Source organism: Oryctolagus cuniculus, chromosome 8 (genome assembly GCF_964237555.1).
Source record: "Oryctolagus cuniculus chromosome 8, mOryCun1.1, whole genome shotgun sequence".
NCBI lineage: Eukaryota > Metazoa > Chordata > Mammalia > Lagomorpha > Leporidae > Oryctolagus > Oryctolagus cuniculus.
This window is the reverse complement of record NC_091439.1, coordinates 8730768-8802856: the sequence shown is the minus strand read 5'-3', so window position 1 is coordinate 8802856 and position 72089 is coordinate 8730768. Positions and strand designations below refer to the sequence as shown.

At 41.0% G+C, this 72089-nt stretch overlaps 1 long non-coding RNA gene across 2 annotated transcripts; it reads left to right on the top strand.

Annotated features, from left to right (window-relative positions):
- The first annotated feature begins 16871 nt into the window (after positions 1–16871).
- On the top strand, positions 16872–63062 carry LOC127483239 (uncharacterized). Of its 2 annotated transcripts, XR_007909328.2 has the most exons (5): positions 16872–16996; positions 17543–17642; positions 27413–27474; positions 28948–29078; positions 62626–63062. It is a non-coding gene; the product is annotated as an uncharacterized lncRNA (long non-coding RNA). The 2 variants fall into 2 exon arrangements; XR_007909327.2 differs by lacking the exons at positions 28948–29078; positions 62626–63062 and adding an exon at positions 27627–27955.
- Positions 63063–72089: the final 9027 nt, after the last annotated feature.

Sequence of the window (72089 nt, the reverse complement as noted above, 5' to 3'; positions counted from 1 at the left end):
CCCCACCCTACCATAACAGAAAAAAATATGCTCCCAGCCCTTCCATGGCTGCAATGCCAATGGGGAGCTAAGACCTCCAGCAGGCTGATGGAACTGACGAGGTCAGATAGCTGAGTATGAAGCTGGTGCTTCCATTGTCACCTGAGTTAAGGAGCCCACTTCACGGTTGTCAGCAGTGTCAGTAGTTCTGGTGTGAGTAGAATTGGCAGAGAGCAGTAAGGAGCAATGCCAAGCACTGTTATGCATCCCAGTCAGTGCACTACCAGTGGAAGCCCTGTGGGGAGCTGGAACTCCTGACCTGCACGGCACTAGAGCCCTGCCCCTTAAGAGCCAAGAGAGGCTGAGCTAAGAGCATAGACCCCTAGGCATTTATGACAACCTGGGTTCACCCCAAGACTATACACAGATATTTACAGCAGCTTTATGTTGGCTGCTATGTGTTGCAGCTAATAACTGGAAACAGTCCAGCTGTCCCTCTAGGGGTGAAAGGTTCAACAGTGATGCTTTCATATCCTGGAAAACTACTCAGTAATAAGAACAAGAGAACAATTGACACACGCACCAAACTAGATAAATCTTCAGAGATTCATGGTAAATGAAAAAAAAAAAAAAAGAAAACATTTTTAACAGCTGTATCCTGTAATTTTATTTACACCTCACCCTTGAAATGACAGAACTATAGAAATGAAGACAAATTAGTGGTTGCAAAGTGTTAAGGAGAGGGTGGAATGAAAAGCAAAGTATGTGGTTGCTAATATGCAGCACGAGGGTCCTTGTGACAAAGTGTTAAGCTTTTTGTATCATCCCCAAAACACTGTTTGTGCTCTTGCAGGATTTTCTTTTCGCATTTATGTAGTTTTCCCATCCATGGGCACTGGCACATGGTCTCTCTTTGTATTATGTCTTCCTGTTGCATGTGAATTTATAATTATCTTAAAATTAAAATTTGAATTTAAAAGCTGTGGGGCTAATTGGATGTTCGTTTTGTTTTTTCACAAAGGACTGAGATAAGAACAGATTAGAAATAAGAACTTGGAAGACAACCAAATAGGAGACCAAAATTAAATTATCACACATTAGTCTCTTCCCTCTGAGGAAAATCAGCTCATCATAAGCACAAGTATTTGAATATTTATTTCATTAATTACAGAATTTCATAAGCCTAGTTGACTGATCTTAGTGATAAGCATGCAGAATGACCACATCCTGAGGTACTATTGTCCTTTTCCAAAAAGATCTCATTCTCTCCATTTTGCCATTCAGTTCTCAAAGAGCAGCTAAATGGAAATACTGATTATAACAGCAGAAATCCTATTTAGCTCTGGGCCTCTCATTCTTAGCAGTAGTAGTAGAAACTGAAAATAGACCATTTGAATGATTTTACCATGGCATCTTTTTTTTTAAACAATAGGAATTGTTTGTAAAGCATTTATGTTCAAATACCCCAAATTGAAAGACATCATAGTTTTCACTTTTAGCATTGTAGTGTATTGGAATTAATATTCAAATATACTTAATGTTTTGTTAATTATATGTACATTAAAGGATGAGATGAAAAATGATGGTGGAAGCATTTGTGATATTACTGATACATAGTGTATTTCAGAAATGCATATATGAGTATAATTTATACTTGAAAATGGAATAAGTTGGTCTACTGTTTGCCCCTATTTAGCAATATTCTTTATAGCATTATGTGTGGTGAACATAGAAGTGTGCAAAATGTCATTTGATACTTTAAAAACATCAGACTAAATATATGTCCAACTGACTATGAACTAAATACATGTTCAATTGACTACACGTAAGAACAATTACTCATGTATCTAGTTGGAAAGCTGGAAAACATGCTGAGTGAAATATACCAGTCCAAAAGGGACAAATATCATATGTTCTCCCTGACCGATGGCAACTAAACGAGCATCTAAAATGATACCCATTGAAGTGAAATGGACACTATGAGAGACAATGACATGATCAGCCCTTGTCTAGACCGTTGAGGAACAACTTACTATTTTATTCCTTTTAGTATTGTTGTTGTTGTTGTTGTTGCTCTGTTTGTTCTACATAAGACCACTGGTTGAACTCTGTAATCAATGTACAATCATTCTTAGGCATTTAAAATTAACAGAAAAGTGATCTCTGTTAAACATAGGAGTGGGAATAAGAGAGGGAGGAGATATATAGGTTGGCACATGCTCACTCGGACTTACCTTCAATGGTGGAACTAGAAATGTGCCAGGGGATTTCAGCTCAATCTTACCAAGGAGGCAGGTACCAGTGCCAGCGCACTTGGTAAAGTGATAAGTATAAATACACAACCGATCAAAAAGATAGGGTATGTGTCGATGAGATTTCACAAATAAGACCAGTGTAAGCAAATAATGAAGGATAAGATTAAAAGGGAGAGAATGATCCTGCGGGGGAAACAGGACACACAGCAGACTCAGAACGGCAGCACTCCTGCCTCAGAATCAACCCTTGGGACATTCGGATCTGGCTAAAAGGTCCATGAGAGTCTCACAGACATGGAAAGCCATGACACGGTGGCAAAAAACAATCTAAATGAAAGATCCTGGTGAACAAGACCCCAGCAGAAGGAACAGGCCATCAAGGAGAGAGGCGTCTTTCTCTGAAGGGAGGAAGGAACCTCCACTGTGATACAGCCTTGACTAAACAAGTTCAGAGTCGGTGAACTCAAAGGGCTTCCATAGCCTAGACAGCTCATAGCAAGAGTCTCGGGTGATTGCTGACGTCATAAATAAGAGTGCCAATTGTTAAATCAACAACGGGAGTCACTGGGTACAGGCTCCCCACGTAGGATCTCTGTCCTTAATGTGTTTTACTATGAAACTTAAAAACAACACTACTAGTCGAACAATCCCCTATACCTTGTGCAGTTGTGTGAGTGCAGCCTGTTGAAATCCTTGCTTAGTATATACTAAGTTGATCTTCAGTATATGAAAGTAATTGAAAATGAAACTCAATGAAGGGTGGGATGGGAGAGGGAGTGGGAGAGGGGAGGGCTGCAGGAGGGAGGGAGGTTGGGGGGGGAAGCCACAACAATACAAAAGTTGCACTTTGTAAATTCACATTTATTAAATAAAAAAACTATATAACAAACAAAAAAAGAACTTAGTACTTTACCCTTTAATACTCAAATAGTATTTTACACTTTGTGTTTCTGAATGGGTGCAATCTATTGAAATCTTTACTTAATATATGCTAAATTGATCTTCTGTATATAAAGATAATTGAAAATTAATCTTGATGTGAATGGAAGGGGAGAGGGAGTGGGAGAGGGGAGTGTTGTGGGTGGGAGGGAAGTTATGGGGGGGGAAGCTATTGTAATCCATAAGCTGTACTTTGGAAATTTATGTTCATTAAATAAAAGAAAAAAAAAGAACAATTACTCATGTATCTAGTTTTCAGTTCTAAATGCTAGCACTCAGTGCAACATTTAATATCAAATTAGGAGGTGAACTATTTCATCTTTGGAATTCAAAAGAAGCCCTTGGGCTGGAATTTTGTTGTAGTGGTTAGGACACAACTTGGCTCTGCTTCCAATTCCAACTTCCTGCTAATGTGCACCTTGGAGGCAACAGGTGAAAGCTCAAATGGTTGGGTCCTTGCCATCTACCTAAGAGCCCTGGGTTGAATTCCTAATTCCTGACTTTGGCCTGGTCCAGCCCCAGTTATTAGCATTTGGAAAGTGAATCAGCAGATGGGAGATCTATCTGATTTTTAATAAATCTATCTCTGTCTCTTTGCCTTTCAAATAAATTTTTTTTTAAAAATGGGAGGGGGATCCTTAAGGAATTCAAGTAGATAATACAGGAAAAATGCAATAAAATAAATCATCCATAGTCCTAATAATGTAAGAAAATTAAACTTTGGCATGCTTCCTTCTGCAGTCACTTTTCAAATGCAAATATTTTGCTTTGTTTTAAAAATATTCTTATGATTATACTCTTTTTAAAAAAGATTTATTTATTTATTTGAAAGTCAGAATTACTCATAGAGAGAAGGAAAGGCAGAGAGAGAGAGAGAGAGGTCTTCCATCTGCTGGTTCACTTCCTTGATGGCCAAAATGGCTGGAACTAGGCTGATCTGAAGCCAGGGGCCCAGAGTTTCTTCCAGTCTCCCATGCAATGCAGTGGTCCAAGGGCTTGGGCCATCTTCTACTGCCTTCCCAGGCCACAGCAGAGAGTTGGATCAGAAGTGGAGCAGGCGGGACTGGAACCGGCACCCATATGGAATGCAGGCACTGCAGGCTGGGGCTTTAACCTGCTGCGCCAGAGCTCTGACCCCACAAATAAATATGTTTTTAAGTTTTCTTAATTTTATTTTCTAACACCTATATATTGTTAAAGAAAAATGAAAATGGAGAGCGTAGTGTAGCTACACTACAATATCAATCACCCATAACCAATTAGCCAAAGCTTAAGTCATTTTGATTTCCTTGAAATGCTAGGTCTATTAATAAACAGAACATGGAACTGCATTCCTGTGAGCATGAATCAGTGAAATTAAACAAGCAGCTATAGACAATCAGCTAAGCTAACAAGAATGATAATGTATAACAGGCATCACGAAAAGGTCAAAATGCTTCCTCCTTAATGTTCTAGAAACTGTGTTGTAACTGCTGTGAGTAGGGCTTCTTGCTACCCTCAGTTTGACTTTTTCCAGTTTGTGAATGATTATTATTTTTGTATGCACAATGAATTTTTAAAAAAATGTTCTAATTTTATCTAATTTTGTGTTTGACACTATGTATTCATCGTACATAAGCAAGAAGTCTTTTCAGTCCTCAGTAATGCTTTTCACTCAACTCTATATTTGATGCAGTTTTGGGTTCACAGAGTAACTGAATGGTAACTATATCCAAACGCATAAGATATAGAGCCTCTCTCTCCGGTTAGAAACATTCCTCACCAGAGTGGTGCATTTGTGACAACTGAGGAACTGACACCTCATTATCACCTGGAGTCCACAGTAGGATTCAGTCTTGGTGTTGGAAATCCAATGGGTTTTTGACAAATGTGTAATGGCAGACACCCACCATCATAGCGTCATATAGAATAGAATAGATTCATAAAATCTGTGCTCTGCCTGTTCATTTCTCTTCACTCCTTAATCCCTGGTAACCACTGATCTTGTCACTGTCTTCATAGTTTCTCGTTTTTCAGAATGTCATATTTAGCGATATGCATTAAGTGTTTTCATGACTTGATAGCTCATTTCTTTTTAGCTCTGAATAATATTCTGTTGTCTGGATTATCACGATTCCTTTTTCCATTTACTTATTGAAGCTTTGGTAATTATGAATAAAAATACTATAAGCATCAATGTAGAAGTTTTTCTTGAATAGTCAGTCATTTTTAATGGTGTGGAAGTGTCAAAAACTTTAATAAAATTGATAAAAATCATAAGTGATATTTATCTAGTATGTTTACTCTCCCAGGTAACATTTGTCATGAACTGGATCTTTTACTTTTTTAGCCAAAGTCAACACGTTTAGGGACCTTTCAAGCCTCATTACTACAAAGTATTTTCTATTAAAAGAAAACCGATTGCCTTCCATGATTTTCTGCAAAAGCATAAAATGATTCCTTATGGAAGGAAGCCCTTCCTCTTGAACTGAACCTCAGTTTAGTCAAGAATCTATAAAAAATATTTAGCTCTCCTAGCTATCTTGTGGCTTCCAAAAAGAGGACAGAAAAATTAGAACTTGAAAGATACTTGGATGATACCCAGTCCCACTCATTTGCTTTGTAAATATGGGAACAAAGGCTTGGAAATTATAACGAATCCTTTACAACCACTCAACAAATTAGTGCATCTCAAACTGAAGCCCAGTTTCCCTGATCTCTTATCTCTTCCTATTGTACTGTATCTATTTATCTGTCTCAGACCAAGATATCCCATCTGTTTGTTCACTCCTCAATGTCTATAACAGCTGGAGCTGGGCCAGACTGAAGCCAAGAGCTAAGAAATCAATCTGGATCTCCCACATGAGTGGCAGGGAACTCAAATTCTTGAGCCATCCCCTGCTGCTTCCTGGGGTTCACATTAACAGGAAACTGGAATCAGGAGTGGACTCAAACTCAGGCACTCCAATTTGGCATGTGGGCCTTTCGAACAATACCTTAACAGTGGGGCCAAAGGCCTGCCCTATACTACATATCTTGAGATAGCTTTTGTTTTAAAATTACATTACTGCTTTCTGACGTTATGGTGGTGTTGACCTTAATTTCATTTACATTTAATGATTTCATCTTTCACATGATTCCTTGTGGGTAGAATTGCACACAATTACTGGTAGTACAGCCCAAATTCTGAAGCTCTGCTAACTTGAAATATTGAGTGAGTACGGGATGACCTTTGCTGATCAAACACTGAAACAGAAGATGGCTTCCAGACTGTGGTGAAAGATAGGTTGCTCAATGTATTCATGCATAGCTATGTGTGTGGAGTTCTGCCACTGTCTGTGAAACTCACAAACCATGGGGGCCATGGCGAATTCACATCAATGATTAACTCAAGCAAGCCTTCCCTCCATGCTTAGCTTTTTCACTTCCTTCTTTATTTTGCTTGCATAAAATTCATTGTTAAGGTTAAAATGTATTTCTTCTCCAGAAATCATGCCGTAAAAACAATGTAGATGCTTCACTCTTTAAAAATATGGAATCCCTTTCACTGAGATAAATTAATTAAAATAGGAATTACATCCACTCCAGTTGAAGATTTCTTTCTATATGAACTAATTTTATTTTCTTGTGGTCATATATTGGACTACTAAGCCAAAACAAATTCTCATAGAGCCATGTAATTCATCATAAAGGAAATAAAAGAAGCAAGTGTGAAAAATAGAATGCATCTAGTGCTACAAATGGAAAAGAAAAACCTAAGCAGTATATCTTCCTGTGTTTGCGTGGCCATAGCAACAATTCTCTGCATCTTTGACAAATATTTGGTTTTATTGACGTTGATGATCAAATATTTAATTCGGAAAACACATATACTTTGAAAATTAAATATTCTTCTGTCTATGTGTGTATCATATGTGTATACATTGGAGATGTTTACTGGAAAGTTGCCAGCATTTTACCATATGTTCTCAAAAATCACTTAGTGAAATGATCTTCTTACACTCCATCTGATAAATCACTTGGTGCTATTGTGGGCGCAACTATATAAAAATAACTGGCACTCCTCCTTCCTTCTCTTGCCAACACATAAATGCCCATAGAAACTCAATATTATCCTAGGATGAAGACCAACACATTTTCTCCAAGATTATTTGCACTACTTATAAGGCCAAAATTTATTTTTTTGATAAATATCCTTGGTTATTTTTAGTGATCAACAGGCTCATTCTGTTCTCTACAGGAATTCTCTCTTCGGAACTCTGATATCTCTGATGAATTTCTCAGACGGGTACACTGGAATGGAGCAGTAACTCTTGTTCTCCCAAAGTGGAGTTCAATCACATCTGGAGCTCAGTGGAGAAGGGTCAATGATCCAAATGATCCTACAAATAGGTCTTTAATATTAGAGAATTTCCCCACAGAGCCATCACTAAAAACTAGATTATAGGAAGGCTTTGAGTGTAAGCTATTAATGCTTCCATTTCTGGCTTTTATCATCAATAATTATATATGCATAACTTCCATATGAATGAAGGGAAGAAAATTTGACCTAATAGTTAAGCTGCGGGTAGACAACTATGTCCCACATCAGAGTGCTTGGGTTCGAGTGCTGGCTCTGCTCCCAATTCCAGCCTTGTCATACTGGAGGACAGCGGATGTGTGTGTGTGTGCATGCTCATAGGTCTGTGCTATCCATATGAAGGGGCTGGATTGAGCTCTTGGTTCCTGGCTTCAGTCTCTGGTCAGTCCCTGCCATTATAGACATTTGAGGAGTGAACCAGTAGATAGGAGTTCTCAGTCTATCTTGCTGTCTCTTTCTGCCTCACAAGTAAATTAATTTAAAATTATTAATGAAGGTGTATACTTTCTAAAAGGGCCACAAAATGATGTATCTTGTCCATTGGGTGGCTGTTTCCAAGACTATGCTCTTTCAATCACTAAGGCTGTTTAGAGTCTTCAAAACTCTTGTAGACTTTAATTAACTTGGGAATAAAAACACCAAAGTGAACAATAAAATATCTATCTTTTTTCATTTGAGTATTTATTGTACAGTTACTTTTATATAATTATTGTTTTGGGCACTGGAGATCAAATGTAAATATTTTAAAAAGACATGTTCCGTGTCCTCCAGGAGGTTACAATCTGATAAAATCCAGAGACTACCACCCTAGAGAGTTAGCTCAGAAGCCTGCTTTGGTAGCTTCTGAAATTGTGTTACCGGAAATTGGATATACTTTGGATTTGTCAAGCTTAGTTGAAAGAGATAGTCTGGAACCGGAAGAGTAATGAGGTTTGAATGCAGTGAATCTACAAGAGTCCTTCAAAAAGTCCATGGAAAATGGAATTAAAAGACATGCTTATTTTGAAGGAAAATAAATTTGAAATCCATGCACAGTTGTTGCATACATATCCATTTTACATGAACTTTTTCAAGACTTCTCATATTTTATTTTTCCAAATTCCAGCCCTACCTATATTCTCCCTATAACATTATTGGACTACAGTTGGTCAAAAGACAACAGAAGCCAGAGAATAGAAGTGTACATTTTTAAAATCCTGTATGTATACACTGCTGAAGACACATTGTGAGATGATATAATCTCATCTGTAAAACTATTTCCTTCAGAAAAACATCATTAAAGGTCTTAGACAAGAGGAAAACTTCAAGATTTAAAAATTTGATGACCTCTGATAATTTTATTTATTGTGTTTGAAAGCTGCTATAATTGTCCTACATGTGTCCCAAAATTGGGGAATTCAAGGACTTAAGTTTGACAACTATCAAAGCAGACAGATGTGTGAATTCTATTCACACAATATATCCTCTGGGTCATGGTCACCTCAAGAACTTGGTGTGTGTGTGATTCTTCCCTTCTCACACCTGCCCTGTCCACCTCTTCTTGTAGCTATCAATCTCCCTTAATATTATTGTTTAGATAAAATGAGCTACTTTGAAACTCCTATATTGATATTTATTGCTATTTCTAGTGAAAAAGGGGCAAAGGACCCTGGGCATGATGTTATCTCTGCTTGGGTTGACATTGATGAATGATGAAAACAGTCTGCTACTGAGCAGAAATCAACATGTGAATATGCTGAAATCATGGTGCCTGCCATTACCAGGCAGGAAATGAATAAACTTCAAGACAGGCTTGGCGACTTTGTTTAAAATGAAGTGGGAGCTGTGGCCAAGAAGAGGAAGGGAAGAAGGAAAGACGGGCAATGTTTAAAAAAGACCAGCAAGTGTTTCAGGGAGAACATGTGTTTACTCAAGGTTATAATCAGTTTTAAGCTTGGATTCTACGGGGAAAAATTCTCTTTTCTCCAAATGGATGATGAATAATCCTAATTCATCTTTTTTAGCAACTTAAGGTCTTGACAAGCTTGTGACCTGGAGTCTCCAACTATTGGGCTTTAGGGAATACAAGACCCTTTGACACTATAAACAAAATATGTGTGTGTGAGTGTGCATTTTAGGTTTCTATAAACTTAAAAGGTTTATAGCTTTCATAAACTTCTTATGAGATACTCTGACTTCCAAAGCATAAAAATATAGATGCTGATAAAATGCCATTTTCAGAAAACACAGACATAAAACAAAGGATTCAATACAGATCAAGAGTGGTGCCATGTTACCCAAATAGATGCTTCCAGAATATGATTTTCACAGAAACAATTGGATAAAGAAAAATTGTCTTTAAATACCACCCTTTGTACTAAATGTAAATAATTCCTTGGACTCCATATTAAGAGCTCCCAAACTGTACCTATTTACTTTGGAGTCAGAGGCAGGAGGGGCAGGCATTGTTGTCCAGAGGATTGGGATAATGCTTGGGACAGCCAAATCCCAGTTCAGAGTGCCTGGTCTGACTTCAGGATACTCTACTTCTGTTCCACCTTCCTGCTGGTGCCCTCCTGAGAAGCAGCAGGTGATGAGTCATCTGGTTGGATTCCTGCCACCCACAGGGGAGATTCAGACAGAATTCAAGGATACTGAGTTCAGCCTGGTCCAGCCCTGGCTATTGTGGGTATTAGGGAGTGAGCCAGAAGATGGGAAAATCTCTCTCTCTCTCTCTCTCTCTCTCTCTCTCTCTCTGGCTTTCAATTGAAAATAAAATAAAAAAACAGACCAGAGCTGTTTGGAATCTAGAAAATTAGAAGATAATGAGTCTGAGTCTTTTAGTCACACTATGGTTTTGTATTTTAAGCCACCGTTTGTCGTACATCTACTCTATGCCAATTACTGAACTAGATCCTGTATGTGCATCAATTTGCATGTTTCATTTTCATATATAACATGTTTAATAGACTTCCTACCATTGGTTTGTTTTACCAGAGACCCTAAGAACCAAGAACAAGTGAATAGTCAGTGACAGGCACTTCCACAGCCCAAACGAGAACACTGATACATGACAGACTGTGCAATGGTAAAACCAAATCTGCAGTAGCCAATCCCTCACCCCAAGCCCAGGCGAGAAAGCTGGACAGTTCAGTGATTTCAGGAGGAATCACTGTGGAGCAAGTTGCTGATGTGCCTTTTGCTTTCCCAACCCCAGCCCCAATCACGGCTCCACAGGTGGATGATAGTGGAGTGCTGCAGTGTCACTTGTACCAAGTAGCAGAGAAAGGCTTCAAGAGCATTGCAAGGAAGGTTTGGAATGTGCTCCTGATAGCCAGGGTGATCCAGCCTGTGGCTGTTCTTCCTAGGAGAAATCTCAGGTAGGAGAGTGTCTGGAGCAGGCAGATCAAGGGGAAGTGGTGTGGAGAGCCAGCTACACTTCCATTCATGGCAGAGCAAAAGTGGGCCTTTCCCATGGAGCAACTATCTATGGGCTTCACGGAGCAGAGGCAGGCTGGGTTATTCAGGCAAGGACTCTGTCCAGAGGACTGCCTGAAGCTCAATGGATCCCACAATTCAAAGAATCTCCAGATGTTCAGGTGCTGAGTTGGGAACCATAAATGTGCTGATGGAGGAGGGGCATTGCCTGCCATATCTGAATTGCATTTTTTCTTTCTGCACATCAGCAGGAAGCTGGAAGTAGAGCCAGGACTCAAATCCTGGCACTCTGATACAGGATGCCGGCCCTTGAAGCAGCAGCATAATCTCTGTGCCCAATGCCAGCACCCAGTCTTAGATTCTTAAGTTCCAGCTCTGAAATCAACAGTCTGCTTAGGATTCCTTCCCTGCCTAATGGCTACCAACACCATATTACAGCTGTGTCAGTCAGCTAAGACTTCTTTTTTTCTCATTTCTTTATTTTTCTTCTATGCTTTATCTTAGAAACTACCAAAGCAGTATCACATATGTGGAGAAGGAGGTAAAGCATAGGGGGAAAAAAAAGAGAAGCCAATGGAGCAGGTGTTTGGCCTGGTGGGTAAGATGCTGATTAGGGCGCTGGCATCCCCTGTCAGAGCACCTGAGTTCTGAGACTTCCCCCTGCAGCTTTCTGCCAATGGGAGGCAGCAGTGGTGGCTCAGCTGGGTTTCTGCTGACCCCTGGCTTCATCCCAGTGGATGGGAATTCTCTTTTCCTATCTGTCTCTTTCTGCCATTTAAATAAATAAATAAATAAATAAATACATTTTAAACAAAGAAGCCTTCTCCTTTGCAAGCTTCCTCTCCTGAAGCAGGGTTGAGTTGGTGGAGGGGAGGAAGGAACTGGATGAGAGTGGAAGTGCTGTGTTATTACGGTGGGTGAAATTCAGGTTGGACTCTCGTATTATGTAACTTAATATGACTGTGTAATGGGATTTAAGTGGGACCACCCTGATTTTCACCTAAAGCCCTTGTGTAGATGGTGCTAGTCACCCTTTTTCTGTTCTACAGTGATATGGATTTGATGATAAATTATATGCTTATTTAATCCAAGGATGATATGCAAATCCAAAGCACTCGGCTGCAGATTTCACACACCTAAGGAAAGAACAAGTAAATCTTCAGCGATGGGGGACTGGTGGTGGTGAGAAATCAATTTCTTATGCATAAAATAAATATAAGAAAGCATCGAATAAGAACAAAGAGGAAAAATGTTCATAGTATACTGTATGAAAATATTTATAGTTAACTTTATAATTATCTTCCTAGATCATAAATGCAGTATGCTTGAGAAATCTTTCTGTAGTCTTGATCCTGTCTCTAGGTAAATGTTATCTTTTTATTGTCACATAGAAATACCAAGATCTGGTGGAATCTCTGTGACTATTGTAATCAAGATTCTGGTGACCAAAAAGCATGAAATCACATAACTTATTTGAATAAGTTATTTCAGGCTGGATGCATATCTTATTACATAAGAAGACAAGAAAACCTAGAGAAAACTTTGCAAAAGAAATTCTTGCCCAGATAAAGTATGTTTAGAAAAAAAAACTCTGTCATTTCAGTTAAAAATATCTTGGCTTGTATATATATGGTTGCTGGAAATGACATTAAAATGACTAGTTTTAAATTAAAATATTCCTCTGATACGTTCATGGGAAATATATAAATATTTTACTTGCATGTTGCATAGTAAAAGTACAATTTGTTATAGAAACCACTCACTTCCATCAAAATAGACTAGGGAAACAGGTGTAGAATAGATTATATTCCATTTAAAACAGGGCTGTCTTTATTGTTTTTAAATAGGCTTATGTGAAACTACACCCGCTGGGAAAAAATGAAATAAAAATGAATCACATACCCAAAGGTCATTGATCTAAAAATATAGGTCCTGTGAAATGGGTAAACATATTCTATTTAGTGAAAGCCATCCAGTGAGGGGATTTGGGAATACTTCTAAACCATTTAAGCCTACCGGGATGTTAATTAATTTATCAGTAATGGAGAAGGCAGCCACTCTCTAGTGTCCTGGTCTCCAGGGGAAGCCTAGCAGATAAAAGATGAACCTGCTGAGCAGGGATGCAGATCAAGGGGCTTAACCTCTCCCCAGGAGGGGGAGCGAAGCATCTGTGCTCCACGGACGGGAAGGCTTGCGTTCTGACATAGAAACAAACCTTACAGGTTCTTGCGAAATACTGTGGATGGTGATGATGAGAGTGCAATGGGGCTAGTCTGGAAAGAAAACTGGCAGGTGAAAACAGAATAAGTGTTTCCTATCAGCAAGACATTAAACCCTGTTCTGAAAAGAGATGAAAGTAATCAGAGGTTTCTAAAGTAGATATTTTACAAGTATCTACTTCTGTTGATGGAGGGAAATAATGGGAATGTTCTAATTTATTTCTCAAACTTACTGTTTATCATTTTTAAACTGAGCATTTAACCAGAAGATAGCTCTCTTCTAGAAGTATAAGAATGTATATTTGATGTATCTTACAGAATTTTGAAGAGCTTGACTTAAGTAGTTACCTTCTTCCACTGAGAGCTACTAGGAGACATTTTTCCAAGTATGGAGAAAAAAAAAGAATAAAAAGATTTTTTTTGACAGGCAGAGTTAGTGAGAGAGAAAGAGAGAGAGAAAGGTCTTCCTTCCGTTGGTTCACCCCCCCAAAATGGCTGCCACAGCCGGCATGCTGTGCTGATCTGAAGCCAGGAGCCAGGTGCTTCCTCCTGGTCTCCCATGGGGTGCAGGGCCCAAGCACTTGGGCCATCCTCCACTGCCTTCCCCGGCCACAGCAGAGAGCTGGACTGGAAGAGGAGCAACTGGGACAGAACCGGCACCCCAACTGGAACTAGAACCCAAAGTGCCAGTGCCACAGGCGGAGGATTAGCCTAGTGAGCCCTGGTGCTGGCCCAATAATATTTTTCTTAAGCAAAAACAAAGATTTTTAACTGTCTTTTGATAGCACCACATATTGGTGATTAAGTCTACTTTTGTATGGTGTTATAACCATTGGCTGGGGCAGGGATATCTGTTCACCCTTAGTGCAGGCTATTTAGGAACACGTTCTCATTAGAGAATTAGCAACAACAAAAAAACCATTAAGTCAGGCTGACTTTTACTATCACCATATATTACTATCACCAATTATAAGCATTTACACTAATAAAATATTCTTTCTCACCAGAATGAACCACACCCCCTCCACTGAGTTTCTTGTGGCAGGAGTGCATACAAATACATGTGAAAATCTACACACACACACTCACACCTAAGGGCCCACATGCAAATCTCGTTATTGAGAAGGAGTTGATTAACATAGAAATTTGTGGAATAACTGTCTAAGGTTTAAGTATAATCTGGTTCAGGACTCAACACTAGCCGGCCAAAAAATCCTAACTAGGATATTATTTAACTTTCTAATAATACTTTTTTCTTTTTTGATAGGCAGAGTGGACAGTGAGAGAGAGAGAGAGAGAGAGAGACAAAGGTCTTCCTTCCATTGGTTTACCCCCCCCCCCAATGGCTGCTGTGGCCGGCCTGCTGCGGCCGGCGCACCTGGTCTCCCATGGGGTGCAGGGCCCAAGCACTTGGGCCATCCTCCACTGCACTCCCTGGCCATAGCAGAGAGCTGGCCTGGAAGAGGGGCAACTGGGACAGAATCCGGCGCCCTCACCGGGACTAGAACCCGGTGTGCCGGCGCCGCAAGGTGGAGAATTAGCCTAGTGAGCTGCGGCGCCGGCCTTTATTTTCAATTCTAAATGAAGTTTTCTCTACACAGACACATGGGATCTGTCAAACTGCTGATGCTACAAATAAGCTGTGATCTGTCATATTTGTTTATAAAGACACAAACGTAAACCACTATCATCCCAAGTGTGTGCAAGCCTGCCTGTGTGCCTGCATGTGTATTTGTGCTGTGCTCTACCTATTCAGCAAATAGCCTATATGCTCTGAATGCTAATGTTTATAGAACTGGAAGTAAATAGAGCTCAAGAATGTGTGTTTTCACATAGACTATCAGAAGATAACTTCTGAAATTATTACTCTGAAACATCTAATTGATAAATAACAACATCTGTTCTAACAAATATAAGCTAGAGCAAATTTATCTTTAATATTGAATTCTCTTTGGCTAAAAAAAATGGGTCTGAATTAATTCATTTTAGAATATGCCTGTGAAAAACTTTGAATGTATTAAGAGAAACATTGTCACATATAATCATCTCAGGATTGTGGTCTATCTGTATAAGCAGTCAATCAGAAAAAGGGATGCAGAAATGTAAGTCTTTCCACCACTTTGTTCAGTGCTCTGTGGGAATGCTATGGGAATGCGGGGGAGGCCACTTGTATCCAATTAAGCATTATGTGAATTAGCCTGTGCTAGGTAATGAGGGTAAGAATTTAAATAAGGGAGAAAGGAGAGCACATAGCTACTCAGATAGGGTGGTGCATCAATGTATGACACCATGATGGTACAAGGAGGCCTGATAGGAGTTGGGTATGGCTGAAACATAGGCTTCATAGACCACTGTAAAGTTAATGCTGAGTGACAGAAAGTAGACAGATGCAATGTAGTAAGAAAGAGAATTTAAATTTATTTTGTATTTAGGGGGAAATGATGCAGACACTGATCATTCTCAACCCAGATCTCTTATTTATTCTTAACTCATAGCTTGACTATATTTTAACCTTGCTTAGCAAAGGTAGTTATATGTCTGAATTGCCATGTATGGAAAGTAAACAATGATAGGTGCCTGTCCTGTGGGTGTTTCCTTCTAGCCTACTGGGATTGCGATCCTCTAACGAACCTCTGAAGATGCTAGTGGCTCTAACTGCCATTGCGTTATCAATGCTTGAATCATTGCTGCCTGATATACATGCTGGTTTGGATGATCCTAAATTGAATAAATTGAAGTATTTTAATCTGGTTGTATTGTAATCAGATTTATGCTTAGGAGCTATACATTTGGCAGGAATGGTAAGAATAAGTACCACTTTAGAGGCTATGACAGTGAACCAGATTTGAGATAGTGAGCTCTTAGACAATTGTTGTTGGGATAAATGGGAAATTCACAAACATAAGACCTTTACTAGGTGAATGTATAAGAGCTGGCAATTTATTGCATGTGGTAGATGAATGACAAGAAATCCAGAATGAGTCACAAGCCTATGCCTTGAGTAATTGGTTAGAAGCTACACAGGGAATGTAGACAAAGAGCATGGTTAAGGTAGAACTCTAAAAATGTTCAATATTGGAGTGGCTATTTAACGTCCTGGTTAGGACAGCTGTGTTCCTCTTCAATGTGTCTGGATTCAATTCATAACTCTGTCTCTTCACTCAAGCTTCCCATTATTGCAAGGTCCTATAAAGCAACAGTAATGGCTCAGTGGCTGAGTCCTGGATTGAGTTCCTGGCTCCTCTTTCCAGACCCACCCAAGCCCCAAACATTGTGGGCATCTGGGGAGTGAACCACAAAATGAGAGCTCTCTCACTCAAAAAAAAAAAAAAAAAAAAAAAAAAAAAAGGAAAAATTCTTTTATCTAAAAAGTTAAATATTTAGTATGTTGAATTTGATTTTATTATAAATCATTGAAGAAATAAGAAAGAGTAGTCTGATGATAATTCTATTTGGAGTACAGGCAAGAGGTTGGGGATATTGACAATTTTGCCATGTATGAAGCAATGAAAAACTGAGAATGGGCTGGCACAGGTCCTCAGCCTGGTGAGAGTAAATACCATCACAAATACATCCAGAGGAAAAGGAGTAACAGCAGAGAGAGAGAGAGAGAGAGAGAGAGAGAGAGGAGAAGAGTGGCCTGGAAGAGTGGGGGAAGCAAAATAGCATGGGAAGAAAGCTCAATAAAGAGAAAAAAAATCAAGGTCCAAAATTACAGAGACTGAAAACAGTTCATTAGATAATACATCCAGAAGCTTATCATTGACCTTACAATGAGTAGCTGGAAGGAAGATGATGACAGAACGGGTTGAGCAATGAATACATGGGAATGGATACCACAAGCACAGGTAACCCTTCTAGCAGGTATTGATGAGACATAACCACAGAAGGGTGTTGTATGAAGAAGGAAATTAATTTTGGGAAGGGTTGAGAATACCTTAGCATATTTATACTATGAAAAATAAGAGCATATTTAAAGTAATGGAGTGATAGATGAAACAAGAGGTGGTGGGGAAGAAACAAGAGGTGGTGGGTAGATTAAACTTGGGCATCAAGTTTAGAAAAGACAGGGAAGAAAGTAAGAGCCGACATTTATACAGACCATGGAGTAAGACAGTCAGGGATACCACTGTGAAGTTTACCTTTTTCTCTTTTGTGCCACAAAACATGAAATGACTTGCTGTGATTGTGTGTGTGTGTTGAGGGGTGGCAGGGAGGTGATGGGGTGATGGGTTCAGATATAAAGGTCACAGTTTAGAGAAGCGTTTGAAGGCAATAGGACAGCAAATGAACTGAGATATAAAGAAGTTTGCCAGGTTGCACCCAGGACCCAGTGGGCTTGGATACATGTCTTTGTAGGACACCAATTTCCACTTTTGTTTGATTTTCCCCAGCCTTTCAGGATGTGTGGAATATACCAGAGAACATCTGATAGGCTCAATCCAAGATTGAGTCTTGCAAGGCTTTTTAGATGATTGAACATGCACAGAAGAGGTAAGCAACGCTGAGTGAAATCTCTGCTAAAAAATATCTAAAATCTCATGCGTGGATGCAGCTCATGATTTTGCCACATTGACAGCTTTAGATTTATATTACACATATGGTGGAAGTAATGCATTAGTTCATAGTATGGAAATTCAGTACTAGAAAGTAAAAAATAAGACTGCTTTGATCACTGACTTTCAGTCCATGTAGCTTCATTTAAAATTAGAAAGGCTTATCTATGTATTTCACCATACTTGTTTAGTGGTCTTTAAGTGCTACCCTAAACTAACATTTATCTGCTTAACAGTTTCTCAATAAATGGCAGTTAATTCCATCTTGATGTGTTGGTTTGGCTTCTTATAAAAAGAGCCCAAGTAAGTTCTTGAACTTGAGATGGTGATAAGATGTTTTCACTTCTCAAATATTGTGGGTTGTATTTAGTCCACTTTGTTCATAGGCAAGGACCAAGTACCATAGGGAATACATATCTATCTGGAAATTTTTCTCTTGGCTTTCTTAAGTAACCTAGTGATCAGGGTACAAAATCACTTTATCTGACTTAAAATTTTGAGAGTGCAAAACTTTATTACCGAAAAGAACATGGTACTAAATTTAAACTGGAAAAGTACTTTACTATCAGAAAGAGATTCTATTTTGTTCCCTTCGCAATAATAGAGAGTGACATGTCTTTGCCACTAGCTGGCTTTGGAGTGTTGCTTCTCCTGCCAATAGCCAGAGGGCTGTGCGTTGATTCTAATGAATGGTGACACATATTGTTAATTATGTTGCCATAACGTCTCTTGACCCCCTATTTTGTGGTGGAGGATGGGGTTGAGATATTTTTTAGTACTTTGGCTATTTGCCAGTGTAAATATTGCATATTTACTGATTTATCTGAGAGTCAATTCACATTCAGGCAGTAGTTGCTTAGTGTTGTGTATTTGTAAGGATACAACCACACACATACACACACACACACACACAGGAGAGATTTAATAATTCATTGAAAATAGAATTAAAAGATAAGTGTTTTTGGTGCAAGAAAATCTTGAAATCCATGCATAGTTTTTTTCCACAATATGCATTTTCCATGAACTTTTTGAAGAGCCCTCATATGTAGGTAGGTATGCAAGTTTTAGGGCAAGGTTCCAAAATTAGCAAATTATTGCAGTGGTTATTAACCTTTATCGAAGACAGCTGTAATGCTAAGTAAGTTACATATAATAGAATTTAATCTTCAAAGCAAGCCTTCATATTTCAATTTGATTGCTGTGACAACTAAGATTCAGAGGCATTGTGACCCAGTCCAAAGGTCAGGTTAAACACATATTTAGTGATCCTTAAATGGTTCTCGAAAATCTTGTTAGATTGACTACAGCTAATAAAGCAAACAAAATATATTTCTATTTTCCAAGCTATGTGTATTTGTATTTCATAATCCATGATATCAAATAGCAAAGCTTTGTTAATACTTGCATGTACTCAGTTGTACCATTAAAGTTTCCTTAGGGGGACCAGCGCTGTGGTATAGCAGGTAAAGCTGCTGCCTGCAATGCTGGCATCCCTTATGGGTGCTAGTTCGATACCTGGCTGCTCCCCTTCTGATCCAGCTCTCAGCTGTGGCCTGGGAAAGCAGTAGAGAATGGTCCAAGTCCTTGGGCCCCTGCACCCACATGGGAGACCCGGAAGAAGCCCCTGGCTTCAGATGGGCGCAGCTTCGGCCCTTGTGGCCAACTAGGGAGTGAACCAGCAGAAGGAAGACCTCTCTCTCTCTCTCTCTCTCTCTCTCTGCCTCTCCTCTCTCTGTGTAACTCTTTCAAGTAAGTAAATAAATCTTTAAAAAAATAGTTGCCTTAGGAAAAATAATTTTAAGTTTAGATATAGTTATATTCTTCATTTTCCCATTATTTTAAGGATTAATTTATATTTAGCTTATATATCACTTAGCTTTGCCTTTAATTTACAAGACACATGCAGAAAGATTAGAAAATTCCACATGAAAATCAAAGTTCAACCACGATTGAATATGTCAGTCAATGTAACTTTTAGATTGGAGGCTATCAAAGGAGTTCTAAAGATTTTGAGGGAAAATTATAAAAAAGAGAGATTGATAAAAAATAATATTTAATATATGGACTTAATCAATAGAGGAATATTCCAAAGTAAATCTTATTTGCAACTCTATTGATATTAAGATTCAGAAACCAAGAAAAATAAGAGGCTATGTTGTTTACCCTCTGAGTTTAATGCAGAGGACATCACTGTCAGAAGCAGTGTTCTGCAAGAGAGAGAGAGAGAGAGAGAGAAACTACTTTGTTATATTAGCGCTAAGCTGGGTACTTTTTATTTTGATGGAATTTAATATTTTCAAAAACTGTGAAGAATGTATTATTGCTCTCCAATAAGGTGGGGAAATTGAGATTTGCTGAGATTTTAATCAAGCCCACACAGCAATGGTAGAATTTGACTTTAAGGTATATACTCTTGACCCCACATCCTGCCCCGTCCATGGATTATAGATAAAGGGGCATTTGGCAGTTAAAGTTTCTTATTATGTCTTCAGTACTCTTCATTGGCAATGTTATATCTTACTTAGCCATCACCCTTGTTACACTAAAGATGCTTGCACTGGTATTTATTAACCTGATGCAATTTCCCTTTCATATCTCCCATTCATGGGTTCACAAGGCAATTAGAAATTTTTTTTATTTATTTGAAAGAGAGAGGGAGGAAGGGAGGGAAGAAGGGAGGAAGAGAGAGAGAGAGAGAGAGAGAGAGAGGTGGAGTCAGAGACAGAGAGTTCCCATCCATGGATTCAATTTCCAAATACCCACAATGTGTAGGGCTGGATAAGGCTAAAGTTGAGAGCTGGAAACTTGATCCAGACTTCCCATGTGGATTGTAGGAGCCAAATTACTTGAGCTATCATCATTGCCCTCCATGGTGTGCATAAGCAGGAGGCTAGACTCTGGAGCTGGTATCAGTTATCAAACCCAGGTACTCCAGGGTAGTATGCAGATGCCCTAACTTCTAGGCCAAACACCTGACCCAGGAAGCAATTTTTAGGTGGTAACTTCACTTTCATTGTATAATTTCCTTATTAGGCAAAGAGTTCATGAATCATCTACAAGAGTAAGAATCAAATTGCCTTTACAAACTGTGTTTTAAAATTCAGAGATAGTGTACATAATTTTCCATTGCTTTGTCTCCTCCATGTTCAGAGAAAATATATTTTTTTACCTGCAAAAGTAAGAACCAACTTCTGAACCACCATGGCCACCACGAGGTCAAATCATTGTGTGAAGATTAATCCACACTGAGATTCCATTCCTAATATCCCTTCTTTCTAAGCTCAGTGTTTCTTACAAATAGGACTGAAAATAAGCTTGAAGCAGACATTCATTTTTCAGTTACAAATGAATTAAAGGTAAGGGATATTATGCTTGGTCAGAAAAAATAAGAACTAAAGCCTGGAAGTTCTGGGTCTCTTGGGTCCCTTGGGATCCAATGTTATTAATCATCAGCTTTCCACGCTGCAAGAAGATCTTGGGTGACAACATTCTTAATAGTGTTATTATAGGAGCTAAGCCTCCCTTAAAACTGGTTATTTAATTTCTTGTCCAAGGTAGAAAATAACGGTGTTTGTTGAAATCTTCCTCCTCTGCTGAAGTAAACTCTCTGAGGAAAATATAGTTCAAAATGACATTAGAGAGAATTTCTTTAAGGAGATTAATGATGTTTGGTACTGTTTATAGTCTCCAACTCTAAATAAATAATAAAGGATTGGTATCTTTTCTCCCACATATAAAATAGGAAGCAGTAAAGAAACATAATTGAGAAGAGAGATATGGCAGTCAAGAAATATAATGCCATCTATTGTATTTCAACTGATCTAACAGATAGAGGACATATTAGATTGGAAGCAAAGTAAGATTTATTAGAAATATCATTACTAAAACACAAAGACTGGGGCAGGTGCTCTGTCTTAGAAAGTTAAGCCTCTGCCTGCAATGCTGGCATCCCATATAGGCAGCAGTTTGAGTCCTAGCTGCTCTGATTCCAATCCAGCTCCCTGCTAATGGCCCGGGAAAGCAGTGGAAGATGGCCCAAGTGCTTGGGCTGCTGTACTTACAGAGGAGACCCGGAAGAAGCTCCTGGCTCCCGGCCCAGCTCCAGCTGTTGAGGTCATTTTGGGAGTTTTGAACCAGTGGAAGACCTGTCTCTCCTCTCTGCCAGGAACTCTGCCTCTCAAATAAATAAATAAATCTGGGAAAAAAACCCACATAGATAATTTTTAACTTAATCCTTATTCCTTTCACAGAGCTGAAACCAAACTAAGTTACTTGGCAGGGATAGGCAAAGAAATATAATGACAAACGGCTTCCAAACTCCGTTATGTGTTAAGTGTGTCAACGTGCCTGGGTCTTAGCATCCCTATGCCTCAGTTTCCTTACCTGTCAGGAAAGATAACACTTGTAATGTGTTTAGACTAGTTCTTGGTCCTGTAGGGGCTTGAGAAAGTAGATTTTTCTCTTCTAAATGCATAGCTGAGGCTCCTGTAACTGACAGATTAACAAGACAAAGCAAGCACATTCTTTTATGTGACATTGGAGCCTTCCTAAGGAAATGAAGCACTGAAGAAACAGGTAGACCTGAGTCTCTTGTATAGCAGGTTCGCCAGGATGGGGCAAAGCAAGTTTGAGTGAAATTAGTGAACAGGAGAAACTTAGCCAGGCCTGTTTATTCATATTCCTTTCCACTCCCCCTTACCCCCAAGTAAAGGGAGGCTTCAAGGGCAGGTCATAAAAATCCTTCCTAAGTGTTTTGATCTGTTTCAGGGTAGAAAGGTGAGGAAACATTGGAGAAATATTGCATCTGTGTTTTCTCATATTTCTTCAGCTGAAGATATTTGGAATACCAAGATGCCATGTTTCGGTACCTTAGACTCAGTCAGCACATAGAACATGTGCCAACAGATATAAGATATAGAGTTCAGTGACTCACTTCCATTGAAAACGATACAGGGTTTGCCTTTGATTTCAGCTCCTACACGAGCACCACTTTCCTAGCATTAATTCTGAGAAGGCACAGGAAATTTTACTGTGGCTCAGTTTTGCTCACTTGACTGACTTTGCCTCCAACATTCTCCTCCACCTCCAGGCTGTCTCTCTCAGTCACATGAAGGTTCACAACTTACATTGGCTCAACTCAAGATTGGTTTTATGATGGTAGAAAAGTGGCATGCATTCAGTAACAACCATAATTTGAGTTTTGATCTTTTCTAGAGTTAGCTACAGGAGATACGATCTTCCCTGCCAATGCTGGGCCAGAGGCAGTTAAGTTTGGCTCCCAGTAAGTCCAATGATTCCGAGGGGAAACAGCCAACCTCTACACCCTTCTGTGTTGCTGAACAGCACTGTTTGGTGGCTCAGGGATATGAAATGCACTTCTTTTTCTTAAAGATTTGTTTTATTGATTGAAAGAGTTACAGAGAGAAGTAGAGAGAAAGAGAAAGAGAGAGAGAGAGAGGTCTTCCATCTGCTAGTTCATTCCCCAAATGGACACAGTGGCCAGAGCTAAGTCGATCCGAAGCCAAGAGCCAGGAACTTAATCCAGGTCTCCCATGTGGGTGCAGGGGCCCAAGGACTTGGGCTATCCTCTGCTGCTTTTTCAGATGCATTAGCAGGGATCTGGATTGGAAGTGGAGCAGCCCGAACTCGATCCGGCACCCATATGTGATGGTGGCGCTGCAGGCTGGGGCTTTAACCTGTTGCACCATAGAACCGGCACCTGAAATGCACTTTTGACTTAGTCCCATCAACTTGTGATGGCATGATTAATACACAATCTCATTGTAAGTGAAGGAGCATCTGTATATTACTTCAAATGTGCTTCCTTTTCATTTTATCTAAAGACTATTAGTTTCTCATGGCCCTTGTAACAGGTTACCACAAACTTGGTGGTTTAAAGCACAAAAATATATACTTCCATTATTTTACAGAATCAGTGTGTGCACAGTCATATACCTCCGGGGTTTCTCGACGGGGCGGGAATCCTTGTCTTGCTTCTCCCCAGCATCTGGAGACCCTTTGTGTTCCTGGGCGTGTTGGGGCTGCCTTACACCAAGCTCCAAGGCTTTGCTTGTCTCCACATCACCTTCTCATCTGCTATCTGTGCAGTGTCTCTCTGCTTTTCTCTTAAGACACTTGTGAGTGGATCAAGGACCCACCAAACTCCTTCATTCAACTTAACCCCCTCAGATCAAGATCCTTAACTCAATCACACCAGCAAAATCAACTTTTTCCTTCTAAGGCAAGATTTTCAGATTCCAGGATAGTACTTGATATCTATTATTCAGACTGCTACCTAAATCAACCCTTCTTTGAATCCACAAATTTCCTGATAGTTTTCTCATGGTACTAATCTCATCATATCTGCAGTCATCTATTAGATTATGAGATAGGTGAATGGAAAAAAGATGTCATTTTCTTTATCTGTTCATTATTTTATTTTATCCTCTATAGTAACAAATTCAGGGGCTTGCTATAGCTAACCCTCTGTCAATGCTTGGTAAGTTACATTTAATAGATTTTACAATTATAAATGTAACTTATGGCGACCAAAATTATTGAAAGATGTTATTTTTCAATATATTTGTAAATTCTGTGCTTCTGCTGCTTTTCAGATACTAATTCTTGAAATTATCAAAATAAGAAAATTAGACTCTTTAAAAAAGATTTATTTTTATTTACTTGAAAGGCACAGTTTCAGAGAGAGAGGGAGAGAGATCTTCCCCTCACTCGTTCACTCCCAAAATGGTCACAATGGTCAGGACTGGGCCAGGCAGAAGCCGGGAGCTAGAAACACTGGGGCCATAGTCCCCTGCTTTCCCAGACTCAGTAATGGGGAGTTGTATCAGAGATGGAGCAACTGGAACTCGAACCAGCACCCACATGGGAGCTGGCAAAACATGCAGCGGCTCTACTCACTATGCCACAGAAAACTAGGCCCTTAACTGGAAAGAGTTCAGAGCCTCCTTGAGGAGCTGGACATATAAAGAAATACCCACCTGGGGCAGACACATCTAGAGGTTGAGCTGATGGTAGGATGGCCATATCCCATCAGAGTGGCTGAGTTTCAGTCCCAGCTCCACTCCCAATTCCAGCTTCCTACTAATCCAGACCCTGGGAGGCAGAAAATGATGGCTCAGTTAATAGGGTCCCTGACACCTATGTGGAAGACCCGGATTGTAGCCCTGGCTCCTGGATTCAGCCCAGCTCATTCCTGGATGTTGTGGGCTTTTGGGGAGGGAACCAGCCAAAAGGAGCTTGTTCGGTCTCTCTCTCTCTCTCCCTCTCTCGTAAATAAAACAGATGTTTAAAAATGAAGTAGGCCGGCGCCGAGGCTCACTAGGCTAATCCTTCGCCTTGCAGTGCCGGCACACCGGGTTCTAGTCCCGGTTGGTTGCCCCTCTTCCAGGCCAGCTCTCTGCTGTGGCCAGGGAGTGCAGTGGAGGATGGCCCATGTGCTTGGGCCCTGCACCCATGGGAGATCAGGATAAATACCTGGCTCCTGCCATCGGGTCAGCGCGGTGCGCCGGCCGCAGCGCGCCAGCCGCGGCGGCCATTGGAGGGTGAACCAACGGCAAAGGAAGACCTTTCTCTCTGTCTCTCTCTCTCACTGTCCACTCTGCCTGTCCAAAAAAAAAAAAAAAAAAAAAAAAAAAAAAAGAAGTAACTACAGACAACTGAGTGAGAATGCTAGATATGTAAAATAACAGCCCTAGAGAGGTGCTTTCTTGGGAGTCTCACTGTAATTGATAATGCAATTTTGTCTAAAATTGCTTCTATTCTAGAAATTCTATCCAATTCATGTATTTCTGAACACTGCTACACTCTTGACAGACTTTGAATACTGTTCATGAAAAATGCATGTGATAAATAACTAACTTTAAAATGTTTAGTGACTAGCTCTTAGAGATATTATGCAGAAGAGAGGCCTCTGTACTTTCTTTTAAAAATATAATTATTTTCTACATTTTCTTCTTTTTTTTGCTAAGAGGATAGATGAGCATCTTATAGCTTGATTTACTTACTTATTTATTCCCCCTCCTGCTTTCTTTAAAAGATAATTTTACCCTCAAAGCAGAATAGATTGTCTTACAATATGTGCTCTATCCCCTGAACCCACACTTGAGTGCAGATTCAAGTGGCCCAAATGGCTTTGATCTTTTTTATCATGATCCTCTGGTAATAGTCCCTCTGACTGGGGAAAAGGGCAAGGAACATTTCTCTCATGAGGAGCCCTTCAGAATTCCACTTCCCCATGGGCTAACAGGCATCAGAGAGGCCACATCATCATGCGAATTACAGTCTGATTACTTCTACATTTTCTATTCTGTTTTACAAATATATATGTTTAAGATTTCTTTTCAAGATTTATTGAATTTATTGGAAAGGTACAGAGAGAAGGAGAGAGAGAGAGAGAAAGAAAGAGATTGTTCTCCCATCCACTGGTTCACTCCCCAAGTGGTCTCAATGGACCGGGCTGGACCAGACCAAAGCCTGGAGCCATGAGCTTCTTTCAGGTCTCCCACATGGGTGCAAGGGCCCAAACACTTGGGCCACCAGATGCATTAACATGGAGCTGGATCAGAAGTGGAGCAGCTGGGACTAGAACTAATGCCCATGGGGGAAGCTGGTATCGCAGGTGGCAGCTTTACTGGCTACATCACAATGCTGGCCCTAAGTTCTATATTTTTGTATATAAGGGTCTTCAAATAGTTCGTGGAAAATTTATGTTATGAAAAATTACGCATGTGTTTCAAAATGTCTTTTGCACCAAAATAAACTTATCTTTTTACTTTATTTTATTTTTTATTTTTTGACAAGCAGAGTGGACAGTGAGACAGAGAGACAGAGAGAAAGGTCTTCCCTTGCCGTTGGTTCACCCTCCAATGGCCACCACAGCCGGCGCGCTGCGGCGGGTACACCACGCTGATCCGATGGCAGGAGCCAGGTACTTATCCTGGTCTCCCATGGGGTGCAGGGCCCAAGCACTTGGGCCATCCTCCACTGCACTCCCTGGCCACAGCAGAGAGCTGGCCTGGAAGAGGGGCAACCGGGACAGAATCTGGCGCCCCGACGGGGACTAGAACCCGGTGTGCCGGCGCCACAAGGCGAAGGATTAGTCTAGTGAGCCGTGGTGCCAGCCAAAATGTCTTTTGCACCAAAATAAACTTATCTTTTAATTCCTTTTTCCCCCGAACATTTTTCAAAGTACTTTCATATGATACTTTGTCTTCCAATGATTTATTAACAGATGCATGAACAAGAACCACTTTTTATTTGTAGCTTTCCTCCGTATTGGAATCATTACATACTGGTCTTTAGTAGATCTTTTGACACTTGTTTTCCATACCTAAAGAAATATGTTAGTCTCCTTTGTCTTTCAATGATATAAAATTCTCATATGGATCTACATAATAATAAAAATAATATATCTATTTAGTCTTGATTATTTTTGAATATTTGTAAGAGTACTTGAAATCTATAGTGATAGTTTAATAATACCATCCCTGAGAATAATTTACATTTATGAAATCTTACTGACTGCCCCACAGTACACTAACTGTTGCAGGTGCACTACAAAGAGTAATTATTGATCTTAGATTAAAGATGAGAATAGTGAGGCTTAGAGAAGTTAAGTGACCTAAGGAAGTGGCAAAATGAAATCAGTAACTAATTAGTAACTAATTTTCCCATTCATTATTTCATTAGGTATATATTTTTTGAATATTGAGTGTACATCATGTACTTCTTTGTACAATGAAGATACACAGGTATGAGCAGAAAAAGCCATTGTCCCTTCCTACCCAGAGGTTACAACACAGTACAGGGGGTGGGAACATTATTCAGATGATCACATAAATAAATGTAAAGTTCATCTGTAGTATGTATTATGAAGAAGGGAACATGATCATTTGTGTTATAGGAGAATCACATGAAGAAGAGGTCGTGGAAATGAGCACACAGTGAAACAGTGGCTGGCTGCACGGCAGAAAACGATCATGCTGGCACCTTGCTCTTGGACTTTTTACGTCTAGAACTATAAAATACATTTCTGTCATTCAAGCAACCCAGCCTGTGGCATTTGTTTTGGCAGTCCCTACTGACTAAGACGGGCATATATAAATGTTCTGTGCAAGATGACTTGGCCTGCTTCGGAGAAAGAAGGCCAGTGTGGTTAGCATGCTGCGTCTAAGAGGAGACACGGGGTTTGAAATGAGGCTGGGGATTCAGGCAGGGCTGAGTCCATTCACGTTCTTGAACACCGCTTTAAGAAGATGGCTCTTAGCCATCTAATTAGGCTAATCCTCCGCCTTGCGGTGCCGGCACACCAGGTTCTAGTCCTGGTCGGGGCGCCAGATTCTGTCCCGGTTGCCCCTCTTCCAGACCAGCTCTCTGCTGTGGCCAGGGAGTGCAGTGGAGGATGGCCCAAGTGCTTGGGCCCTGCACCCCATGGGAGACCAGGAGAAGTACCTGGCTCCTGCCATTGGATCAGCGCGGTGGGCTGGCTGCGGCGGCCATTGGAGGGTGAACCAACGGCAAAAAGGAAGACCTTTCTCTCTCTCTCTCTCTCTCTCTCTCTCACTGTCCACTCTGCCTGTCCAAAAAAAAAAAAAAATGGCTCTTTATTACACCGAGATCACTGGGAAACCACTAGAGAGCTGACCACATTTGCATTCTAGAAAAAGCACTGGCTTTGGTGTGGATGGGCAACCGGAGACGGGGATGGTGGGGAGGCAGGCAAGAGCCAGGAATGATTGCCAGGGTTCTGCCTTGCACATTGAGTTCCCTGAGGAGGGATTACTGAACGGGAACAGAATTGGGAAAAAGGATGGAAGACTGCCATGCTACGTAAACCTTCAAACGTTTCTTACCTTTTCTCTGTAGAGGCCAAAAACAGGAGCAGAGTTAGGGGAGCGTCAAAGGCACAGTCTTGACATGATGATTTTTGAGGTAACCATGGAAGATCCAAGTCATAATCTCAAACAAGCAGTTTTTATACTGGTGTGGAGCTTAGGGGAGAGGTTAGCAGCAGATATATGCTTGTGCCGATTTACTACCTAATGAAAATTTAAGAAACAGGGAGAGACTTTAGGATAATCAGGTAGGAAATCTGAGGACCAATAAATCTGAAACTTCAAATTATAATGATCAGAGGAGAGCAGTGGGTTGTAGGGATAACAAATGGACAGGGAAAGAGCTTGCTGGTCTATTTCCTCTGCATAGCAGAAATCTATGCTCCTCAGGTTGTATTTTGCTTCTGGCTTTTCGGATACCAGTGACCAGTTTGAGCCAAAAGTGGAAGACTGAAGAGCAGGAATTGTCGAGGAATCTGGGTATTTCATCCTGTTTTACTTCGCTATTGCTATTATAAAAGGTGAGCACAACTTTAATCATGCAACACAAATTTATTATTGTATATTTCTGGAAATCGGAAGTCTGAGATGCTCTCATTGGGCTCAAATTAATGTGTCAGAAGACTTGTGTTCCTTCTGTAAGTTCAAGGGAGAATCTTTTTTCTCTTCTGCCAGCTAGAATCCAAAGTTAATGAATCAGACACTTTTTTTGGGATGGAAGCAGCACAAAGGACTTGTCCTCATGTAACACATTTTTAAAACCCTGTAAGAGGCCGGCACCGCGGCTCACTAGGCTAATCCTCCACCTTGCGGCGCCGGCACACCGGGTTCTAGTCCCCGTCGGGGCGCCAGATTCTGTCCCGGTTGCCCCTCTTCCAGGCCAGCTCTCTGCTGTGGCCAGGGAGTGCAGTGGAGGATGGCCCAAGTGCTTGGGCCCTGCACCCCATGGGAGACCAGGATAAGTACCTGGTTCCTGCCATTGGATCAGCGTGGTGCACCGGCCGCAGCGGCCATTGGAGGGTGAACCAACGGCGAAGGAAGACCTTTCTCTCTGTCTCTCTCTCACTGTCCACTCTGCCTGTCAGAAACAAACAAACAAACAAACAAACAAAAAACCACCAAACAAACCCTGTAAGAGAAGACTGCATGGCAGATCTTTATTAGTGTACATTTTCTGAATTGATTCAGAAATCTTCATTGGCACATTTTGGGGAAGGATGATATAACTCGGTGGGCTCAGTTCCCAAGCTGTCATCATTAGGTTGGTGATCTTAAATTATTTAACCACTCTGAGCTGTGGCTCTCAAGAATAACAAAGGGTCGATTTACTCTAATTCAGGAGATTGAGGATTAAGCGCCAAGGGTCTATTTCTTAGTAGGCAAAAACATCAGATTTATTATTGATATGATTTTGTGATAGAGAATTACAGTTGTAAGACTAAAGATTGTGTTTTTTTTTTCATAATTTATTTGTTTATTTGATGGGCAGAGTGAGAGAGAAAAGGAGACAGAGAGAGTGAGAGAAGTCTTCCATCCACTGGTTCACTCTCCAAATGGCTGCAAAATCCGGGAGTAGGCTAGGAAAGCAGCTTGGATCTTGGGACTCCATCTAGCTCCCCCCATGTGGGTGACAGGGGACCAAGCACTTTGGTCATCTTCTGCTGCTTTCCCTGGTGCATTAACAGGGAGCTGTATGGGAAGCAGAGTAGTTGGGGCTTGCACACTAGCACTATGATACAGGATGCTGGCATCGCAGGCAGTGAGTAACTCAACCGGTTGTGCCATAACACTGTCTCATGTTGTTAAGGCTATCTTAAACATGCCTCTGCCAAGAGTTCTTTTTTCAGCATTTATCAATGTTCTTGTATCTCCATTCTTTCAGAAATGCCTCACCTCATACAACTTGCTGACTGCGAAAGTTTTCCACTAGAAATTTTTGCCATGTTCTCTAGAGTTCCCAATCTATTATACTGTGTCAACATTTTGCATGACCATTGAGTATTCCAAGTTAGGTTCTTAGTTTTCTTTGCACACTTATAGCTGTGGTTGGGAAGCAAACATGAGATTCACTGGCTTCTTTTTTTAGTACTATCCAAATGTTTAAACTCCAGACTTTCCAGTTTATCTTGTAACTGCTTTTGTATTGTTTTAGCAGAACTCTTCTCATATTGTTTTAAATATAAGAAACTTTCAGAAAAATTGTCTCCACCTGGGGTTTTCATTGTTTTAAAGGTTAGCAGGTTACTGCACCATTGTTAATTACAGTAATACATGAAATTTATTCTGCATGATTTTATTTTTTTTCATTCTTAGGTTATTCCCATGTCATTCTACATGTTCACTCCTGTCTGTACTGCATATAGCTCTTTTACATGCAAGAATCTCTTAAATGTTGCTCATTTCCTGTCCAACTGTGCTGCCTACATTCAGTATTGATCCATTCTACCAGCACCATACCATTTCTAGTCTCTTACTCATTGCTTCTCATATTCTTGTTCTGATACACAACTTAGGCTTTTTCTTCCTTTTTAAAAATTTATTTTATTTATTTGAAAAGAGAGCAGCAGAAGCAGAAGGAGGATAGAGACAGAATGATCTTCCATCTGCTGGTTCATTCCATAAATGGCCACCACAGCTGAGGCTGGGCCAGGCTGAAGCCAGGAGCCTGGAACATCCAGGTCTCTCATGTGGGTGGCAGGAGACCAAGTACTTGGGCCAGCTTCTCACCACTTTCTCAGGTGCATTCCCAGGGAGCTGGATCAGAAGCAGGGCAGCCAGGATTCAAAACAGTGCTCACAGGGATGCTAGTAACTTAGGGGATGCAGGTTTATATGGGATGCACAGGTGGCATAACCCGCTGCACCACAATGCTGACCACTAGGCTATTTTTTTTAGTTGAAATCCTTTTATGATTCCTCCTTGCCTTCAGGATATGATCAAGATAATTTAAAAAGGCATAAAAATCTGATTATTTCTAGATGCCTAAATCTGTGTTCTCATTTTCCTTTGCTTCCCACAGTTCTACACTGTTTCCATCATCATGAATTTTATATTTGGTAGAAATGCAATGGGAAAACATAAAGTAAGACAGGGTGATAATCACAGAAATGGCTGACATTTACACAAGGTAGATATAAAACTTGTCATTAAAATGTGACATTTGAGAGTGGGCATTGTGGCACAAGGGGTTGGGCCACTCCTGTGACCCCGGCATTCCATGTAGGAGCACCAGTTCAGGTGCTGGCTGCTCTGCTTCTGATCCATCTCCTGCTGATGCACCTGGGAAGGCAGCAGAAGACAGTTCAAGTACTGGGGTCCATCACACTCACATAGGAGACCCGGATGGAGTTCCTGGCTCCTGGCTTTGGCCTGGCCCAGTCCTGACTGTCACCTGGATATTTAGGAGATGAGCATTAGGAGCAGAGAAAGACAAATGAAAAGACTACGAGGCAGGATCATCACTGGCTCATTCGAGTGAAGCCAAAATGCCAGGGTGTCCCAGGGGGTGACAAGAGGCAGAGCAACAGAGGAGGCAGTCAGTGGGATGGGTTCATACTGGCATTGGATTTTCTGAGGAGAGAAATGACATCATTATTTTGCATATAATCAGAGTAAATGACCACCAAATTATAGAGTGAATAAAGATTAAATGCAGTACAAGGGTGGAAGCAAAAACAGAGGAAGAAAGTTAAGAGGCAACAATACAGGTAAAGTGGAATGAGTACTAGACCACAGAATAGCAACAGAAGTTTCTATAAATAGTGAAATATAGTTTTCTTTCCTCTCGCTCTCTCTCTCTCTTTGTCTGAAGGCCACCAAATAAAATCCCCATAAACTATATTTCCTGTTATACATTGAAAATATTGTGCAACAACTTATAATAAAAAACTAGAAAAGAAGAATCAGAACATTTCCAACACATAGAAATATAAATGTTTGAGAAGATGGCAAATGAGTACCTTGAATTATCACACTATAGCCCATAAATGTGTGTAAATATTATGTATCGATTAGAAATAAAAAGTAGCTGCCTGCGACTCCAGCATCCCATATGAGAGCACCAGTTCTAGTCCTGGATGCTCCATTTCTTATCCAGTTCTCTGCAAATACAGAAGATGACCTAAGTACTTGGGACCCTGCCACCCGCATGGAAGGCCCAGAGGGAGCTCTCAGCTCCAGACTGCAGCCCTGGCCCAGCCCTAGACGTTGTGGCCATCTGGGGAGTGAAACAGTAGGTGGAGGATCCTCTCTCTCTCTCTCTCTCTCTCTCTCTCTCTCTCTCTCGCTTCCTGCCTCTCCCTCTCTGTCTGCCTTTCAAATAAATTAAAATACATCTTTAAATAATAAAAAAGTAGTGAAATCCTGGCTATATCTTTTAGTGTGGAGCTGACAGGATGTGCTGATTTGCATTTGGGGTGGAGGGAGAGGAGTTGAGACTGACTGCCAGCCGTGGCTCTGAATAACTGGACATGTGCATGGTAATTGACCCAGACAAAGGATTTTCGCTATAAAGGGAAATTGAGAAATAGGGAGCTAGCAGGATGGGGGAATGGGTTCAGAACAAGAATTTTGTTTATTTGTTTTAAGATGGGAGAAATGACTGTGTCTTTGTATATTTATGAGAATGATTCAGTAAGAAAAGACACAGAAGTGATGTCAACAAGGGGGAGAGCAAAAACAAGAAAGAGGGAATAGGATCTAATGAATAAGTGCAGGTGTTGTCTTTAGCCAACTAATTCCTCTAAAGAAATAAGGAGAAGTTAGCAAACATGAGCACACATGAAAGTAGAAGGATGTGCATGGTAATAAGAGCTCTTCCCTCTGCTAGTAGTTTTTGGTGACAAAGGAAGATCATCAACTGAGAATGAGCATTGGAGAAAAGATTGTGGTGTTTTGACAAAAATGGGGTGGAGTGAGGCGAGTGTGAAGTTGTTATCTAGAATGCTGAGGGAGTGAATGAGCCAGAAAATTACCATATGATTGACAGACTCCATTCAGGTCGTGGTTTGGGTTAGTGATCAGGAATTCAGCATATTGGTGTGTTTTCCCTCTTCTGTGTTCACAAGCATGGATGCAGGTTGATTAAACTAATTTATATTCTTGCCAAACCAGTGTAACTCAGACACAGTGAAATTAAGGGTTTAAAGATGAAAGCAAGAAAGTGATTATCAATACCAGTGATGAAATATAAGGTAGATAGGAGGGAAATGAGGACAAAGCGCAATGAGGGGCAGTGAAAGGTGGTGGGGTCAATGGCAGGAAGGTCGTAATCAGATAGAAAGTCTTTCAAAGGTGAATCCTAGAAAGAACAAGGTAGAAAATACGGCCGGCGCCGTGGCTCAATAGGCTAATCCTCCACCTTGCGGCGCTGGCACACGGGGTTCTAGTCCCGGTCAGGACGCCAGATTCTGTCCAGGTTGCCCCTCTTCCAGGCCAGCTCTCTGCTGTGGCCAGGGAGTGCAGTGGAGGATGGCCCAAGTACTTGGGCCCTGTCCCCATGGGAGACCAGGAGAAGTACCTGGCTCCTGTCTTTGGATCAGCGCGGTGCGCCAGCCGCGGCGGCCATTGGAGGGTGAACCAACGGCAAAGGGAAGACCTTTCTCTCTCTCTCTCTCACTATCCACTCTGCCTGTCAAAAAAAAAAAAAAAAAAAAAAAGGTAGAAAATAGGAGGTCCTATTAGTTAGGGTCCTAGAAGAAAATTGATGACATATTCAAATTGAGCAATTAAGGAAGTTTGGTAAAAACACTATCTAGAAATGTAGGTCACAGAGGCAGGCATTTGAGCTTGTGTTTAAGATGTTTGGTAAGATGCCTATATCTCATATCTCAGTGCCTGAGTTGGACACCCCAGTTCCAGCTCCTGACACCAGCTTCCTGGTCTTGCAGTCTCTGACAGCCAGTGGCAAAGGCTTAGGTGACTGGGTTCCTGCCACCAGTGTAGATAACTTGGATTGAGTTTCTGACTCCTGGCTTTGGCTGTCAGCTCAGCCCCAGCCTTTGTGGCTTCTGGAGAGTCAACCAGTATGTGAATGGGTGCTCTGTGTGCCTGTGTCTTTCTCCATTTGTCTCTCTCTTTATCTTTTACCTTTCAAACAATCAAATTTAAGATTTTTTTTTTAAAAAGAACTAAGGGTTGGGATTTATGAATCTCACATGGAATAGTGGTGTAGTATCCTGGGATTACCCAAGGGTTAAGACTCTAAGCCTGAGGGGTTGGAGGAAGATGGTGCAACTTTAAGGATGGCAACTGTGCAGAGGGAGTCACCTGACAGGATTCTGTGACGGACTTTACTGGCAGGAAGGGATTCTGGGAGCACAGAGAATTGACTGACCTCATCCTCTGCCTGCTTCCATTAGCCAAGTCCATCAGGATATATAAGACATGGGATCTTTTTGATGCCTTCTAAGTGAGACATCTATGTGGGACCTAAGACAGTGTAAAGAGAGCCAAGTGGACCTGGGGTGGCATCAGGGTAAGGAGTCAGAACTTATTCAGAGGTAGAATTGTCAGAATCATTTTTGTTATGGGTTGAATTGTGCCCCTCTCCCAAAATTCATATATTGAAATCCTAACCCAAGTACTTCAAAATATAGCCATATTTAGAGAGAGAGTCTTTAGAAAGACAAATACTCAAAAACTAAAATGGGATATTTAGTATTGACCTAATCTAATATGATTGGCATCCTTATGAGGGGGCAGAATTTGAAGACAGACACGAAGAGAGAAAAGATTGTGCAAAGACACAGGATGAATACAGCCTTCTATAAGCCAAAAAGGAAAGGCCTGGAACACATTTTCCCTCACAGCTTTCAGAAGGAACCAAGACTGATGGTACCTTGATCTTAACTTCTAGGCTCTGGAACTGTAACAAACAAGAGTTCTGCTGTTTAAGCCCCTCATTCTAGGGTGTTTATTATGGAAGCCCTAGGAAACTAATGTAGTTTGAGGGTGAGATTGCTGATAATTTGTTAGTAATATTGGTTATTGGGGGCTGGTGCTGTGATGTAGTAGGTTAAGCATCTGCCTATTTTGCCAGCATCCCATATGGGCACCAATTCAAGTCCTGGCTGCTCCACTTCCAATCCAGCTCCCTGCTAATGGTTTTGGAAACTAGTGGAAGATGGCCCAAGTTCTTGGGCCCCTGTACCCACGTGGGAGACCTGGAAGAAGCTCCTGGCTCCTGGCTTCATACCAGTCTACCTCTGGCCATTGCAGCCATTTGGGGAGGGAACCAGCAGATGGAAGACTTCTCTCTATCTCACCCTCTCTCTTTCTGTATAATTTGGGACTTGCTCAGGCTGACTTGCCCCAAGTGGTGGAGTTGGAAGCATACCAGGGGATTCCAATTCAATCCCATCGAGGTGGCATGTACCAATGCCATCTCACTGTTCCAGGTGATCAATTTCAGTTCACAGTTGGTCATGGTGGAGGGACTGGGAGTCAAAGGGAGCACATAGACAAGTCTAGTACCTGCTAACGTTAACCGATGGAGTAAATAAAGGGGAGAGTGATCCAACATGGGAAGTGAGATACTCAGCAGACTCATAGAATGGCAGATGTCCTAAATAGCACTCTGGCCTCAGAATCAGCCCTAAAGGCATTCGGATCTGGCTGAAAAGCCCATGAGAGTATTTCAGGCATGGAAAGCCAAGACACTCTGGCAAAAGATCTCTGTGAGTGAGATCCCAGTGGAAAGAACAGGTCATCAAAGAAGGAGGTACCTTTCTCTGAAGGGAGGAGAGAACCTCCACTTTGACTATGACCTTGTCTAAACAAGATAAGAGTCGGAGAACTCAGAGGGCTTCCATAGCCTTGGAAACTCATGACTGGAGCATGGGGAGATTACTGATGCCATAGACAGGAGTGTCAATTGGTAAAGTCAACAACAGGAGTCACTGTGCACTTACTCCTCATGTAGGATCTCTGTCCTTAATGTGCTGTGCATTGAGATTTAATGCTATAACGAGTACTCAAACAATATATTTCACTTTGTGTTTCTATGGGGGTGCAAACTGTTGAAATCCTTACTTAATGCATACTAAACTGATCCTCTGGAAAAAAATAAAAAAAAGAAATTATCAACTCCCAACTTGACTCTCACTGGGATTAAACATGACAATAGGTCTGATCTGATTTCATCATCATTTAAAAAAAAATCATCTATTATTTTTCACTTTATGTTTCTGTGTGGGAGCAAACTGTTGAAATCCATACTTAATGTATACTAAGCTGATCTTCTGTATATTAAGATAATTGAAAATGAATCCTCATGTGAATGGAAGGGGAGAGGGAGTGGGAGAGGGGAGGGTTGTGGGTGGGAGGGACGTTATGGGGGGGAAGCCATTGTAATCCATAAGTCGTACTTTGGAAATTTATATTCATTAAATAAAAGTTAAAAAAAAAAAGCCTAGGGTGATTACTGATGCCATAAACAAGAGTGTCAATTTGTTAAGTCAACAACAGGAGTCACTGTGCACTTACTCCTCATGTAGGATCTCTGTCCTTAGTGTGCTGTACATTGAGATTTAATGCTATAACTAGTACTCAAACAGTATTTTTCACTTTATGTTTCTGTGTGGGAGCAAACTGTTGAAATCTTTACTTAATGTATGCTAAATTGATCTTCTGTGTATAAAGAGAATCGAAAATGAATCTTGATGTGAATGGAAGGGGAGAGGGAGTGGGAAAGGGGAGGGTTGCGGGTGGGATGGACGTTATGGGGGGGAAGCCATTGTAATCCATAAGCTGTACTTTGGAAATTTATATTCATTAAATAAAAGTTAAAAATAAAAAAAAGAAATGGATGCAGAGATATCATTTATTCATTCATTAATTTAGCAAAGATTTGTTGAACATCTGACAAGTGCTCATCACTATTCTAGACATTTAGAAACTTTCTGTGATGAGCAAAAACTGCTGTTGCAGAAGAAAATGCTTAATAAGCAATGAACATCAATAACACCAAATTCTGGGTGATCCTAGGACAGGAATAGAACTAGAAAACGTAGCACAAGGTAAGAAGAGATAGGAGAGGATGGGGATCTCATTTTAACTTTTTATTTTTTTAGGGTTGAGATTGTAAACAGCAATGCAAAATGTTAAGCTGACAAGAAGCATTCATTGGCTAACGTGCTTCTAGGTGCATAAAAATGGGTGAGATTGTTTCAAAAATAGAAGGGGGCTTGCACTTGGCAGAAGAGCTAAGGTTCACAGGAGGGAGAAACCTGAAGGCCACTTGGACGGTTGGAACAGTGGTGTGGAGATGAGCTTATCTCACGCCCAAACCCCATTGAAAGAACTATAGAAAGCCCATTATTTATGACAAGGATATGCTACCTCTCTGTCTTATTTCCCCCATTTCTCTGATATTTTCCCTCTACCTGATTCTGTAAGATTTATATATGACAGGGTCCTCTCTCCGAGTCCCTTCTCTTACTACAGGTAATCCCACCTGGCGTCACCTGCACACTGTATTCTAATGCCTGCAGAATTTACACTTTCATCTCTTTCTTAATTATTGATATGCATTTTTTAGACATTTCAAATAAAATATATCCAAAGGTGAATTCATTTTTTCCCCCAAAACCATTTTACCCTTCTTCAGTATATTTCATTGAACTTCAGTATATTTCACTGAATATATTGAACCCTCATGCTGGGTTCGCCGTACGTCCAGTGGTCCAAGCTGGAAGCTGTGCTGGCATCTTGAATTGCTCATTTGTCCTACTGACATCCCCATTTCAGCTCCTCACTCTGCCTTCATCTGACTGATTCATGATCTCCAGAAACATCACTTTTAGCACTCTGCTCCATTATCTCCATTCTTACATTCTTTTGTCAAAGATGATATATTCCTTTTATTGGCAAATTCTTCAGTAAGTATAAGGACAAATGAATATATAGTTTTGAGATTCTGTATCTAGCATTTCATTCTGTGTTTACATGAGCTCACTTCTTTTGGTATTTATCTGTCTGTGAAATCACCAGTTCCAGATTTAGAGTTAAGGGCAATAAGCTGAGATACTTATTAAGCCTGGAAACCAGGTGGTTTATGAATGCCATCTTTTCTAAAACTATTTTATAATCTAATGTTTTATGAAAATTAAACAAGAGAAGCACTTAGGCTGACATGCACCCAAGGAGAACTGTGCAAACATTTCCCTGACGTTGGCATTGCCAGCACTTACTTTTTTTGAAAACATCCAGCTTTGGCGTCACTGGGAATTATTGGAAAGGCTAACAGGTTTCAGAACAAGGCTTCTGATTTCACTTCTGATTTACCTTGAGATGAGGTCAAATACTGCAGAAAATGTTCTTCCAAACATACCTTTTAATATTTTGAATTAAATGAATATAATCTGAGCCTAGAAACTGGTTTAGAAATACTCATCCCAGGAAAAGTTTGCTTATTTAGTGCAAACATAGAACCCAGTTTAAAATGGAAAGAATAAGAATGTCATCACAAGAATCTGATTTTTATGGCATTCTTTGCTTATGTTTATTCATAAAAGCATCTCGGGGCCGGCATTTGGCATGGCTATTTAGAAACTGCTTGGGAGGCCCGCCTCCCTTATTGGAGTAGCTGGATTCAAGTCCCAGTTCTGGCCCCAATCACTGCCACCCTTGTAGGAGACCTGAATTAAGTTTCTGGGTTCTGCCTGGCCCAACTCATGCTGTTGTGGGAATCTGCAGAGTGAACTAACAGATGAAAGAATGGAAGAGTCTCTCTCCCCTACCTCCTTGTGATGTGTGTGAGTGTGTGTGTGTGTGCGTGTGCCTCTCAAACAAATGGAATTCCCAAAGTATTGATTTCTATTCTAATAGATGTTGAGAGGTCTGACAAGGTATAACCCGATACTCATATAAGGTCAAAATAAATAAATAATAAAATAAATACAATTACCTTGTCATTTGAAATATTTCAGGGAAATATTACTCATAACTTTTCATCTATTTTATAGTGACCACAATATTTTAGTAGTTCAAGAATTATTATCAATGTTCTATTTTTTCAACATCTAGTTCCACATATTTTTGAACTTCACTTGAAAATCTTTTATTTAAGAACTAAAACTTTTTTCTAGATAAAAAGAAGAATCAGGAAGAAAACTGGAGCCATCCAATATAAATGATCTTTTGAGAATTTTTGGCAGAAAAGAAACAGAAAAATAACTGATGGTTGTTTGGAAAATGAGATCAAAATTAGGTGTTCTTTTTTTAAGATGGGAAAAATAACTGCATGCTTGTATGCCATTGAAATAATTTATTACAGAGAAATTTGGAGAAATAGAAGACAGAGGTAAGAATTACTGGTGGGTAGTATCCAGTGCTCACATGGAGGAATTTGCTTTAGATAACAATGCACACAGGGCAGTAAAGTCAGGATCCATGGGTACAAATGCTAGTTAGCTGGAGATATAAAAGTGGGAATCTGTGCATTTCTTTTGATAGCATCAATTTTATCAGTTTTAGAAGAAGAAAGTTCTCAATTGAGTTTCTTATGGAGAGGAAGCGTTGGAGTTTGAGGACAGGAGGTGTGGGGAGGCATTGGAGGATTTAGTGCTTTTCACCAACACATTCAAGTGGTCTCATGAGGTGTGGAATAGACAGAGAATTAAATTAATTACTGCTGTGGTTTGCCAAGTGAGAGAAAAACGTGAAATTTGAGGATCATTGCTTGGGAGTGATTTATATAATGACAGTGGAACTTAAGCTAGGAAGGAGCAAAAAGAAAATGAGAATGAAAGTGAATATAAGAGGGGTAGGGTTTAGGATTGGATATTCCAGTGGTTTAGAGTATTGCTGACGTCAGAGATGAGAAGGGAATGTCTAGGAAGGAAAGGAAGCAGAGGTCAAAAAGTTAGGTAGAGGAAATTCAAAGGACAGAAACAACCTCTTAGCAGGAATGGTAAACTTAGGACAGTTGAGACAGAGGAAAAGAAAGATGTCTTCTTTGTGTTTTCATTCATTTATTTGTCAAGCAGAGAGGAAGTGAGGGAGGGAAGAGGAGACGAGAGTGAGAGAGAGACAGAGAGAGAGAGAGAGAGAGAGCGTGTGCACGCTCCCATCCATTGGTTCACTCCCCAAATGCCTACAACCGCCAGAACTGGGCCAGGGCCAAAGCTGGGAGCAGGAAACTCAATCCAGGTCTCCTACTTGTGCGGCAGGAGTTCACATACTTGAGCAATCACCTGCTACAGCCCAGGTCTGTGTTGGCAGGAAGCTTGAGTCAGTATCTTGAGGCAGGTATCAAACCCAGGCACTCCAGCACAGGATTTACCTTAACTAAGTCGTATGTCCACCCGAATGACATCTTGAGAAGAGCGGAACTTCAGGATCTGAGAATGCAGGCAACTGGACTTATCTATATACAAAGTAATAGCTGAGAATTTAGACAAAATCAGGGAGCCTGAAACAAATATTTGAGTGGATTTATGACGACAGCATCAGTAAGGGGTGGGATTATAGAATGAAGCGTTGCTAAAAGAAGGGGTTGGGGGAGTACAGTGCCGGGTCAAGTCCTGGCTGCTCCACTTGCAATCCAGCTCTCTGCCATGGCCTGCAGAAACAGTAGAGGATGGCCCAGGTCCTTGGGCCCCTGCACCAGCGTGGGAGACCTGGAAGAAGCTCCTGGCTCCTGGCTTTGGATTGTTGCAGCTCCAGCCGTTGCGGCCAATTGGGGAGTGAACCAGTGGATGGAAGACCTCTCTCTCTTTCTGCCTCTCCTTCTCTCTCTGTGTAACTCTGACTTTCAAATAAATAAATAAATCTTGAGCATTTAGGGCAAAGATGTAATTACTACCCTCAGTGACACTGTAAATCAAAAGACGAACAGGGTTTACAATTATTTTGTTTTCCTCCCACAACATGTAGCACAGTGGAAGAAATCTTTGCTGAATGGATTTCATGTTATTGTACCACCACTTAACTTAGTCCCCTATTGGGCAATAACTGGTTATATTGGAATCAAAGACAACGTGGGAAGCTATAAAGTGTTTGGGCACTTACCTTCACTTTGTTAGAAATAATTAGCAAGCACTGAAGTTGAAAAGGGAAACAGAACATATAGTTTTAAGGAATTTAGGGTTAGTGATGCTGCTGGAAAGATTATATTGACAAGGGAAGGCTAAATACTTTGTAAAGTAGGATATTGGCAACATTTTTGGATAGTAGGTGAGTGGGATAGAGATAAAGACTTATAAAGAACATTTTATGATGTGCAAAATAATTTTAAAAACTTAACTACAGGGAGTCAGAGCCTTGGTGTAGTGGGCTAAGCCTCTGCCTGCAGCACCTGTATCCTATATGGATGCCGGTTTGGGTTCATGTTCCAGCTGCTCCTCTTCCAATCCAGCTCCCTGTTAATGGCCTGGGAAAGCAGTGGAAGATGGCCCAAATGCTTGGGTCCCTGATCCCTTGTGAGAGACCTGGAAGAAGCTCTTGGCTCCTGGTTTTGGATTGACGCAGCTCCCGCCGTTGTGGCCTTTTGGGGAGTGAACCAGTGGATGGAAGATGTTTCTCTCTGTCTCTCCCTCTCTCTGTAAATCTACCTGTCAAATAAATAGATAAAATGTTAAAGAATAAGAACTAAACTACAGCTTTATAAGTCCCAAGAATATTATTTACAAGGCATCAAATCAAGCATTGATTTTTTTTTTTTTTTTGACAGGCCGAGTGGACAGTGAGAGAGAGAGACAGAGAGAAAGGTCTTCCTTTGCCATTGGTTCACTCTCCAATGGCCGCCACGGCCAGCGTGCTGCGGCCGGCGCACAGCGCTGATCTGATGGCAGGAGCCAGGTACTTCTCCTGGTCTCCCATGGGGTGCAGGGCCCAAGTACTTGGACCATCCTCCACTGCACTCCCTGGCCACAGCAGAGAGCTGGCCTGGAAGAGGGGCAACCGGGACAGAATTGGGCGCCCCGATCGGGACTAGAACCCGGTGTGCCGGTGCTGCAAGGCGGAGGATTAGCCTAGTGAGCCGCGGCGCTGGCCCAAGCATTGATTTTGATGGATTTGCAAAATAAATAGAACCAAAAGCAGCCTCCCCCATTTTTGCTCAGGATCCTCCCTAAGTCTTCTTACTAACTGAATTGAATAAATCTGTTTTTGAGATATGTCAAGGAGAAATATTAAACACATACAATTGCATTTTTCTTTCTTAAGCATCCTAGGAAAATTGGATTGAGTTTATTTTTCTTTAGAAGCTATCTTGGTGGCAACGCGGCTCACTTGGCTAATCCTCCGCCTGTGGCACCGGCACACCGGGTTCTAGTCCCGATCGGGGCGCCCAATTCTGTCCCGGTTGCCCCTCTTCCAGGCCAGCTCTCTGCTGTGGCCCGGGAGTGCAGTGGAGGATGGCCCAAGTGCTTGGGCCCTGCACCCGCACGGGAGACCAGGAGGAAGCACCTGGCTCCTGGCTTCAGATCGGCACAGCACTGGCTGTAGCGGCCACTTGCGGGGTGAACCAACGGAAGGAAGACCTTTCTCCCTGTTTCTCTCTCACTGTCAAACTCTGCCTGTCAAAAAATAAAAAATAAAAAAGAAGAAGAAGAAGATATCTCAGTCTTTTAGCTGCTGTAACAAAATACCATAAACCAGGAGGCTTTCCAATAAAAGTAATTTATTTTTCATAGTTCTGGAATCAAGATCAAGGACCAAGAGAGTCAGTGTGGCAACGGTCTGTGTCCTGGCTCACAGATTGGGGTTTCTCGTAAGGTCTCCATGTGGTTAGAGGTGCAAATGCACTTCCTTGGACCTGTAATATAAGAGCACTAGTCCCCAAAGGCCCTTGTGATTACCTCCAAAAAGGTCCCATTTCCTAATACCATCACCTCAAGGGTTAGGGTTTCAACATAAAAAAAAAATCAGACTCCAACCCTCACTGAATGGTAGAGTGGAAGAAAAATCAGACTCCAACCCTCACTGAATGGTAGAGTGGAAGAAAAATCTGACTCCAACCCTCACTGAATGGTAGAGTGGAAGAAAAATCAGACTCCAACCCTCACTGAATGGTAGAGTGGAAGGGATGCATAACAAAAAGGCATTCATGTGTCCACTCGGTAAGTGATGAGAAAATAAATTTTAGTTTCTTTTTTCTGTCCCTTTGCTTTCCCTGCTTTTTAAAAATAAGATTGAGCAATCATCCCATAAATATAATATGTCTTTTTATCTTGACAAGTCAGATTTTAGCATCTTCATGACACTTATCTAACAGCTTGCCATTTTTAAAGTATATGTGGTAGGTTGAATCATGGCCTTGCAAACATTCCCACATCTTCATTCAAAGAGCCTGTGAGTGTGACCTCATGTAGCAGAGTCTTTGCAGATCTTGAGCTGGGGAGATGAACTTGAATTAATTGGGTGGATCTGATATCATCTCAATGGACCTAAAGAGGGAGCATTAGAGACATCAGGGGAGGAGGTGACAAGCAGAGACTGGAGTGGAACCACCAGGAGATGAAGAATGTGACAGCCTCTGGAAGCTGGGAGAAGCAGAGAACAGATCCTGACCTGGACCCTTCTGAAGGGTCCAGCCTTGCTGCCACCTGTCTCCTTGATTTGAGCCCTAGAACACCCACAAGCCACCGCTGACCTCCAGATTGCTTCAGGAATGAATGTGTGTTGATAGAGACAACTAAATTGGTGGTAGGTAATTTGTCATGAAAAACTAATGTAGGATGTATTATTTTTAAATCAGAAACTATTTTATTAAAAACAAGAAATAAAAGGAAGAAATATTTTCCTATTCCTTTAAAGTCATTTATGTTAAGGAGAAAAAAAATCTATGCTGAATCTCTCTACACGTACATGCTTGCATATGTTGCTATTTTGACCTATAATTTAAGATTCATCAAATAGGAACCAGCACTGTGGCACAGTAGGTTAAAGCCCCAGCCTGCAGTGCCAGCGTCCCATATGGCCGCTGGCTCAAGTCCCGGCTGTTCCACTTCTGATCTGGTTCCCTGCAAGTGTGCCTAGGAGAGTAACGGAGGATGGCCCAAATCCTTGGGCCCCTGCACCCACGTGGAATACCTGGATGGAGTTCCTGGCTCCTGCCTTTTTTGGCCATTTGGAGAGTGAACCAGCAGATGGAAGACCTCTCTCTGTGTCTTCACCTTTCTCTGTAACTTTTTTTTACATTTATTTTATTTACTTATTTATTTATTTGAGAGGTAGAGTTACAGACAGTGAGAGGGAGAGACAGAGAGAAAGGTCCTTCCTCTGTTGGTTCACTCCCCACAACAGTCAGAGCTGTGCCGATCTGAAGCCAGGAGCCAGGCGCCTCTTCCTGGTCTCTCATGTGGGTGTAGGGGCCCAACTACCTAGGCCATCCTCCACTGCTCTCCCAGGCTCAGCAGAGAGCTGGATCAGAAGAGGACCAGCCGGGACTAGAACTGGCGCCCATATGGGATGCCGGCACTGCCGGCGGAGGATTAACCTACTGTGCCACGGCACTGGCCCCTGTCTGTAACTCTTAGAAAAAAAAATTTTTTTTAAAGTCACCAAATAAAAGGGTCAAAGTGTCAATCTTATTGCTCCTATACAAAGTGCTAAGCTACTCATTTTAAAAATCAGTTCCAGAGGGATGAAGAGGAAGGGTTGGAATGTAGGTGGGAGTGAGGGTGTGTTGGGGGTAAGTCTCACTATGTTCCTAAATCTGTATATATGAAATATATGAAACTTGTATAACTTAAATAAAAATTTTTAAAAAAGATGCCTCCCTTTTACATCAAACTACTTGAGTTTGAAAAAGAAAAATCAATTCAACAGGAAAGAAATAGGCTGTTTAAAAAGAGAATGGGCTGGTATCGTGATGCAATGGGTTAAGTCACTTCTTGTTCTGCTAGTGCCCTATGTCAGAATGCTGGCTTGAGTCCCAGCTGTTACACTTCCAATCCAGCTTCCTGCTAATGTGCTGGCACAGCATCAGAGGATGACCCATGTGCTTGGGCTCCTGTCACCCATGTGGGAGGGGAAAAAGCTCCTGGCTTCTGTCTCTCCTAGCCTCAACTGTTTGGCTATTTTTTTTTTTTTCCAGGCAGAGTGGACAGTGAGAGAGAGAGAGACAGAGAGAAAGGTCTTCCTTTTTGCCGTTGGTTCACCCTCCAATGACCGCCGCGGCTGGCGCACTGTGGCCGGTGCATCGTGCTGATCCGAAGCCAGGAGTCAGGTGCTTCTGCTGGTCTCCCATGGGGTGCAGGGCCCAAGGACTTGGGCCATCCTCCACTGCCCTCCCGGGCCACAGCAGAGAGCTGGACTGGAAGAGGAGCGACCAGGACAGAATCCAGCGCCCCGACCTGGACTAGAACCCGGTGTGCTGGTGCCACAGGCAGAGGATTAGCCTATTGAGCCAAGGCGCCAGCCTGTTCGGCTATTTGGGCAGTGAATCAGTGTATGAAAGATCTCTCTCTCTCTCTCTCCCCCTTTCAAATAAATAAAAATTAAATCTGTTTTATTTTAAAAAGAAAATTTTGCTTTAAGTGACTTTCATCATCTGTTTTCTGAAATGAATTTTGCACACAAACAATATGGAAAGGAAATTCTAAGAAGAGAATAGAACAGATTAGTTATCAGTCCTAGAGGAGGTCTTTCTTTATGCCTAGAAATCAGTGGGTTTGGGGCCAGTGCTGTGGCATAGCAGGTAAAGCTGCCTTCTGCAGCATCTACATCCCATATGGATGCCTGTTGGAGTCCCAGCTGTTCCACTTCTGATCCTACTTCCTGCTAATGCTCCTGGGAAAGGAGTGGAGGATGGCCCAAGTCCTTGGGCCCCTGCACCCATGTGGGAGATCCAGATGAAGCTCCTGGCTCCTGGCTTCAGCTTGGCTCAGCCCTGGAAATTGCAGCCATTTGGGGAATGAACCAGTGGATGGAAGCCACCTCTTTCTCTCTCTCTGCCTCTGCTTCTCCTTCTCTGTAACTCTTTTAAATAAATAAATAAATAAGTCTTTAAAAAATAATGGGGTGGGGGCTGGTGCTGTGGTGCAGAGGGTTAACGTCCTGGCCTGAAGCGCTGGCATCCCATATGGGTGCCCATTCAAGACCTGGCTGCTCCTCTTCCGGCCCAGCTCTCTGTTGTGGCCTGGGAAAACAGTAGAAGATGGCCCAAGTCCTTGGGCCCCTGCACCCACATGGGAGACCAGGAAGAAGCACCTGGCTCCTGGCTTCGGATCAGCGCAGTACCAGCTGTAGCAGCCATTTGGGGAGTGAACCAACAGAAGGAAGACCTTTCTCTCTGTCTCTCTCTCTCACTGTCTATAACTCTACCTGTCAAAAAAAAAAATAGCATCAAATTTAAAGAAATAAATTGGAATTAAAGATATATAAAAAACAGTGTTGGGGTGTGCATGGTAAAATTATGCCTCTATTCTGTGGATGGAAATACAACCTTGAAAAATGATGTGACACAATTGTATTAAAATAAACATACCCTTTAATAGATAAATTCCAGTTTTAGTAACTTATTATAATGGTACATATCAACCAGTGTAGAAAATTTATGTATAAAGATGTTGTTTACAGCTACAATCTGATAATTGTGGTTTTATAATCAGATGTATGCATTACCTTAGTTACAGTAAATTATTTTAAATTTCATAGAATCACTAAAAATAAGTGAATTTATGTGTATGTTTTCATATAAAGGTAACAGTAGGTACACCTAGAAAAATCTAATATATTGTAAACTAATACTGAAAGCTTTAAAGAATTAAATGGGCAATTTGTTTACTTTGAGAGTGGTATATTTTTATTTTGTATACTCTTGATTTATTGTGCTTTCACTTCTGCCATAACTTTTGTTTAACGTATTTAATAATACTAAAATGATATGTCAAAATTATATAAAAATTAACTTGGTTTTTAATTGTTTTGTAAAAAATTTGAAACCTGTCATTCTAACCCTACATGACATACATTGTTCTATTTGAACAAAATGGTTTCTGCCTCATTTTTTTGTTTTTAGTTATTTGAAAGTTACTGTACATATGCAATTTTTTAAAGATGTATTTATTTATTTGAAAGTCAGAGTTACACAGAGAGGAGAGGCAGAGAGAGAGAGAGGTCTTGCATCCAATGGTTCACTCCCAAGATGGCCGCAATGGCTGGAGCTGCGCCTATCCGAAGCCAGGAGCCAGGAGCTTCTTCCGGGTCTCCCATGCAGGTGCAGGGGCCAAAGGACTTGGGCCATCTTCTACTGCTTTCCCAGGCCAGCTCCAGAGAGCTGGATTGGAAGTGGAGCAGCCGGGACTAGAACCCCTAGAACCTGGCGCCCATATCGGATGCCGGCGCTTCAGGCCAGGGTGTTAACTAGCTGAGCCACATCGCCGGCTCCAACAATTTGTTTTATACTAACACAACTAATTAAAAAGTGGAAATTTTAGTCAACACCATCTATAAAATGACTCACAATAGTTTTGTTGACTTAAAAATAACAATAACAAATAACAAGACGTTCTTTCACAGTTGTGGCTATGTTCTTAAGGATGACCAAACAACATTTTACAAAATAAAATATTCAACATATGAGGATTATTAGTTGAGGACTGCATAATATATCCTTATCAGTAGTCCCAGAGATAATTCTTTCTCTCAAATAATGACTTCTAACCAAGTCATTATTTCTTAGGATCACAGAACATTAACAATAGAGGTGAATTAGTTCCTAGGGTTCAGAGAAGTGAATGCCTGGTCCCCAGACCACAGCCAGAGCATCAGACTCATCTTAGATCCCCTAATTGTGCTGCCTGTGAGATCGGAACACAAGCAAAGGCATCCCACAGTGCTCCACATTACAATGCGCTTTTCAGGCTGAGGAGCCATAGAGGGAGCCTGACCGCCTCATGCATTGTTCCTGAATACACACAGGATCCTGTCAGCAGATGCCTCTTACGACACGTGGCTCACCCAGAAGATTAATGAGTAGTCCCTTCAGTGCTTTCAGATTGGCTGATTCTGAAAAAAGTTTTGACTTATTAAAACCAAGTTTTATTCAACTAGCAGTTTCTGTAATTTTCAAAGACAACATAATTTGCTATAATAAAAGTAAATTATTTTGTGTTATTATTTTATTAATAGTTTGTTGCATGAAAATTAGCATTTTTTCCACCTCCCTAGTACCAAAGAATTTCTAGGCTGCTACGGGTAGCTATTTCTAGAGAACAGCATCTGTAAAAAAGTTATTTTGTCTTAAATCTCCATATTAGGTTGGAATAAAATCAATAATTTTCTCTTACAAAGCTCTTATTTTCACTAAAGATGTCCTTTTACTCTAATTGTTTGCATATATTAACTTTGTATCCATAATAACCTCATTTAAACACTGAGCATAAGACGATATTGTCAAAAGACAAATAAGAAGTATAAAAATTACAGAGTATCTTAATTTTTTTAACTGTGAAACACACAGATTTTTCCAGCATTTTTTTAAATGTATGTCATTAGTAGCATCTAGAGAGGCAAGTATAAAAGATCTTACCATGCTTCTAAACTCTTAGGAAGAACTGGTGAAAACATTGAATCACACATCACTCTGTAGACCACACAATATGTGTGAACAGCTCTGTAGGTCAGCATTTTAGACTACACTGAAATTTCACTAAAATAATACTTGCCAGAGAGTTAAATGTGTTTCAAGGTGAATATGAAACAAGTTATCAAAGCATCTCTTTGACAAATGTTTAGCATTTGCCTTGCAAAATATGGGGGCCTTAAGAGGTTGGCTGAAAGCAAAGAACCAAATCATAATCTGTGTATGTGAGGAAGGCACTTGAACATTTGTGAGAATATGTATCTACCTGTTCCATGTCCGTGTCGGTACTGCCCAGAGTTTATTTCCTTTTCTCTATCAGCGTTTGATCTTTGATTGCAAAATATTCATAGTTTTTTACAACAAAATTATCATGTATCTTGTTCTGGGATGATTCCACTAAAATAACAGCAGCAAAAATGTGGTTTTGTCTAACATAATTTTCGCTGTAAGAAAATATACAATATGCTACAGTGAAAGTTTCCAGAGTCATCTTTCTTCTTACCTACCGAAGTTATTTAGCTATCCTAAAACTCTGTGTGGAAATCTACCATTGAAAGAAAAATTGCAGTTATTGTACATTTTCGAAAGAAGAGATTTAACTTATACATAAAAGAAACATTTTATATCACAGCTGATATTATAAAACAGTCACAATTTAGCCTGGGCTAATACTTTTGTTTAAATGTCAACTCAAGGGACAGGTGCTGTGGCATAGTGGGTAAAGCCGCCACTTGCAGTGCTGGCATCCCATATGGGCGCTGGTTCAAGTGCCGGCTGCTCTACTTCCAATCCAGCTCTCTGCTATGACCCCTGCACCTGTGTGGGAGACCTGGAAGAAGCTCCTGGCTCCTGGCTTTGGATCAGCGCAGCTCTGGCCTTTGCAGCCATTTCGGGAGTGAAACAGAGGACGGAAGACCTCTCTCTCTCTCTCTGCTTCTCCTTCTCTTTCTGCGTACCTCTGACTGTCAAATAAATAAATAAATCTTTAAAAAAATTTAAAAAAAATGTTTACTCAAGAGGCTGGTGTGTAATGGGTTAAGCCGCCACCTGCAATGCCAGCTTCCCATATGGGTGCCAATTTGAGTCCTGGCTGTTCCACTTCTGATCCAACTTCCTGCTAATGCACCTGGGAAAGTAGAAGATGGCCCAGGTCCTTCTGTGGGTCCATGCACCTATGTGGGAGACCCGAAGAAGCTCTTAGCTCTTGGTTTCACCCTGACACAGCCGCGGCTATTGTGGCCATTTGGGGCTTGAACCAGTGCATGGGAGATCTCTTTCTCTCTCTCCCTCTCTCTCTTTTTAAAATTTTATTTATTTTATTTGAAAGGCAGAGTTACAGAGAAGGAGAAGCAAGAGGGGAAAGAGAGAGAGAGAGAGAGAGAGAGAGAGAGGTCTTCCATCTGCTGGTTTACTCCTCAGATGGCTGCAATGACTGGAGCTAGGCTGATCTGAAACCAGGAACCAGAAGCTTCTTCCGGATCTCCCATGTGGATACTGGGGCCCAAGGACTTGGGCCACCATCTACTGCTTTCCCAGGCCATGGAAGAGAGCTGGATCAGAAGTGGAGCAGCCAGGACTCTAACTGGCACCCCTATATAGGATGCCAGCACTGCAGGCAGTGGCTTGCAGACTGCTGTGCCACATCACCAGCCCCAATTTCTATCTCTGTATCTCTATCTCTATCTCTATCTATCTCTATCTCTATCTCTATCTCTATCTCTATCTCTATCTCTATCTCTATCTCTTCTTCTTCTTCTTCTTCTTCTTCTTCTTCTCTCTCTCTCTCTCTCTCTCTCTAACTCTGCCTCTCAAATAACTAAAATAAATCTTTAAAACTACTCACTGTGGCTGGTGTTGTGACATAATGAATCAAGCCTCTGACTGAAATGTTGACATCCCATATGGCTGCTAGTTTGTGTCCCTGCCGCTCCACTTCTGATCAAGCTTCCTGCTAATGGCCTGGGAAAAGCAGTGAAAGTAGATGATGGTCCCAGTGTCTGGGCCCCTGCCTTCCATATGGGAGACCTGGAAGAAGCTGCCAGATCCTGGCTTCAACCTGACCCAGCCCTGGCCATTGCAGCTATGTGGGGAGTGAACCAGAGAATGCAAGATCTTTCACTTTGTGTCTCTCCCTCTCTATCTCTCTCTCTAACTCTGCCTTTTGAATAGATAAATAAATCTTATATATATATACAGAAAACTACAAGAAAAAAGCTACATTGCTGTTGTAAATACTTTCTCTTTTTAGTTATATACACACCACCAACAAAATTGTAATCACAATACTCATACTGGTTTTCTATGTATTTCTTTATTTAATGTAGCAGCTGTTTTTCCTTTTCACTAAATCTTCTGTCATATGAATTTAATGACTGGGTAGAATTATGATTTATTTAACTGTTTTCTATTATTGAATATTAAATTTGTGCCCAGTAATATATGTGTGTGGTTATTCCTCAGAATAATTTCCCGGAAGTGTATACTTTTCCATGTATGTCTTCTATTTATAGAGTAGTGGGTTTCAGAAAATTAAAATGTGAAATACATTATCCTTTTAAACTCAAAAAGTACTCTTTCTACTTCGAGGGCATCTACTGGCAAATGGCCAAACAAATGGGCTCTTCAGCTCATTGTATATTATTCATTAAGAAGAAGCCAATCCATTCTTTTTTGTCCATTCTTCATTCATGGTTTCAAATTCACTTCTCTCCTCTATGGAGTTTGATTCCTATAGTTTGACACATGCCTTTGAATACACATGTATTATTTTAAAATAGTCTTTGTTTTATGTCTATCTGGTAATTATTTATTCTAGAACTGAAAATGCAACTGAAAATAAAACTGGATGCAGCCTACGAATGACACATTGACTTGATGAGAATATCGGGATATTGAATGAGGCTGGCGTTGTGCCACTGTGGGCTTAGCTGCTGCTGGTGAAGCCGGCATCTCATACAAATTGCCAGTTTAAGTCTTGGACGTTCTGCTTCTGATCTCACTCCCTGCTAATGTGCCTGGGAAAGCAGTGGATGGTGACCCAATTGTTTGGGCCCCTGCCACCCATGTGGGAGATCTGGATGGAATTCTTTCTCCTGACTTTGGCCTGCCCCAGTCCTGGGCATTGTGGACATTTAGGGAGTGAATCAGTGGATAGAAGATTTTTCTCTCTCCCTGTCTCATTTCCTCTCTCTCTCTGCCATTCAAATAAATAAATATTTTTAAAAAAGCATATTGAAGAGAGCATAGAAAAGGCTGATGAATGTATAATAGAAGTTAGCCATGAAGAATGGGAAGAACTAAAACTGACAAGAGAGTCTCTATGACCTGTGGACATTTTCAAAGAAATGAAAGCATTAAAGAAATGCTAGAGTCGTGTTTCATGCTTAAAAAAAACTGCCACTAGGTGAATACTCACTTCTACAGGAAGAAATAAAAGGCACTACTAATCATAAACATATGTATATTAAAAATATATAAATATCTCTGAGAGATCTTGATTCCACTGGTTCTGGATGGCCACAGTAGCCAGCACTGTGCTGGGCTGCATTGAAGCTAGGGGCCAGGAGCTTCATTCAGGTCTCCCACGTGGATATAGGAGCCCAAATTCTTGGGTTAATCTCCACTGCTTTCCCAGGTGTATTAACAGAGAGCTGGATCAGAAGTGGAGCAGCTGGGACCTGAACTGGCACCCATATTGGATGCCAGAGTTACAGGTGCAATTTGATCCTCTATGGCATAATACTGGCCTCTAAGCAGTATATTTCAAAAGAAATTGTTTCCATCTACCTTGAAATGCAGAACAACAGTGAGAGGAGACAGAGATGGGGTGGTGGAAACTCCCATCTACTGGATCACTCCCCAGATGTTTTCACCAACCAGGGCTGAGCCAGGCCCTAAGCCAGGAGCCAGAACTCCATCCAGGTCTCCTAGATGGTGTCAGAGACTCAGGTGTTTCAGCCATCATCAGACACCTCTCAGCTTGCATTAGCAGGAAGTGGGATTGGAAGCAGGGTAGCTGGGACTTGAATTGGCTCAGTTACAGGAGATCTTGAGTGCTGGTTTAACCGACTGTGCCAAAATGCCTGCCCTGAGCAGTACATGCTTAATCACAATTCTTTTTTTTAATTAAAAAAATTTTTTTTGACAGGCAGAGTTAGAAAGTGAGAGAGAGAGCGAGACAGAGAGAAAGGTCTTCCTTTTTCCGTTGGTTCACTCCCCAAATGGCCACCACTGCTGGCACTGCGCCGATGTGAAGCCAGGAGCCAGGTGCTTTTTCCTGGTTTCCCATGCGGGTGCAGGGCCCAAGCACTTGGGCCATCCTCCACTGCACTCATGGGCCACAGCAGAGAGCTGGATTGGAAGAGGGGCAACTGGGACAGAATCCGGCGCCCCGACCGGGACTAGAACCCGGAGTGCCAGCGCCACAGGTGGAGGATTAGCCTATTGAGCTGCAGCACTGGCCCTTAATCACAATTCTAATTTTTCTGGCTTTTTGCTACTGTAAATAATACTGCAATAAACTCTTGATGTTCAAGCGATTTTGATTCTTTAGGAGCTATTTCCCAAAGTCTAATTTTGTTGGTATGCATATTTTAAAATTATATTGTGTGTTGTTTATTTAAAGATTTATTTATTTATTTGAAAATCAGAGTTACAGAGAGACAGGCAGAGAGAGAGAGAGAGAGAGAGAGAGAGAGATCTTCTACCTGCTGTTTCACTCTCCAGATGGTTACAATGGCCAGGACTGGGCCAAGCTAAAGCCAGGATCCAGAAGCTGCATCTGGGTCTTCCATGTGGGTGGCAGGGGCCCAAGTTCTTGGGCCATCTTCTGCTGCTTTTCCCAGGCCATTAGCAGAGAGCTGGATCAGAAGTGGGACAGCCATGCAACAAGTGCCATTATGGGATACTGATGTCACAGATGGTGGCTTAAACTGCTATGCCTCATCACCAGCCCCATGTACACTGATTTTTAATTCAATAAGTAAACTAGGACAAAAATATAATTTACAACTAATGGATTTTTTGTTTGATTACTTATTAAAGCAGAGACAAGTCAATACTTTATTTTGTACATTGAAGACATCTGGAATATCCCTAGCAGCAAAAGTTCATTTATTATTAGTTAAAAAATATCTAATTTTAGCCAGAGAAAAGGAGAACAATTTTAGAATTGAACAGAGAGACATGCTTTGGGAAAAATATTTCTGAATCCACAGTAAGTTTTATAAGCCACCTAATCTTCAAACCAGTCACAATCCAGTCAAAACTGAACCACAGATTCAATCAATATTGAATCTGAAGTGTCTTCAGGCAGATGAGTGAATTTCATTATTTTGGTGTCTACAAGGCATCCATGATCATTTGACTGGAATTCAGCTGAAATTATCCTGAAAAACTCTCACTTTTCTATCACAATAGCAGTTTTCTTGCTTCCCTCTTTCCCTGGGAAGAGTTAGAAGTCAAATTTTGTCTATTCCCCAAACTCCTCTGTTGAAGTCCTCACTCCTGATACTTCAGACTGTGATCTTGTTTGGAGACAGCCCTTGCAAATGTAATTGATGAAGCTGGAATGAAGTGAGGGTGAAGCAGAATGGGACCCCCATCTAATATGCATGCTGTCCTTGATGAAATAAAGGGGAAGTTTCCATGGACTTGCACACAGGGAGAATGTCCTGTGAAAATGAAGGCAGCAATCAGAAATGCTTTTACAAGCTAAGAAGTGCCAGCGATGGACAGCAAATCACCAGAAATAGAGACGGACCCAACCCTGCTGACACTTTGATTTCAGATTTCTAGCCTCATACTGTCAGACAAGACATTGCTGTTGCTAAATGCACAGTTTCTGGCTCTCAATGTGGCAGTCCTTGCACACTAATACAGGAACTAAGTGAGATCTAAATCATTGCTCCATGTTTAAGATTCCTACTGGATGTTAACATTCAGTGTACTAAATTGGAAAAAGCCAAGTATGATTTAAACTGTTTTCTGACATAATTTGGATGCATCTGTTTCATATTTATGTCTTATCTGGAATCATCAGTTTGGGCTGCAGAATCCCAGATAATTTCAGAGAAACTACAGAATTCAGCCTTAAAATAGACTTTTGGGCTACTAAACCACAGATGGTAACCAGAAAATATCCTGTGATATTCTATCCCATTGTGGAAAAAAAAAGAAAGAAAAAAGAGGAAGATTAAATTGGTTGTTTTTTGCTGTGTTGTTATAGTCTTGAAAGGAGGTAGGGGAATGGGATTTTTAAGAAAATTTTTACAGATACTTATTTTTAAGTTGTTTTTACTGTTATATATTTAACTTTTCTTCAGAATTCTTCAGAATGTTTTTCTAGAATATGTATAGTATCCATCTAAATTTTAGATCAGGTGGATATTATACATGTTCTACAAAAGCATTTACATATAACATTTAGAAATGTATATTTTATCATTATACAATAGGAGATACAACAGGTTATCTGCAACTTATTTAATCAAGTATTATTTGCATCAGTAATGCTCACATGTGAAAAGGATATGTTTTAGGCACATGCTTTACAGTAAACATTTGGAATTTTCTGGGGGGCCTGAGCTTTTAAGAAAACTGGTAGTTTATAACAACTGAATAGATAAAGGAGAAATACATTGTTAATTACAAGAAGAGAATCAAATGAAATAGTTTTCCTTACTGTTTTTGGAAATTTCTACCAATATGAATCTGGAATGTGTTGGAATAAGAACATATTTTAATGAAACTATAGAGCTACCCTTTCTCCATCCTCTCTTTAGGACTACCAAAAAAATGATATTTTCAAATTGTTGGCATATATCAATTTTCTTCATTAAGAAGCTGCTTTTCTAGTTTTCTTCCTTGTTTTGCTTTTCAGAAGAGATTTTATTTTTAAAAAATATTTATTTATTTATTTGAAAATCAGAGTTACAGAGGGAGAGGGAGAGACAGAGAGAGAGATATTTTACATCTGCTGGTTAATCCCCAGGTGGTCCCAACTGACATGGCTGGGCCAGGCTGAAGCCGGGAGCCAGGAGCTTCCTTCAGGTCTCCCACGTGGGTGCAGGGGCCCAAGCACCTAGACCATTTTCTGCTGCTTTTCCCAGGCCATTAGCAGGGAGCTGGATCAGAAGTGGAGCAACCAGGACATTAACCAGTGGCCACATGGTAGATGTGGGCATGGTAGGCAGCGGCTTTACCTGCTACACCATCGTGCCGGCCCTGAGAAGGGACTTTAAATGAACAAAATTGAATAACAAAATTAAATAACTAATATACAAATTTCAAAAGCAATATGTGGTTAGATATTATATTCCAATTCTCAATAAAGAAGTATATATTTAATGTAATTATTTGTAGTCTAATAAAAATCTAGACTTCATCAGTTACTGATTCAATTAATTTTTAGTGAGGAATAGAATACTGAATGCTTGGGTTTAAGTAGTGGTAGCTCATTTTAAGAGTTTCCCATAATTGCTTTACTAGAGTAATTTTTTAGTGGAATGTATCAGAGTAATATCAACAAATATAACAATCATTCTACAAATCGACTTATGACACTAAATGAGGTTAAAGAAAGTAAATAATTTTGAATCATAACTACTAGCTTGTAGTTAGAAATGATCTTCATATAGCCGTTGAATACTGAATTTTTATGTTTAATTTTAAGCTTGATTTAATTTTTATTCATTTGAGAATCAGAGAGACAGAATGAGACAGAAGGACAGAGAGATCTTCTGCCTGCTGGTCCACTTCCCAGATGGCCACACAGCTAGGGCTGGGCCAGACCAGAGCCAGGAGCTGCGAGCTGCTTTTGGGTCTCCTAGTGGGCCATGCTTATTTTTTATTTTTTAAAAGATTTTTTTTATTGGAAAGGCAGAGTTACAGAGAGACAGATGCAGAGACAGAGGCAGAGAGAGAGAGACATACTCCATCTTCTAGTTTACTCTCCAAATGGCTGCCACAGCAGGAGCTGGGCTGATCTGAAGCCAGGAGCCAGGAGCTTCTTCTGGGTCTCCCACGCAGGAGACCCAAAGACTAGGACCATCTTCCACTGCTTTCCCAGCCACATTAGCAGGGAGCTAGATTGAAAGTGGAACAGCTGGGACTTGAACTGGTGCCCATTTGGGATGTCGGTACCACAGGGGGCAGCTTTACCCACTACGCCAGAATGTCAGCCCCAATGCACCATATATTTAAAGGTGTACAGGGTTTGCCAGTTCAGAAAGATGGTGTGTACTGTGAAGGTATTTGTATTCTACTTTCTTGAGACACACACCATTTTGTATTGGGTGTTCTGAAACCTCTCCATGCATTGTCTCTGCTTCCACAATGGAGGTACTTTGTGAGATTATCTTCGCTTGCCCCAACACAACCAGCACGCAGCCCTCCATGTGGCAGACCCTCCGTAAATGGATAGAACAGACTGTCTGTTGGACAGAAAGAACTCTGGACACCTCCTTGAGAGAGCTGACTTTTCAGTCTGCCCCTTCTCTGTGTGAATGAGGTATCCTTCTTTCATTACAACATCTTTTAGATTCATGTTTGAAAAATATCAATGAGTAGACAAACAGTTTCAGCATATCCCCAGTCCTAAATCTAATTTGTAAGTTACTCTTTCCTACACTGCTTGCATACCTCTGCAGGCCTTTTTAGATAGACTATTTCTCTCTTGTTGGCTTTCCCACAGCTTTGAATATTCAGATTTTGAAACACAGGAATGGATACTGTGTATATGGTTTTTATCATTTGTAATTATGTTTACTCCTTCCTGTGGAGAGCTGGTAGCAAAATTACAAGCTTTTATTCTCAGCCTAGCATTTGGGTCATCTATAAGTATGTATAAGTGTCAGTTTCCTTGAAAAACTAATTTGTCAGTTTCTTATTTTTCATACAATGGAATGTTTCTCTGTCTTGTTCCCAAGAGAATTTCGCGTTTCTGAAGACGGCTTTTCTGAGAGCAGTTCCTCTCGTTTATGGTGGGCTTCATTTTAAAAAGGCACCATCCTCAGTGACTGGCAGGAGGAAGTAATGGTCCACAGGCTATGCCTCTGCAGCCGCTAATCGGATGCTTCCAGCTGGTGTGTGCTAAGCAGGGTGCAGCCCTCTGCAGCGGAGGACGCTGAGAGCTGGCAACAGAGCCACAGGGCTTTTCATTTCTCTGCTGAAAGAAGCAGCAATGCATCCTGGGCTGGTGAAAGCAGAAACCGATTGCAGAAATAGCACTCCCTGACTCATTATCATTCCAGTCTTAATTATCAAGTGTGGGAGAGAATTATTGGAATAATTAGATTATGGTCCAAACTATCATCAGCATAATGATATGTAAGATTTTAAGTGGTTACTTCAACATCTTTTCCAAGACCCCCAAATTTCACATGTTCCCTAAAGATAAGTGGATCTAATGTTGTTATTTTTCTACATACACTACCTTCAGAGAAATCAAAGACAGTGCCCTTGATTGCCCTTGTGGAAAATAATGGATGAATGAAGACAGGTAGTGAGAGATAAAAGACAGAAGTGAAGAAAGGAGATTTATTACTACTTAATATCTGATACAAGTGTTGCAAAGAGGCATAAGCAGTTGAGAGTCACAGTAATAGGCAGTTATATGTTTGTATTCTTCAGTGTTAAAAAACCGAGTAATGTAATGGCAGGAAAATACCATTTTCTGGAAATTGTGTGTGTGTGTGTGTGTGTAAATGTCTTGTAATACTCCTAAGTAATTGATTTTTTGACTAGAGGATGTAGTTATACCTCTTTCTTAATGTACCTCTAACTTAGTCTCAGGGATTCTGAAACTGCTTGAAATAAATATTTGTTATCACTTCAGGAGGCAAAGTGAAAACCTGTAGTAACGTCTTTGGTAATCCTTCACTTCCCCCAGAAAAGAGCATTTTGAGAGCTTTGTATTTCTCTCCATTAGCCTTTTAAGTATGAGGCAAGGGTGCCTTATTATCTGTCTCTTTAAAGGGGGCTCACTGGCCTTGTCTCAGTGGGAGATCAGAAGTGCGGATATACATGTAGCTGGCGCTGTGGCGCAGTAGGTTAATGCCCTGGCCTGAAGCACCAGCATCCCATATGTGTGCTGGTTCAAGACCTGACTGCTCCAATTCCGATCCAGCTCTCTGCTATGGCCTGGGAAAGCAGTGGAGGATGGCCCAAGTCCTCGGCCCCCTGCACCCACATGGGAGACCCAGAAGAAGCTCCTGGCTCCTGGCTTCGGAGCAGCCCAGCTCTGGCCGTTGCGGCCAATTGGGAAGTGAACCAGTGGATGGAAGACCTCTCTCTGCCTCTGCTCTCTGTGTAACACTCACTTTCAAATAAATAAATAAATAAATCATTTAAAAAAAAAAAAAGAAGTGCAGACATACAAAGCTGGTCAAGGATAGGATTCCAGTGTGATTTGGGATTACCCTGTTTTTATAAAGAATTGGTTGCTGTGTGTGTGTGTTGAAGAAGGGGTCCTTGTTGCTCAAGGAATCTGATCCCTACCTTTGGAGAAAAATATCAAGGCAAAGGGAAGAGTGACCATGAGATTCAGTTCACTGCTTCAGAATTATCTTTAAAGAGAATGTGAAAATGCATTACAAAACACATAGAACCAAAGAGAACTTTCACTATACCCTTAGGACATGTGTCACATGGTATTGGTATTATGATTGAGGATTTATTCCCAATCTGGTTTCCATTTCTAGGTTCTACTGCAAATCAGTATCACATTCTCCCATTAATCTGTTCTTATAAAGATGCCTAACCTGTCCTCTGCATGGTGGTGGGAACAGCAGTCATTTAGAAGGCAACTCCCTGATGGAAACAGGCATCCTTTCTCACTATGTAGTGTCCTCAAATGGCAAAAACTAAGGCAAGACTTTGGGAGCAATCTGGTTCCTTGTATGACTAATGATAGAAATCTTATATTTCAAGTTAAAGCAAGCCTGACTATCATTCTGACTTGTAGGTCCTTGCTTCCCTAGCCAAAGCCACAGAAAATAATTCTGATGCCTTTTCTAGACAAGTATGCTTCAAACATTTGAAGACAATGGTCCTTTGATTTCATCGGAAAATAAAACAGGGAGCATGAGCTTCCCTATTTCTTTTTATCATCTGCATGAAGGATTTATCCAAATTGACATAGTCTCCATTCAAAGAACAGCCCATGTAGCAGGTGAGACTATCCAGCATAGACAGAACCATCTGATTTTGTTATTTTTTTTAAAATTCCATGCTTTTATATTCATTCTATTGGAAAGCCAGAGATACAGAGATTTTTCATGCACTCACCAAATGCCCACTGCAGCCAAAGTTGGGTCAGGCTGAAGTCAGAAGCACAGAACTCCATCCAGGCCTCTCACGTGGGTGACAGGGACCCAAGTACTTGAGCTGTCATTGGCTGCTTTGCAGGGTGCTTCCTACTAATAGAAGGAAGCTGAATGGGAAGCAGAGGAGAGGGGATTCAAGTCGAGGCACTCCAGCACGAGATGAGGGCATGTGAGGTGGCATTGCAACTTCAAGACCAAACACGTGACCCCCTTCTCCCATCTAATTTTAAACACTATGCATTTTTTTTATTAAAACCTGAAATAGCATTGTTTTTATGAGAGCTTCTTCATTACAGTAATTTATTTTCAACCTGAAATAAAACATCTCCTGTTCACTGTCTCAAGAACCACTCTGCACTGTGGTTTAAATTTAGTGCTGTTTAGCCATGCACCTCTCTCTCATTTCATCCCTTTTGTTTTGTCTACCATGTCAAACTGTTTGCCCAGAGATAGCAAATCTGCAATTTACTTCCTGGGATGTATGGCAGTCAACATCCCAAACTGCCCTGTGGATCAGCAGCGGGAGGTCATTACCCTTGATTGCTTTAGTCCTCTGTGGAGATTAACACCCTGCTGGTGCCAGCAAGTGTCAGGCAACACGAAAAATATGATTTAATTCTTAGCCGGCGCCGTGGCTCACTAGGCTAATCCTCCACCTTGCGGCGCCGGCACACCGGGTTCTAGTCCCGGTCGGGGCGCCGGATTCTGTCCCGGTTGCCCCTCTTCCAGGCCAGCTCTCTGCTATGGCCAGGGAGTGCAGTGGAGGATGGCCCAGGTGCTTGGGCCCTGCACCCCATGGGAGACCAGGAAAAGCACCTGGCTCCTGGCTCCTGCCAGGATCAGCGCGGTGCGCCGGCTGCAGCGGCGGCCATTGGAGGGTGAACCAGCGGCAAAAGGAAGACCTTTCTCTCTGTCTCTCTCTCTCACTGTCCACTCTGCCTGTCAAAAAAAAAAAAAAAAAAAAATATGATTTAATTCTTGAAAATGTTTGGATACATATTACAAGAAGCTCCTTGTATGGTGTCATGGTTTAATCCACTGATATCTGTAAGTGTAATAATCTCTTCAGAGTTTTGAAGTCTTTTATTTTACATTCCCATGAGTCTTAAAATAATTAGCATTTCCTATTACTTTAAAGAGTTGGTCCGGCTGGACTGATGCCAAACATGAAATGGTATACCGTAGAATCATGGGATGGCTCTGCTGAGCTCTGACTCATTCCCTAAATTAAGAAATGGCTACGAATGTTGTCTCAAGGGTAAGCTCTGCTTCTGCATTTGAGCTCCGAATTAAGAGTCAGACTTTGGAAAAGATGCTGGGGCCTGAAGAACATTTTCAAGGACAGAAGTATAAAAGGATGAGATGTTGTTGAAAGATCCAAAAATGAGACGTAAATGCTAACCTATAGGCATTTTGTCCTTCACAGGAAAAAGTCACAAACAAACATGAAACAACCTCTGGGATTTAGGCAGACCCCAAAGGATGGTTCACCGATTTTTTCCCCACATCTCAACATTTTTTATTACCCGGATTTCAATTGTATCTTACCAATTGTCCTGTTTAGCTTCTTTATTCATCTGAGAATGCAAAAGCTATTGGGTGAGAGCTGAGGCACTATAGTTCTTACATCCATGCATTTCTATGTTTAAATCCTTTCTTCATACCTATCAGTGGAGACTTCCTGTGAGTTATGTAAGTTCTTCCCTGCACTTCAGTTTTCTGTCTGTGAAACTGGCTTCTCTGTAAGTACAGAATAAACTCACCCTTGAAAGCTTGTGACAAAGTGTCTCTTTCTTTTAATTTTATTTACTTATTTATTTATTTTTTGACAGAGTGGACAGTGAGAGAGAGACAAAGGTCTTCCTTTGCCGTTGGTTCACCCTCCAATGGCCGCTGCGGCTGGTGCACTGTGGCCGGCGCACCGCGCTGATCCGATGGCAGGAGCCAGGTGCTTCTCCTGGTCTCCCATGGGGTGCAGGGCCCAACGACTTGGGCCATCCTCCACTGCACTCCCTGGCCACAGCAGAGAGCTGGCCTGGAAGAGGGGCAACTGGGACAGAATCCGGCGCCCCGACCGGGACTAGAACCCGGTGTGCCGGCGCCGCAAGGCGGAGGATTAGCCTAGTGAGCCGCGGCACCGGCAGACAAAGTGTCTCTTATGTAACAACTATTTAAAAAGTTTTATCCTTTTTTTTTTTTTTTTAATTTCAGGTATCCTCACAGCACAACTTCCTGAAGTTTTACCTCAAAGCAGATGAATACAGATGAGTTTAAAAGGCCTCATGAAAAACATTAGCAGCCTTACTACAATAGTGGACACTCAGCTTAAATGACATTCCAGTCAAGTTCTGTGAGCCGCTTTTTTTCCTGCTATTGTTGTTTCTTTGCTGTTGTATCTTAATGATCTTAAAAAAATAATCTGGCAATTTAATTTTCTTAAGATTGAAAGGCAGAGTTACAGGGAGAGGGAAAGGCAGAGTTCAGAGAGAGGGAGAGACAGAAAGAGAGAGATCTTCATCCACTGGTTCACTCTCCAAATGGCCCCAATGGCTGGGGCTGGGCCAGGCTGAAGTCAGGAGCCTGTAACTCCATCCAGGACTCCAAAATGAGTGCAGGGGCTCAAGCACTTTGGCTATCTTCTGCTGCCCCAGGTGCATTAGCAGGGAGCTGGATAGGAAGTAGAGCAGCCAGGATTCAAACTGGCATCTGTATGATGGTGGTGGCTTACCTAGCTGTGCCACAGCACCAGCCCCATAATCTGGGTCTTTTGAAAAGCTAGAAAACTATTTCACCTGATCTAGACATCTAATATTGAAATGAATTAGATATATTTATCATTTTTGTATTATTATTTAATATATAGAGAGAAACACAGGGAGATGGACCTCCCATCTACTTATTCACTTGCCAAATGCTCACAACAGCCAGAGTTGGGCCAGAATGAAATCAGGAACCAGGAACTCAATCCAGGTCTCCCACAGGGGTATCAGGGACTGGTCTAATTGAGCCATCACCTGCTAGTGTCCAAGATGAATGTTGGCAGGAAGCCAGAATTGGGAGCAGAGCCAATACTTCAACCTAGGTTTTCCAGTAGGCAACAGGATTGTCTTAACTGGCATCTTACCTGCTAAGCTAAACAGCTAAACTTAGATAATATTTTTAAATATTTGGTAGAAAGAAAAGGCCATCTTCTTGCCGGTAGGAAAATGATAGTTAAGAAAGGGAGAATAACAAAGCCAATCATGGATGGGATTCTTTGGGAAATAAAAATGACTGTGACTTCCTGATATCATTTAGTGGAAAAAGAGTAGGAAGAGCTGCCTGCTAGGTTCTTACGCCGTTGAGTTGAAGTCCAAGGCTGTAAGAGCCAGGGATTGCCTGCCAAAGGATGTTTCTCAGAAAAGGTTAAGAATAAGCTAAAAGTTACTTCTTTCTGAGTCTTGAGGGATAAAGATGAAATTAGACATTGATTGGTAATGAGTGACATTTTGTAAAAGCCACTAGATTGTAATTGCGTAAGTTCTAAGACTAACTTCCATAGTGCCCTTCTCCTAATGCTATTCATCTTGTTCCCTCACTGTATTTTCTCTCTATATTACAAAAGCAGGACCAGGCAGCAGTGTGCATAGTGTGATCTCAGCCATACAGGCTTGTCAACTCCAGGTTTCCAGCGGAAAGTATGTGTTATTGATAACATCAATTAAGATTTTTAGCATCCTAAGCTTTTCTGTCCTGTCATGGCACCACTAAAAGAAGGCACAGAAGGACTGTGGCTTCAAATGATGGCGGTGGTTATGAGCTTTGTCATCACTGAGGTTCTCTATCTAGAGCAGGTTATGTTGGTACCTGATGCATCACATCAGGTCCTTTCTGGGTCCTTTCTCTGTCATGGTCCTCAGAGCCCTGTTACTCAGGTCACCCTTTCCCAATATAAACTTCTGAGGGACCAATTTAGAAACCCAATCACAATAACAATTAAAGCTCTGGTTGGGGGCTGGGTAGCACTGATACAACATCAAATTCTTAAGAAGTTTAAATCATTGTGAAATATGAACACGCTGAGAACATTTTAAGTCTGATGAGTCTCTCCTTCACCAATGGCACGCCTGGAAAAGTAGCTTTTCAGAAGTGTCCCTTTTAGTCTCACAAATATCCACAAATTGAGGTACTTTGGTCCTTAAAATGCTCCCATTTTGGGGTGAACATTGTAATACTGCAGATTAAGCCACCACTTAAGATGCCTGCATTACTTATCGGAGTATGGGTTCAAGTCCCACTATTCCACATTTCCAGTCCTGCTTCCTGTTCATGCACCTGGGAGACAGTGAATGATGGCTTATGTACTGGGTCCCTGCCACTCACTTGGGAGACTCAGATGGAGTTCCTGGCTCCTGGCTTTGGCCTGGTGAAACCCTCACTGTTGTAGCCATTTGGGGATAAACCAGCAAATGGAAGATTTCTCTTTCTTTTTCTCTCTCTTCCTCTCCCTCTTTCTCTCTCCCTCTTCCTCTCTCTCTCTTTTTCTCTCTCTCTCTGTCACTCTTTCCTTGAAATAAATAAATGAACCTTTGTTTTCTTCTTAAAAAAATTCCTGTACTACATCAATTATATGACCTGTGGGGGGATTAAAAATTGCTGTTAGGAAGTGAGTCTACTCTGCTCCCCAGCATTTCAATGAACTGATTTATTTATTAGCTTAACCCAAACAAGTAGTAGTGCTCGTTTACTTTTCTGAGTCATCAACTCTGGTAGAAAATATAGGCCTTTTCATCAGAAAATTGAACCTATGCAGTGAGATAATCTTGTCCTGAATTTTGCATTGCTTGTGGATGACCTGGAGTAAATCAATGAGACTCAAAAGAAATGGCTGCCTCAGTTACTCGAGAGACATGGACATCTTGTGTCCAGGACGGGCAGCTCTATAAACTTCTCTCCTGGAACCGGAGGTCTGGCGTTCCCCCACATGCAGTGCCTGCTTTCCCTGACGAGAGTCCATTCCATAGGACAGCTCCTGAGCCGTCCTATTGTTGGGTGTGTTTAAATATCGCAGAGAGAAAGGTGAGAGAATGTGGTGCACACCATGGGGATGGAGAGGAAAGCAGAGAGCCAATCCTTGTGTTCAGGACAGATCATCTACTAGGAAATAGCACCTGGAGCCTGTTTTACATTTGTGATTAACTCAGAAGGAATACGTCTCCACTGTTGTGCTTCAGATTCCAAAGAATGCTATTCTGATCTCAAAAATGACAATAAATATCCCCACCACATACACATTGTATCTGTACTCTCCACAGTGTGATTTTGCAGCTTTTCCAGCTGACATGTGGAATCTATTTCTGTACTTCTAGAATCTGGCCGGAATTCATGACTTGCTTTCGCCCACTAAATATGAGAGAAGTAATGGTGTGCTAACTTTGATGCTATATTTCAAGCTTCCCTCTCCTCTCTTCTCTCCTCTTGCTCCTCTCTCTTCCGTCTGCTCTCTCCTCTTGCCTTTCTTTCTGCCTCTCCCAATAAAACATTCTTGGACTAGCTTGCTATAGGATGAGAGCAGGTCTAAATGTCCCAAGTACCCCAGACAGGCCCACAGTGCATAAGAACATGGAGCCAGGACCAGAAATGCTGCTTTGCTAACCTGCAGCTGACCACACATAAATGAATGAGCTTTGTCTTAGGTAGCCTAGATCCTTTGAACCACCCAGATGGGCTACAGATAGATAACCAAATAAAAAAATTTTTTTTTCTATGCTGCTGAGACTTACTGGTCACTTGCTATGCAACATTATTCTGGGATTAGATAGCTCATACAGCCTTCCTAATTGGATAGAGATCCAAACACCCATGAGGATCCTCACATAGACTCATCCTCCTCATTAATTTTAATGTCATATGGAAAATAAGATTTTTTTACACACACATACATACACAAAGAAACTATAGGCTCAGGATTGGGCATGCTTCAGCAAAACATTTAATCAGAATTATTGACTGGACTTCTGCTGTAGGTCAGGAATCTTCTTGGGCCTTGAGGGTGCTGAAAGGAGTAGAATTAGTCTTTGTTGTGAAGAAGGCCATCACTGGGGGTGGTTGGGCTTGGATTTAGCTCAGGCTTCATGCTTAGGTTGGTGAAACGTACGTGCCACACTTCACACATTTGGGCATCCTCTATTCCTGACTTGAACAGTACTTGGTGGGCTTCTTTGGTATGATTCTATTGGCAGTAGTTCTTTTGGATGGGAACAAGTTATGGAAGGATAACCTATTTAGAAACTTAACTGTAACCCAGATGTGAACTCCAGCAAGAAAACCCCTAAAAGGAAAGAAAGAACTGCCAACTATCTGATGGTTTGTCAAAACTGTGGCTATCTTTCTGGACTGTGATTTATTAAAGATTTGGAAGCCCTTATCTTCTTCCAGGTTTCAGGCACTTTGGTAGTGAGTCATATGAGGTCAAATGTTGTTGCTTCCAAAACATAAGACTTGGGTGGAAGATAGCGAAAGACTCAGTGCCAGGTCTTCTGATCTTTGATCCAATGCTCTGCCGCGGAGTTCTGGGCTGCAGGAGGAATTATTTGACCCCTTTGACCTGGTTTGCTCTTTGGGAATATTTCATGGATGATGATTTGCTTGCCTGTTAGAGAGTTCTATTTCACTCTAAATAATAAGGCTGATTTCTGTTAACTTGATATTTTCTTTTTTCCATTTGTAGATATAAGTGATAAGAAGCTGGATTCAATATCCAGTTCTCATGTTAGCTAGAGATGCTATACACACACACACACGTGCGCACGCATAAATGCACATGCACAGCCACAACTCCAGTTACTACATTTTAAAATTACATTAATACAATTTATTTTTATTATTTTTTTGTAAATGTGAGTATGTGACAAAAAAAGTTTGAGGGTTTGTGTTTCCTTCTCTCCTAATAATAAAATAAGACTATTGGGAATAAATGTGGACATCCAAGCAGCACCTTACAGCCACTGCTAATACTTCTAAAAAAAGGTCAAGGATCCATAATTTATTTCTTGGTCCACCACTGTTATGCCCTTGTTAAATAAATACTTAAGGCCATTCACAAGCTTTAAAATAGCAACCATGAACATTGACTACGCTAAAGTATTGCTTAAGCTCTACTTATAAATGCTCAAGATGAAAGCAAAAATCTGAGTCACCATGTTTTGTCTTGGTCACTAGAAAATGAAAGGATGTTCTTGGCCCAGATTTCTCATCTACAATATGTACCTGGGACAGGCCATTGCTATTTTTGTTTAGCTAAGTGCCTATATTATGCTAGGGAATATCAGGTTTTTGATTTTAAATGGTAGAATTTTATGTATAGGCTTTAATTAAAATTAAAGGATATAAATTAAAGATTTTACTCATCTTGGTATTTTATACCAGCAATGAGTGAAGGAAAAAATAAGGCAAATACAATAGTTTGTAAGGTCTTTACTTATCTGGATAAACTCATTCTCATGGTGATTGTTCATTTTCATATATTTCTTATTGAACAAATAAACCAAATAAAAATTTACCATATTTACGGACATATAAATTTTATTCTACTTTCACTATGAGCCACTGATTTCTGAGTGCTGTGTTCCTTAGTATTTAGATTTTACATTATGTTTTCATTCCCTTTGATTGGTTGATCATCCCATAATATCATATCAGAAAACACATAGAAGCCATGCTCAAATATCTGTGTTCTCTAGACTAAGCAACGTCCATGAAAATTCCAGAACTCTGCATCACATCTCTACTGCACATGTGCAGCTTTCAAACTACAAACTACAGTGAATTAGACTGAATGTTTGAGAGCTGGACTCTCCTAGAGTAGCTGAGAAGTTGAAGATCCAATGAAGGGTGTGAGGAAGAGCCTGCCATCAGGAATTCAAACTAGGGTAACTGAAACAGAAGGTGCCAGAAGATGAGATATTTTCAGAGGAAGGCTGGTGAGTTAATGTGGAACACATTGAATATGAAGGTTGTTGGACACCTAGATGGCAAACACTAGTTGAGAGTTAAATATGTAAATGTGAAATACAGAGTAGCTTTCAAGACAACCCTCAGAAAAATGAACTTGACTGGAGCCATTGAGGAAGATAAGGACCACAACTGAACATTGAGCAGAACTCCTCTAGAGGACAAACTCACTTGGAATTAACCCTCTATCATAGCTTACCATTAGAGCTGTTTTGTTCAATATTGTAGGACTTTTTATATGAGGTGGAAATTTGCTTTTTAAAGATTAACAGACATTTTAAAATTAAACACAATGAAGAGGTACCATGTGATATTTTGAAACAATTAAACAATGCATATATTATGTAATGTCCAATCAAGCCAAATGGATCTATCTCCTCAAATATTAAACATTTTCTTATGGTGAAAAATAATCGAAAATTCTATCTCCTATGATTTTTTCTTTTGTGGATAAATAAATGCTATATCAGCATTACCTATAGTCACACTACTGTTTGCAACAGAACCTCAAAGTGTCTTATCTAGCTATAACTTCATACCTGTTAATAAACATTTATACAAGCCTCTTCACCTCCCCAGCCTTTGCTAACCATCAATATACTCTTTTTTTGTGCTTTTTCACTTTTTAAATTAATTAATTAATTAATTTTCCCCCAAAGAAACCTTTTATTTAAGGAATACAAACTTCATGCATTTCATAAGTACAACTTTAGGAATATAGCACCATAGCACCCTCTCACCCACTCTCCCACCCTCTCCTCCTCCCCCTGTCATCCCCAGTCCCATTCTCCACTAAGATCCATTTTTGATTAACTTTACACACAGAAGACCAACTCTATACTAAGTAAAGAGTTTAACAATTTGCATGAAAACAACAACAACAAAACACTACTCCTCAAGACAAGGGCTGTTCAAAGTCATTGCATCTTGAAGTTAATTTCAATTCCTTTTTTTTTTTTATTTTTATTTTTGACAGGCAGAGTGGACAGTGAGAGAGAGACAGAGAGAAAGGTCTTCCTTTGCCGTTGGTTCACCCTCCAATGGCCGCCGCTGCAGCCGGCGCACCGCACTGATCCGATGGCAGGAGCCAGGATCCAGGTGCTTTTCCTGGTCTCCCATGGGGTGCAGGGCCCAAGCACCTGGGCCATCCTCCACTGAACTCCCTGGCCATAGCAGAGAGCTGGCCTGGAAGAGGGGCAACCAGGACAGAATCCGGCGCCCCGACTGGGACTAGAACCCGGTGTGCCGGCGCCGCAAGGTGGAGGATTAGCCTATTGAGCCACGGCGCCGGCCTTCACTTCCTTTTTTTTGGAAACTTAATTAAAGAAGCATTCAGAATGATACATCTTTTTTTTTTTTTTTTTGACAGGCAGAGTGGACAGTGAGAGAGAGAGACAGAGAGAGAAAGGTCTTCCTTTTGCCGTTGGTTCACTCTCCAATGGCTGCTGCGGCCAGCTGCTGCAGCCAGCGCACCGCGCTGATCCGATGGCAGGAGCCAGGTGCTTCTCCTGGTCTCCCATGGGGTGCAGGGCCCAAGTACTTGGGCCATCCTCCACTGCATTTCCCTGGCCACAGCAGAGAGCTGGCCTGGAAGGGGGGCCACCGGGACAGAATCCGGCGCCCTGACCGCGACTAGAACCCGGTGTGCCAGCGTCGCAAGGCGGAGGATTAGCCTAGTGTGCCGCGGCACCAGCCAAATGATGCATCTTTTGCAAGCACTTAGATATGTTTATAATACAACTCTTTGAGGACAGAGATCTGCATGGAAAGTTAGTGCACAGTGACTCTTGTTAATTTAACAATTAACACTATTAAGTATGATGTCAGTGATCACCTGAGGCTCTTGACATGAGCTGCCTAAGTTATGGAAGCCTTTTGAGTACACACCTTCCATTAGTATTTAGACAAGGCCATAAGCAAAGTGGAAGTTCTCTCCTCTCTTTAGAGAAAAGTACCTTCTTCTTTAATGACCACTCCTTTCTATGAGATATCACCTACTGAAGTCCTTCATGTAGGACATTTTTTGCCACAGTGTCTTGGCTTTCCGTGCCTAAAATGCTCCTCTGGGCTTTCCAGCCAGACTGGAATTCCTTAAGGGATGGTTCTGAGGTCAGAGTACTATTTAAAGCGATTGTCATTCTATGAGTCTGCTGTGTGGACTGCTTCCCATGTTGGAGCATTCCCTCCTTTTCAGTTCTATCTATTAGTATTACCAGACACTCAATCCTATCTATATGATCACTTTAACACTTAAGATGATATTTTTACCATTCAGCCTAAGGGGATTGGTGTCCCATGACAAGTTTTTAAATTGTACCATTAGAATTAAGTCTATAGGAATGTATGCAGAACTATACAGCTTAACAGTTACAAACTTCACAATTACAACTTTAGGAACATGGTGATTCTTTCCACTGTGCCTACCAACCCACTCATACTCCCACCCCTCTTCCTCCTCCCTCTCTTATTCCCACTCTTATTTTTTTACTGAGATCTATTTTCAATTGACTTTATACACATTTGTTTAACTCTATGTTAAGAGTTCAACAAATAGTATATAAATAGTATATAAGATAGTATATAAGACAAGGGCTGTTCAAGTCATTGCTTCTCAAAGTGTCAATTTCACTTTTATAGATCGCCCTTTAGGTGCTCTATTAATTATCACAGGTCAGGGAGAACATACAATATTTGTCCCTTTGGGGACTGGCTTATTTCACTAAGTATGATGTTTTCCAGATTCATCTATTGTGTTGTAAGTGACCAGATTTCATTTTTTATTGCTGTGAACTATTCCATAGAGTACATATCCCATATTTTTTTCATCCAGTCTTTAGTTGATGGGCCTTTGGGTTGATTCCATACTTTTAACTTCTGTGGGATCACCTTTTATTTAGACTCCACATGTGAATTAGATGATGGGATACTTGTCTTCCTGCGGTTGGCTTATTTCAGCCACCATAATGACCTCCATTGTGTGTATGTACATTTTCTTCATCTATTCCTCAATGGCTGAACTAGTTAACAAAACATAAAAGGTAGGAAGTGTTGGTGAGAATATAGATAAATGGGAACCCTCATACTATGTGGGGGGGGGAGCGTAAATGAAGTTGGCTCTTTCTTTACTAGATTCTGAATGGAGACTGGCACTCTGGAGAGGAACAGTCTACTCCTTTCCCTCTTGGGCTGGAGGGGCACAGGGTATATACTGTGACTTGGAACCAAATGGCAGTTTCCTCTCTGTAGGGAACATGTGGGAAGTAACATTACATAACTGTTCATGTGACAAATGGATTTAAGTGGTCTGAGAATAATAATGAAAACGGTTTTGGCTTGAAAAAGAAGTAAAATATTCCAAAATTAGAAAGGCATTTTATATAGCCCCTGGAACATAGTGAGTAACGTGACAGCACAGAATGTTGGTAATAACTAACACTGAGCATTGTGGCATCTGGGTCCTGTTCTAAACGCTTTATGTGTGTGAACTCATTTGTGGAATAAGTTTCATTATCATTACCATTTTATAGATGATGAGATCAGTGCTCCAAAAATTTTAAACATTTAATCCAGTGATAAAAAACCAGTAAGTGAAATTGTGAGATAGATTATTGGACAAACTGAGCTCAGAGATTGTTCTCTTCTATTTCCTGGAATAACACAAAATGAACAACTTCAACATACCA